Here is a 72089-nt window from a genome sequence, read left to right on the forward strand (position 1 = left end):
GCTACCCTGAGGAGCCCCCCCCTTGCCTGCCTGCACCGCTGAAGAGACCCCTTGGTCTCCCATTGACTCCCATTGGAAACCCGACGCTTGTTTGCACACTGCACCCGGCCGCCCCCGCGCTGCTGAGGGTGTACTTTTTGTGTGGACTTGTGTCCCCCCCAGTGCCCTACAAAACCCCCCTGGTCTGCCCTCCGAAGACGCGGGTACTTACCTGCTGGCAGACCGGAACCGGGGCACCCCCTTCTCTCCATTGAAGCCTATGTGTTTTGGGCACCACTTTGAACTCTGCACCTGACCGGCCCTGAGCTGCTGGTGTGGTGACTTTGGGGTTGCTCTGAACCCCCAACGGTGGGCTACCTTGGACCCCAATCTTGACCTCGTAGGTGGTTTACTTACCTGCAAAAACTAACATTAGTTTACCTCCCCCAGGAACTGTGAAAATTGCAGTGTCCACTTTTAAAACAGCTAAATGTGTTTTATGTAAAAAGTATATATGCTATTGTGATTATTCAAAGTTCCTAAAGTACTTACCTGCAATACCTTTCAAATGAGATATTACATGTAGAATTTGAACCTGTGGTTCTTAAAATAAACTAAGAAAATATATTTTTCTATAACAAAAACCTATTGGCCTGGAATTGTTTCTGAGTGTGTGTTCCTCATTTATTGCCTGTGTGTATGTACAACAAATGCTTAACACTACTCCTTTGATAAGCCTACTGCTCGACCACACTACCACAAAATAGAGCATTAGTATTATCTCTTTTTGCCACTATCTTACCTCTAAGGGGAACCCTTGGACTCTGTGCATGCTATTCCTTGCTTTGAAATAGCACATACAGAGCCAACTTCCTACATTGGTGGATCAGCAGTGGGGTACAAGACTTTGCATTTGCTGGACTACTCAGCCAATACCTGATCACACGACAAATTCCAAAAATTGTCATTAGAAATTGATTTTTGCAATTTGAACTATTTTTCTAAATTCTTAAAAGTCCTGCTAGGGCCTTGTGTTAGTCCCTGTTTAGCATTTCCTTTTAGAGTTTAAAAGTTTTGTGAAAGTTTGAATTAGATTCTAGAACTAGTTTTAGATTCTTAAAAAGTATTCCAACTTTTAGAAGCATAATGTCTAGTACAGATGTGAATGTGGTGGAACTCGACACCACACCTTACCTCCATCTTAAGATGAGGGAGCTAAGGTCACTCTGTAAAATAAAGAAAATAACAATGGGCCCCAGACCTTCCAAACTACAGCTCCAGGAGCTGTTGGCAGAGTTTAAAAAGGCCAACCCCTCTGAGGATGGCAACACAGAGGATGAAGATAGTGACTTGGAGGAAAATTCCCCCCTACCAGTCCTAACTAGGGAGAACAGGGCCTCTCAAGCCCTGTCTCCAAACATAATAGTCAGAGATGCTGGTTCCCTCACAGGAGGGACCAACCTCTCTGAAATCACTGAGGATAACTCCAGTGAAGAGGACATCCAGCTAGCCAGGATGGCCAAAAGATTGGCTTTAGAAAGACAGATCCTAGCCATAGAAAGGGAAAGACAAGAGATGGGCCTAGGACCCATCAATGGTGGCAGCAACATAAATAGGGTCAGAGATTCTCCTGACATGTTGAAAATCCCTAAAGGGATTGTGACTAAATATGAAGATGGTGATGACATCACCAAATGGTTCACAGCTTTTGAGAGGGTTTGTGTAACCAGAAAAGTGAACAAATCTCACTGGGGTGCTCTCCTTTGGGAAATGTTCACTGGAAAGTGTAGGGATAGACTCCTCACACTCTCTGGAAAAGATGCAGAATCTTATGACCTCATGAAGGGTACCCTGATTGAGGGCTTTGGATTCTCCACTGAGGAGTATAGGATTAGATTCAGGGGGGCTCAAAAATCCTCGAGGCAGACCTGGGTTGATTTTGTAGACTACTCAGTGAAAACACTGGATGGTTGGGTAACTGGAAATGAAGTGCATGTCTATGTTGGGCTTTATAATTTGTTTATGAAAGAACACATTTTAAGTAACTGCTTCAATGAAAAGTTGCATCAGTATCTGGTAGACCTAGGACCAATTTCTCCCCAAGAATTGGGAAAGAAGGCGGACCATTGGGTCAAGACTAGGGTAACCAAAACTTCCACTGGGGGTGACCAAAAGAAAGGGGTTACAAAGCCTCCCCAGGAGAAAGTGGGTGACACTAGAAACAAAGAAAAAGAGTCCTCTGTATGCCCCCAAAAACCAGACCAGGTGGGTGGGCCCCGAGACACAACCCAAAACAAAGTTGGGTACCAGGGTAAGAACTGGGATGCCACTAAGGCATGGTGCCATAACTGTAGACAGACAGGGCACCACACCAAGGACACTTCTTGTCCCAAAAACAACCCCCCTAGCAAATTCCCAGGGGTGACCAGTGTAGCCATTGGGGATGACTCCTCAGATGAGGAGGTCTTCATAGCCTTCAACTGGAAAAAGGGCCCAACAAGTGAGTTGGAGATTCCAGAGGGAAGTAGACACTTCCACCACCTACTGGTGAATGGAATCCCAGCCACTGCCCTGAGAGACACTTGTGCCAGTCACACCATTGTGCATGACAGGCTGGTGTTCTCAAACCAGTACATCCCAGGTGAGACTGCCAGAGTAAGAGTTAGCCCAGACAGGGTCACTGATAGGCCTGTGGCTTTTGTGCCCATAGAAGTGGGTGGGACTTTTAGCTGGAGAAGGGTGGTAGTCAGTACAGACCTCCCCCTTGATTGTCTCCTTGGAAATGACTACCCAGAGGTTAGTCAGAGCACAAGAGAGGAACTGGTCCAGGGCCAGTCCTCTCCCAAGGACTCTGGAGGTGCTACCCCTGCAGTAACTGCAAGTAGGCCCCAGAAGAAAAAGAAAAGAAAACAGTGTAGGAAGGGTGGACAACCTTTAGCCAAGGTTCCAGCAAGCCAAGGAGATTCTGCTCCAGTAGGGGAGAACTCCAAAAGTGGCACTGGTAAAGTCCAACCTGTCCCACAAGAAGTCCTGGCTAGTCAGGCAACTGTTAAGCCTGAGTGGGTGGCTCCTCAGCTAACAGAAGAAAGAGTGGAAGAAGGGTGTTTACTACAAGATGTGGTAACCCCCCACTCTAATACAGCAGACAGGCACCCTGAACCCAAAGAAGCCTGTAACTTAGCCCCTTCCCTTGTAGGTGAAGAGCTAAAGGTGTGGTTCTGGGCACTGACAGCTGTCAGTGGCCTCTGCTGGGTGTTAGCCTTTATGGCTGCACTATCCTTGGCATGGTGGTCAGACCCCATGCCAAATAGCAAGTTAGGCCCCCTGACCCTGTTGGTCATGGTGGGGTTACTCCAGCTCTGGATAACCTCTTTGGGTAAGCTAGAGGTGACCCTGGCTAAGATAAGATTAGCAGAGGTGGATACCTCTAACCCCAAAATAGAGAGAATGGGTGAAGACATTAAAAGCACAGACAAGCGGCAGTTCAGATTAGGTCCTATCACTGTGGAAGTGGGTCAGTTCCCCAGAGGGAATGACCTGAACAGGAGGATGTAAGGCAGAGTAGGCCCTGCAACAAACCAGCCTATTTCCTCTACTCGTCCTCGCCTGACAGACTAGGAAGACTCTCCCAGCTTTGGCTGAGTCTCCTGGCCTGTGGGCTGGGGGGGGGGCTTGTGTAAAGAAATGGCTCCCTGTTGCAGTTACCCCCCACTTTTTGCCTGATTCTGATGCTGACTTGACTGAGAAGTGTGCTGGGACCCTGCTAACCAGGCCCCAGCACCAGTGTTCTTTCACCTAAAATGTACCATTGTCTCCACAATTGGCACAACCCTGGCACCCAGGTAAGTCCCTTGTAACTGGTACCCCTGGTACCAAGGGCCCTGATGCCAGGGAAGGTCTCTAAGGGCTGTAGCATGACTTATGCCACCCTAGGGACCCCTCACTCAGCACAGACACACTGCTTGCCAGCTTGTGTGTGCTGGTGGGGAGAAAATGACTAAGTCAACATGGCACTCCCCTCAGGGTGCCATGCCAACCTCCCACTGCCTGTGGCATAGGTAAGTCACCCCTCTAGTAGGCCTTACAGCCCTAAGGCAGGGTGCACTATACCACAGGTGAGGGCATATGTGCATGAGCACTATGCCCCTACAGTGTCTAAGCAAAACCTTAGACATTGCAAGTGCAGGGTAGCCATAAGAGTATATGGTCTGGGAGTCTGTCCAAAAACGAACTCCACAGCTCCATAATGGCTACACTGAATACTGGGAAGTTTAGTATCAAACTTCTCAGAATAATAAACCCACACTGATGCCAGTGTTGGATTTATTAAAAAATGCACACAGAGGGCCTCTCAGAGATGTCCCCTGTATTTTACCCAATTGTTCGGTACAGGACTGACTGGTCTCTGCCAGCCTGCTGCTGAGAGACGAGTTTCTGACCCCATGTGGTGAGAGCCTTTGTGCTCTCTGGGGACAGAAACAAAAGCCTGCTCTGGGTGGAGGTGCTTCACACCTCCCCCCTGCAGGAAATGTAACACCTAGCAGTGAGCCTCAAAGGCTCAGGCTTCGTGTTACAATGCCCCAGGGCACTCAAGCTAGTGGAGATGCCCGCCCCCTGGACACAGCCCCCACTTTTGGCGGCAAGTCCAGGAGGAGATAATGAGAAAAACAAGGAGGAGTCACTGGCCAGTCAGGACAGCCCCTAAGGTGTCCTGAGCTGAGGTGACTCTGACTTTTAGAAATCATCCATCTTGCAGATGGAGGATTCCCCCAATAGGGATAGGAATGTGACCCCCTCCCCTTGGGAGGAGGCACAAAGAGGGTGTACCCACCCTCAGGGCTAGTAGCCATTGGCTACTAACCCCCCAGACCTAAACACGCCCTTAAATTTAGTATTTAAGGGCTTCCCTGAACCTAAGAATTCAGATTCCTGCAACTACAAGAAGAAGAGGACTGCTGAGCTGAAAGACCCCTGCAGAAGAAGAAAAGAAGACACCAACTGCTTTGGCCCCAGTCCTACTGGCCTGTCTCCTGCCTTCTAAAGAAACCTGCTCCAGCGACGCTTTCCCCAGGACCAGCGACCTCTGAATCCTCAGAGGACTGCCCTGCTTCAAGAGGAACAAGAAACTCCCGAGGACAGCGGCCCTGTTCCAAAAAGACTGCAACTTTGTTTCAGAGGAGCAGATTTAAAGACCCCTGCAATCCCCGCAAGAAGCGTGAGACTTGCAACACTGCACCCGGCGACCCCGACTCGACTGGTGGAGAACCAACACCTCAGGGAGGACCCTCCGGCGACTCCAAGACCGTGAGTAACCAAAGTTGTCCCCCCTGAGCCCCCACAGCGACGCCTGCAGAGGGAATCCTGAGGCTCCCCCTGACCGCGACTGCCTGACTCTAAAATCCCGACGGCTGGAAAAGACCCTGCACCCGCAGCCCCCAACACCTGAAGGATCGGAACTCCAGTGCAGGAGTGACCCCCAGGAGGTCCTCTCCCTTGCCCAGGTGGTGGCTACCCCGAGGAGCCCCCCCCCTTGCCTGCCTGCACCGCTGAAGAGACCCCTTGGTCTCCCTTTGACTCCCATTGGAAACCTGACGCTTGTTTGCACACTGCACCCGGCCGCCCCCACGCTGCTGAGGGTGTACTTTTTGTGTGGACTTGTGTCCCCCCCAGTGCCCTACAAAACCCCCCTGGTCTGCCCTCCGAAGACGCAGGTACTTACCTGCTGGCAGACCGGAACCGGGGCACCCCCTTCTCTCCATTGAAGCCTATGTGTTTTGGGCACCACTTTGAACTCTGCACCTGACCGGCCCTGAGCTGCTGGTGTGGTGACTTTGGGGTTGCTCTGAACCCCCAACGGTGGGCTACCTTGGACCCCAATCTTGACCTCGTAGGTGGTTTACTTACCTGCAAAAACTAACATTAGTTTACCTCCCCCAGGAACTGTGAAAATTGCACTGTGTCCACTTTTAAAACAGCTAAATGTGTTTTATGTAAAAAGTATATATGCTATTGTGATTATTCAAAGTTCCTAAAGTACTTACCTGCAATACCTTTCAAATGAGATATTACATGTAGAATTTGAACCTGTGGTTCTTAAAATAAACTAAGAAAATATATTTTTCTATAACAAAAACCTATTGGCCTGGAATTGTTTCTGAGTGTGTGTTCCTCATTTATTGCCTGTGTGTATGTACAACAAATGCTTAACACTACTCCTTTGATAAGCCTACTGCTCGACCACACTACCACAAAATAGAGCATTAGTATTATCGCTTTTTGCCACTATCTTACCTCTAAGGGGAACCCTTGGACTCTGTGCATGCTATTCCTTGCTTTGAAATAGCACATACAGAGCCAACTTCCTACACCACTGAAAAGCATGGGTAAGCAAAACAATGCTCTCCCAGCCCTAGCGACACCAGGCACCATCCCAATTGGAAGTGCAGTCCCCGAGTGGGAAGTGCGAAAACAGGAAAGGGGGATAGCTATCCTGTCTCCATCACCTTTAGACCAGGCCACGGTCCCCAACAGTAGCTTAGCAACTTAATCGGGCCTTGAGAAGACCTAACATGAAGGCCAAAACCAACATTTGCAACACTTAAGCACTCATGTACTCTCCAATATATTGGATCAAACAATCATTTGCTGTCAGCACACCAGTTCTGCAAACGTGGGGCTATAGAGGCATTCCATACAAGTGTAAAAGCCAAATTGGCCTTATGTTGTTAATCTCTCTGTCTCCAGCACTGATAAAGGGCAACGCAACATAAAAACTGATCACTACATCATTCGCTCCACTGACCACTCTAATTGTTTGCCCTACGTACAACTCCTGAGGCCCCTGCAATATTTTTAATAGGTCAAATATATGCAAAATGTACTTGTCCCTTCCAGGCCTCGACAAAATAAACAGCAAGGACTTGGACTATGTAACTTTTTTGCTGCCTGGACCAGGGGAGAAAAGGGAATCTCCTGAAATATGCTTCCTTGATGCAAAAATCAAGGGCCTTATACTTAGCCACAATGCCCTCCTGGAAGTTTGCACCACCTGGCACCAGAGAAATATCCTCAATCCTTGTCCCAGCAGCCGTCAGCACAAACCTGGGAAGCACACGGACACTTGAGAACCAGGCAATCAGTGTTAACAAGTGCAAAAGGACCATCAGGCAAATTGCAACAAGACAAAATCTAAAAGTTACCTTATCAACGACGCATGGAACTAGATGAAAGGGTCTGACAATCTCAAGTAATGCGGACCTTGATTGGCTCACGGATGCTATTCTCAAATGTCCCTTGCACTCATGCACAGACAAGAAACTCAGATACACCCCCTAAGAGCAAGGTCATGGAACATCACTGGCGCAGGCAAAATCACACTAGACCCCGAACTAGAAACCCACCTACACACATTTGACATAGTATGTCTCCAAGAGGCCTAGAGCCTTGGAGAAATACCTCTTATGGGTTATTCACACATTTACAAACCTGCTGTAAAAACTGTGGGTTGCACATTGATGTGACACTTAACAAAGCTTTGGGTGTAGCTGAGCTGGGAATAAGCTCTCCCTTTATGCAAGCATTACAGATTAATAACTGGAAGTCTACGACTCGGAAAATAACAGTCCTAGTAGTGAACGTTCACTTGAAACCAGTGCTTAATTTGTCCTTGTTGTTTCCGGTGCAGAGCACTGGCACTTATATTTGAGGGCCGGCGCTTATTCTTCTGCCTCAAGCATTTGCTGTGAGCAAAAGACACACATGGGAAAGACGGAGGAAGAGAAAAACGAAAAAGCGTCACAATGGGAGAAAGTAGAAAGCTGCAAGAGTGAGCTGAAGGGGCAGGGAGTGGCTTTAAATAATTGAAGGGGCCCGAGATGGCTTCTGGATTACACTGCCTCAGTATTCTGCGCTCACACATTTAAATGCAGCAGCCGCGTGTTTAAGAGTAGAGCTCTGGGCACCGGCACGTTTTTATTTACAAATTAAGCATTGCTTGAAACCAAAGGGTGTCCATAGCCAAAAGGCTTGGAACATGCACTGCTCGAACTAAACAGCTGTTATTTGTGTGCAAAATGGATAGTGACCGGAGACTTTAATTTAAATGTGGAAAACCCACCGTAAGAGTAGCACAGAAGCACGCGCTGTGAGTGCAAGCAGCAACATACCCGAGCAGGCCTCAAAATATGCAAAGCTAGAGAGCTCTGAACATCAGCTGCTGCCCACATATGAAGCCACGAGACTCAGAGCATTAAATGCGACGTTTGTCACAGTCTGTCCAATGCGGCTCGAAAATGCGAGTCAGCAGAGTCAATGCTGGATTACGCATTTGCCTCCTCTCACACATTCCACAGGGCCAAAATGTTTACAATAGGAGACCATCAGCCCCTAATGGCAGAGATCACAAACAACAACCAACATGTTGCCCAGAGGTACAATATAGGCCTTCAAGACACAAGAAGGACTTGGAATCGGGTAAAATGGACGGAAGTGGTCCAGAAAAATATGAGCGGTGGAAAAAGACGGACCGCAAAGCAACTGAGAACAAAGCTATTATCATGGGCGCAAAAAGGAACGCTTTCAAAAGCACAAACACTCGTGGCTATGCATTAACACAAACATACTGCCTACTCCACGGAGTTATTCATTTGTATCTATCAAAGGTTTCTAAAAATCCATCTGTAACACCAACAAAGGATGCGCCGCCGCCGTGGGCCCCAGAATGTAGCTCTCCGTTATGCAGGCTGTGTCAGGGGGAGAAGAAACCTTTTGCATGTACTGTGCATATGTACCACTTTCCAGTTTGCATGCAGGAAGATTTTACGCAACCTCCTTAATCCTCTGGGAATAAGATCATGCCACCAGGCCCTTCTTTTCTGCTTGCAAGGCTCGAGCGCCTTGGTAAAGTTTACCATCTTTGCGGAGAAGCTATTTAAGGCTGGTGTACAACTTACCTGAAGATCATGTTGCCAATTGCTTCCCCTCCTTCTATTTGCATTTCTCACGCACTGTCACTTTTAACTTGCATGTTTTGCACCATTAAGGACAATGGTGAAATTAACTATTAGCTCTCGAGCGCTTGTATTTGAATGATGGCACCGCTTCGATCTTGATATTACATTGTATTTCTAGAAACGCTCTAAGAGTGTTCTCTAGCTGATGCACTTGTCTTTTATCTGTTATTATATTTATAACTTGCTCTTTTTATCATTTAAAGGTTTTAATTAACTACATTATGATTAGCAAAATTCAAAAATACAATACTATGTCCATTACATATACAGTTCTAAACCTAAAAGTCTTATAAACATTTGTCTAAGTTTAAAAAAAGAAATGATGGGAAGTGCCACGAGGCAACTTCAGAGATCTCATTTTGAATTGTCCAGCTGCCCATGCCAAGTGTAAGCAGTTGATCAAGTCTTTATTTTTTATTGCATTCTGTTACTGCATTTTTGATGGTTTTCTCATAAACACAATCCCGCATGTGGCTGAATGCAAACAAAATCAGGACTGACTGCAAGTGTCAGACACACCACATTAGCTCACGGCAAACACAGGAATGCATACATGTGCATATATTACATGTGGCGGCGTCAGCGACGCTACCTGTCCGGAGCGGTAGACCAGGAGACATAGGGCTGATGAAGGCCTGAAGAAAGACTCCTGTGCAGGCAGACGAGTGGTCTGCAAGAGCCTGTGCGACCCTTCCGGAAGTGGCCGATTGTTGTTTTTGCATTTTTATCCTGGCACGGGCATGTGTTTTTCAGGTGGCGCGGTCTGTGGTGGGGCAGAAACACGCGCAGAATGAAAAGGCCGTGGCAAGGCCCAATGGGAGTAAGTACTGGCTGTTTCTCGACTGAATGGATGACTTAGACATAGGAATCCTTTGTGGACCCTAAATCAGGGAAGGTGTATGAAAGGAGGATGTTGGTAGTGGGTTTGTTAAAATTTAATGTGGGTGGAGCTCACCGTGGCCCTCAACTAGTCCACATAATATTTTCAAAGCGATATCCGCAGGGTAACAACAAGGGGCCCTCAGCGGACCACAAAGGAATAACAAAGCCTGAAAGAAGTGGGTTAATGAAGGCATCAACCATTGCGATAACCACCTGGTCATCGGGGAGTGGGGGTAACATTGAGGAATGAGGGGATCCAAGTCTGGGTCTAGGGTCTAAGGCCACAAAGGGAGGAAATCATTCAGGGAAGGGGAATACTGGGCCATCAGGGATTTAAGGGTGAAGGGGACCCAAGGCCATAAGATTGGGAAGTACTGTGGAAAAGGGAAAGGCATTAGCGGCCGTCAGGCGGCGTATCAGGAATGGGGAATCCACAAGACCAACAGTTTGGGAACTCTGAGGAGACTAAATTGCCTCATTTCATCAAGCACGAGTCAAGCAGTGGCTGTGCTGCAGGAGACTTTAACATTTTTCTGTAGAGGTGCAATGTAATTGTTGATAAATGAAGCACAAGCTAATGGTGCAATGAGTGTTAATTTATGGTTGCTGCTCAACACACCTTTCCCTGCGCCCTCTGGAGAGTCTTCATACATATTTAATGTATTTTTCTTTTCATGAAATAGCCTATTTTCATGCATATTTAACAGTGTGTTGAATACATATTTAAAAGGAATGAATTTGCATTAAATAGTTTTGGGATTCTTTGGTGGCTAGTACCAACATTCTGGACAAGATCTGTGAAAGAGGACCAATGGCTTACGGGTCGGGTGGATGACCGGGAGAAGGGGGCGTGGCAGGCCTGGAGGCTTTGGCCTCGCTGTTGACTGCCACAAAAGCGGACAGGCAAGCAAATGGTGGGAGAGTGGCCAGAGGCTAACCATCTGGGCAGGGTGATAGGTTGTTGGGGGCAGAGAGAGGACACAGAAGCAGGCACTGGAACATGTATTACATATAGTGACAAGACTTCTTAGAGTCTGAGAGGAGGGAGGCGATGGAGTTTTTGTATGATTCGGAACAACCCAGCAGGAGGGTATGGGGATACAAAACAGGCAAGATAGCGTGAAAAAGATAGGAGAGATACAAGGTAAGAGGTAGGATGGAGCCTCATTTAGGATTTGGTGGAGTGGGAACCCTGCTGCAAATCGGTGGGCATCCTGCACCGAACCCATGGTTCCCCTAAATGTGTCCTGTGGAGCCTCTGCACAATTTTTGGCAGAGACGCACCTATTGCAGGGCCGCCACCGCAAGAATGTGGCATAATGGCCAGATCTGTCGAGTCCTGCTATTATGCCCTTGGGGGAACCAGGTTTGAGCCTAAGCGTCAGCTCAACATCCTGTGACTCTATGCTAATCACTTAGGGACATATGTACTAAAACATTTTCCCTCAGACACAAAATGGCCACAACCCTTTCATACACCTGGCCATTAATCTCCCAGTGCCTATAAAGATGAATGTGTTCTTGTGTAATGTAACTGGTGTTCATGCACTCCAAGACCTTCGGACCAAGGTCACACTATATAAAACAGCAAAAAGAAGTGCGCTGGGAGAGCCGCCATCTTTGGGAGTAGTTCAGATGCGGTTCTCTAACAGCATCTGCCATGTGATGCATGGTAAATCCTGTTCCGGAACATAAACAGTGGCCTCCAAACACACTGAGGTGGCCAGTGCTTAATCTGTAGATTAAGTGTTAGAGCCCAGCTCAAAGATTTAGTCTGAAGTCAGCACTACGAATATTGGGGGTGCCGAATATCAAGGCTGCCTACTCTTTAATTCACTTCTTATCTTTTTATTCACATCAGGCACTCCCTGTTCCTTTATTTCTCTCTTGCGTGTTCTTTTTTCAACCCCTGCTTTTCCCCTTTATCATGTTTTTCCGTCTTTCTCTTCCTCTTTCTTTTCTCCTTTTGTGTTTTCCTCTCTTGCCCTGAGTGAAAGTCTGATGATCAAAAATAAGTGCCGGTGCCCAAAAATGAGTGCCGGTGTTCTCCACCTGCAACCACAGGCTCAAATTAAGCACTTGAGGTGGCTGATGAAATCCCAAGTGTTTTAGGAAGTGGTTGTGCCCCCCACCGTCCATCCCTACTATAAAAGTTAGCACAAGAATATTCCAAAGTTTCTACTATCTACAGAGGTGCTGCTCCTGGCTCAGCCATTTGCCACAAGGTTGTACAGGGGTAATTACCCCACCCTTTTACCTCAGAGTTATGTGTATGTGGGTGGGAAATATGTCTTCACTGAGTGCGTTTCTTAAATATATAATACAAACCGCCTTACTATCCGTAAAGCCCTGGCCAGAATGCTTAATATGGTTAATTAAATGGCCCTGCTAAAGTGCCCTTCCCTTAGGTAAGGGAGGCTAAAGCACCAACCTAACACAAAATTATGGCATCCCTGCAACATTTGCTGTGAGTGGTCCCTAAACTTTCACTGAGACTGTCCATCTTGTATATACACAATGGCCTTGGGCTCAGAGTTTGAGGCCACCAGCCCTCAGGTCAAATTCAAGATGTACTGTGAGACTTGCCCTGATGCGGGCAGGGCTGCCAGGATTCAACATTTCAGTCGATAATGCATTCAAATGAGTAAGAGTAATAAATGCAAGGTCCTCCCCAAGTTCACAAAAAGGAAACAGGAGAACTACCTTTAGCTACTTCAAAGACAGTCAACGAAAGCACCCATTAAGAAGAAAGTCTGTTGAAATTAATGTTAACATAAGTGTAAGGACAGAAAACTGGGTATTACTAGGAGTCTTTGTAACACAAGCAATGCTCCCTATTCTCCATCCGCAGCTCAAGGCTGTATCCCACAGGGCTTCTAAGGCGTTAAATCCACTATGTGGAGTCTTGCGACGAAGAGTGTTGTGAAAATTGACAAACCCTGATCTGGTTAAAGCGCTTGTGAAGGCCAGTGAGATTTAGGGGGTCATTCTGACCCTGGCGGCCGGTGGCCGCCAGGGCCACCGACCACGGGAGCACCGCCAACAGGCTGGCGGTGCTCCCACGAGCATTCTGACCGCGGCGGTTCAGCCGCGGTCAGAAGCGGAAAGTCGGCGGTCTCCCGCCGACTTCCCGCTGCTCGGGGGAATCCTCCATGGCTGCGGAGCGCGCTCCGCAGCCATGGGGATTCTGACACCCCCTACCGCCATCCTGTTCCTGGCGGGTCTCCCGCGAGGAACAGGATGGCGGTAGGGGGTGCCGCGGGGCCCCTGGGGGCCCCTGCAGTGCCCATGCCAATGGCATGGGCAATGCAGGGGCCCCCGTAAGAGGGCCCCACTGTGTATTTCAGTGTCTGCAATGCAGACACTGAAATACGCGACGGGTGCAAACTGCTCAATTCTGAGCCGGCGTCCTCGTTGCAGGGGCATTTCCTCTGGGCCGGCGGGCGCTCTTTTGGAGAGCGCCCACCGGCCCAGAGGAAATGTCTGAATGGCCGCCGCGGTCTTATGACCGCGGTGCGGTCATTTGGCGGCTCCCTCCAGGCAGGCGGCGCCCGCCACCCGCCGGGCTCAGAATGAGCCCCATTGTCTCTACAGGGTATGTGCTGGAGCTCCGTCCCGGTCCTTAGATTGGTCTCTCAATGATCTTTGGCGTTAAGGTTTTACTGCAGTAAATATCATGTGCCCAACCTCACCTTCATATGGCTTTGCCTGAAAGGCCCCCAACCTCCATTTACTACCAGACTCTACAGCAACCAGATCGTTAGGTACCTTGGTGCTTTGAATTGCGACAGCAAACAGGCAGGACCTCAAAAGCCGCACTGTCCCTGTGGGTTAAGATCTGGACCAGGCAACGTTTCATCTGGGTCTGAAAATCAGTCGGTTGTCTCTGAGAAGGCGGAGTAAATGTTTTCCACTTTGTCATAGAAAGAAACGAGCTAAATCATTACATCTTGAGGGGTTAAGTGGGACTGAGGGAGCTTTAGTGCCTGGCCCAGGCAGGTCTCAAGAATAGAGAAAATCTCCTAAGCTGAGTGGATGCATTCTTCAATATGTGCAATAAATGATGCACGGAAAATTCTTATAGCTTCATGATAGTTACGCCACGCACGTGCCAGAACTTTGCACTTTTTCTTATATGCCAAGATACTGCATCAAACCACAGAAATGAATGCTCTCAGGGTTTCTTGAGGGTATTAACTAAAAGAATAAGATCATCTAAATTATCCGATATCCACTTTTTTACGCCAGTGGCAGCACCCATCACGGATACAGAAACACAAGATTTAAAAGCCCCAAGATGGTGACTAAAGCCCGAGGCGTTATGTTTTGATGATTGTCTTGCCTTGTGATTCACAGATGACAGAGCCAAAGAAGAGCCATGTTTCTCAATTTTTTGAGATTTCGAGAAGAAGAGGACTGTCAACTAATGAAGAAGATAAATTAGTAAAGAACGGATTAAGGATATGATATGACCTGCTACATGAGTTGGAGTACTCACCAACCAATGCATTTTGATACCTTCAGGGTCATGCAAAACATTAGCTTTAGATGTACAGAGATCAATAGCCAATGATTGTTAAGATCCTCAATGGCCATTAAGTCAGCACAGCTAAGAACATAAGGAGAAATGACACCTACAAGTTGCTGGGAGAACTGCATTTTGTGACCAGGAGAGCAGTAGATGAAAGCTCCAGTAAAAGTAAAATTATGGAGAATTTCGGTGAGAAAAGCAAGCCTTCACAGTCTGGAATCAGCATATCAATAACTTTACAGACAATAAACGATTTAAAAATGATCGCAATACCTCTACGAAGCTCATTGGAGCAGTCCATCTAGAGAAGATCAGTCATTAAGCCAGATGTCAGAGAGGAACAATACATCAGGGTGATGGTCCTCAGGTCATCTGTGTTTGGGAAGGGAAAAACAATTTAGACAACATAAATAAACAATTATTACCATAAAGGGTCCACAACGTACATTCAGAGAGATGTTCTATAGATGGGCGAATCTCACCCACAAGGTGGGAGCCCAGAGTAAACAAACCTTGCAGTTTTAAAGGTTGCATGTTCTCCCTCCAGGTCTAGAATTCTAGGTTCTGCGTCTAAAATTATTAGACATGAACCTGCAGTTTCGTTGACTCTCAAATGGTAGCTGTGGTGGGCCAATCGAGGACTAACTCATGGGAGTCAATGTGATGGATGGCAAAGGATAAGGTGTAACACAGTCATATGACAATCAACAGTCTATGGGCCTGATCATGACCTTGGCAGATAGGATACTCCGCGACAAACATGACGGATATCCCATCCGCCATATTACAAGTTCCGTTATATTGTATGGAACTTGTAAAACGGCAGGTAAGATATCGGTCACGTTTGTGATGGAGCATTCCATCAGCCAAGGTCGTAATCATGCCCTAAGGCCTTTAAAGGGAGCATGGCCTGCTCCATAGTTGTGAATCAACCAACTGAATTGCCCCTACCATAGGATGGGAAGGAACTTCAGCCAGTGGTTTCTTCTCTTGTTTAGTATTTTCCTGCAGAAATTGTACAGCTCTCCTTTGCCGCCAAACTCTAAATTGGACCCATCAGTCTATTCAAAGATTAAGAAAACAATTATCTCTAGCGCCAATTAGAGATCTGCTGCACATATGATTCAAATGCTTACTACAACCCGTACAATGTATACCCAGACATCCACCTACTACAATTAATGGGGCAGCACTCGCCTACTGGTAGAATAGCTTTGGAAAGCCACTGAGGGCCTCATTATGACCCTGGCGGCCGGCGGTAAGCTGGCGGTAACACCGCCAACAGGCTTGCAGTGTTCCGCCAGCTGTTATGACCATGGCGCAATAGCCATGGCCATACCGCCGGCCCCTCCACTTTACCGCCAGGCTTCCGCCTGGTGGTCATCACCTCCAGGGCAGCGGTGCAAGCACAGTAAACATCGCCATGGAAAGGCTGGCGGTAATGGAGACTTGGGGTGCACTGGCTTGGGCAGTGCAGGGGCCCCCAGGCATAGCCCCGTTGCGCATTTTTGGGAAGTGAAATGTGCGACGGGTGCTACTGCACCCGCTGCACATCAGCATTGCCGCCGGCCCTATTACGAGCTGGCAGCAATGTTGATGTGACTTTTCCGCTGGCCCAGCGGAAAAGTCGTAATAGGAAGCCAGAAACACCACCAGCACTGGCGGTATTCTGGCGCCCGCAGCCTCGGCGGTCTTTGGAAAAGATCGCCAAGGTTGTAATGAGGGACTGAGTCTTGTGTCAACAATTTTTGTGAAGAACTGAGATTTCCACTTCCATATATCAATGCCCAATGCTACGTTCAGAGTTACAAATAATTGATATAAAGTTAATTTAAAATGTTGCACAAGATGAGAGAGTGCTTCTAAATGTTAAACTCTATGATCAAAGTTTCTATGAATGTAGCACCGGCTGAAACAGTTCTTTCAATGGTTTCACTAAAGCAAATGTAGCCTGCATCATTCTGCTGGTTTGTGCATGCATTCTGACACTGCTGCACCTTTTTAAAAACAAACATTTTGACAATGTTACCCACTGTCCCGATGCTGTACAGCACCGCCAGCAGCAACTAGCAAAGCCAAATGCAAGATCTCTTGGCTTTGCCAATGTTTGTTAGTCCATAGTGTTTACCCTTTGGTTCCCTTTTTCATTCACCTTTTGTTATCTTTTCTTTTTTATTCCCTTTCTTTTACCCCATACACCCCTTTTTTCACTTTGCTTTTTCTTTTTCGCATTCCCCTCCTTGCCTCACCACCATCACACGAATATATAAAGAGGAACTTGGGGTGTTGTACTGCCTTGCTTCGTCATGTCAGCTCATGAGTAACCATCAGTTGCGCTAGTCTACTGAAAGAGTTCTTCCTTTGTGTATACGGATGTGAAATGTTCATGAAATCCTTAGTCATGCTTACGACAGATAGACATCTGGAGGTCTGCACAGCACACTGAAAGGATTACAGACACTCGTTGTGACCAGAGAGCGAATGTGTTTCATACTTCAGTGTCCTGTAACACAAAGCCATTGGTTTGGGGCTTGCTACACATTTCTTCAACTTCTCCATGGGGAATCAATCCTGATTCATGGAGGCAAGCTGTACCAGGAACAAGTCGGGCAATGTCTCCAATATTCTCAAATGAAGCTTATGTGTAAGATGGCAGTCCTTAAAACATATCTGTAATGATGCAACATGTTTTGGCTATTCGTAAGTAAAGTCATCCATATCAAACGTGCTGTTCACAGACGGACCAGGGTCAGCCACATTAGTCTATTGCCAACCAAGGAGATGGCTCGTCTGGGCACAAGAAACAACAGAAAATGTTGCTAATTGATTTATTTGTTCTTATATTCAAATCTCTAGGCAGTGTTTTTGCTGCCTTGAGACTCCTACCTCTTTTATAGAGAGGCAAATGGCATTACATCTCTTTCTATTGGCTTTCTTTCATCAGTTACATCTTGCCTACAATTCTGTCCTCCGCCCTATGTCATCTTATGATAATGGACTACGTTCAGACTCATGCATACAGGAAAACACTAGAACATGGCTAAAATGCTGCTGTCCTATGAGAAGCTTCCAGTCATTGAGATATCTGGCATTCTCAAACATCTACAGGGTGTTCAGCGATAATGCAATATCATTATTAACGTCAGGGGGTGGTATTTTGTGGATTCAGGCCAGGAAAGGCAACTGAAATACACAAACATTATGTGAGAATGAAATGCAGTTCTGCCCTACAACTATGACCTATACGCAAAGCCAATAGGACCAACTTTAATGTGTTGATGGTCAAATACAGGCATGCACAAATGTGCACAGACTATTTTTGTTGTGTTTCTGTGCAACCTGTCTCTATGCCTCTTATATCTGTGCACTGTTATTATTCCCCAAGCTTTCAGTGGTGCTTCATCTTCCCAAATTGTGTGCATGCCAGTGTTTAAAGCCTGACTTTTTTGGATTTGACAATGTTTGTTGCCTTAGGACAGTGCTTATCCATTCTCTTTCCTACTGCTTCAACTCTTCGTTTTCCCTGTGATTTTGTTTTTCTAATCCTTTCCTTCAGCTGTTATGCGACTTTTGTTTTTTTACTGTTGAGATCTTGACTATTTTGATTTTCTTTCAGAAGAAAAACTTTAGAAGCTGAGAACTTAGATTTTACCTATTCCACTATGTTTGTATTAACAATTGCGATTTTGTGGAAGCCCACTAAAGCCTTATTATTATTGCACATGTAACCATATTGTAAACTCCTTATCATTTTGCTACCCTGTGTTGAACATTGCACATTCTAGCTCAACCGTTCTAACTAGTGTAGCCTTGTTCTGGAGTTGGCACAACAAAGTGAGCACTGTAGAAATTAGTAAAATCAGCCTTTTCCACAAGAAAACTGTTACCATCTTGCAGGGTCTTCTTGCATTCTTCCCATAAGAAGAACTTGGTACCTGCTTATTAGCGCCTGTCTGCAGTTTGTGTCATCACGTGTCCTGCTTCCATTCGCTTGTACTGAGAAAAAATGTTTAAGTGTAGAACCGAAGTAGATGGATTTTAGCCTTATGTGCTCCAACTGACCAGGACCGAGGCTCTGGTTCATTGTTTATTGATTTAACATTTCTGTCTTTGCTGGTATTAATGCTTGCTGGCTATTTGTTTTATATTAAACATTTGTTGGACTTCTACGCACTATCCTGAGTGTCTGAATTCTTTTGCAAAGCTTTAAACTGAGATGTGATCATTTGAAAGTACTGTGGTAACACCCACAGGAACATAAAAGCAGTATTGGAATTTACCAGTATTTCTAGCGCAAGGGGCCTAGTACTGCACCGCTTTGTGTTAATGGTTTGCTAAGCTAGGCAAAAGGCATGTATCTCAACATTGCTCGTTCCTGGTGGAGATTATCCAATAATCACCCTCTATAATAGAACTACAATATCCCAAGCAGGTATCCCTCAAGAAGGGATCGCCTTTGTTAATTATAGGCCACTTACCATACACCTTGGTGTAGAAGGCCACTTACCATACACCTTGGTGTAGAAGGCCACTTACCATACACCTTGGTGCCGAGATGGCTACCACAGTGTGAAAAGTTAAAATATGGAAAATGTGAAGAAGAACTGGAAGCACATGAAGAGACAACAGAGTTATGATCTGGCTGGATTGAGTTATACCCATCTTTCCACACCAATGCTATTAAAGTGGCCAAGAAGCTACTTAGGGATTTCATACCATGATCTGGAATTCTGTAAAGGCTTTCTAGTTCTTAATTCCTTTACCAATGTCGTAAGCTTGGCATGGGGCACAGGAGGGTAAAATATGTTGTGCAGATGAGGAACAGGGAGGCTCAAACCAGGGGCTTGCTTGGCACACACTACACTGTTTCTTCCAGCATATGCATGACCATGCTGCAGTCTTGCAAGGTTGGGAAGCAGACATTTTGAGCCCATTATCTATCCCTGTTCCATACCGCCACACTCCAGCAGGGTCAATTTTACAATTCTGATAGATGCACAACTGTTTTTCATTTTCAGATGCCCGAACTGGCAACAAAGGCAAATCTTTAATTGTAGGCACAAAACATTCTTCAGTTTCCATACAAAAAATTCTTCAGTTTACATAATATAAACAGCAATTTCATGTTTTGGTGTGCCATTCTTTTTTTAATTTTTTTTAATTAATTTTGCACCTCAGGAGAGCAGAAATTTTACAGTACAATGGTGCAACTTCAGACCATCATTAAACATAAGAAATATCACAAAACACAGATTCTAAAAGCTGCCGATATTAATGCTGCTGAACACATCCCATTTGTTCACGATGCAATGCGGATGTTGTCTCCTCCCCATAACCCCAACCTCCCATTAACTGCCCATGGTCCACTGGTGCATCTCCTTACACTCCGCCCAATCCTTCCAAATCTTGAAATGCTTCTGTGGACATCCCCTGGGCAAATATATTGGACATTCCAGTCCCATATGGTGGTCCATGGTCTTGGCCTATGTCTCCACCGGGGGAGCCTCTGTCGCCTTCCACGCCTTATCAATGTCTCTCTTAGTGACCACCAGTCCAGCCCAAAGGAACACCTTCTGGCAGTGCGTTCCCCCAAGATTATCCAAGATGTGAAGATGTATAACAGTGTTTCCCAAAGTGTGCGCCGTGGCTCCCTGGTGCGCCATCAGAACTCACCAGGGGCGCTGAACACTCCTAGGGAACACTGAAATGCTTTCATTTTCATGCTACCGTAGGGATCCATTCTAAAAATACAGGGGTATTTGCAATATTAGGGTTTTGCAATGTTATGTTGTAAGTTGTAAAACCCATCAAGTTTGATTTGTTTCCACTGCGAGTCTCTCTTTCATACTACGGTACAGCTAACAAAGCTGCATGGTAGTATGATAGAGAAAGACTTGCAGTGGAAACAAACCAAACTTGATGGATTTTACAATAGACATCATAACATTGCAAAAACCTAACAAGTTTGATTTATCTGCACTGCAATTCTTTCTGTTTCAGCCCAACAGTAGTATGAAAAAGAAAGAATCACAGTGGAAATAAATCAAACTTGTTAGGGTTTTGCAGTGTTACATAGTAAATTGTAAAGCCCATCAAGTTTGATTTGTTTCCACTTAGTGTTTAATTATTTATAAATAAAAACTTACCTGAAGCTCTCCTCTGAAACATGTGGCTGCTGCAGTTAAAAATGCATGCACAGAACATTGAGGCAGCAGTAATCCTAAAGCCATCTTGGGCCTCTTCAATCTATTTACCGCCTCTCCCTGTTCCTTCAGTTCACTCTTGCATCTTTCTCCCAATATGGAGCTTTTCCGTCCTTCTCTTCCTTCATCTTTCCCATATGTGCCTTTGCTCACAGTAAATGCCTGAGGCAGAAAACTAAGGCCCATATTTATGAAATGTTTGTGCTGCATTTGTGTCATTTCTTTATACAAAAGCAGCCCAAACTCACAAAATATAATTATATTTTGTAAGTTTGGGCTGCTTTTGCGTCACAAAATAATGCAAATGTGGCACAAACTTTTCATAAATATGGGCCTAAGTGCCAGTCCTTAAAAATAAGTGCTGTGCCCCCCACTGGAAACCCAGTGCATAATTTGTAGATAAAAATGTGATGGTGCTCAAAGCTCTCTTTTGAAACAAGCGGATGCTGCATTTAAATGTGCGAGCCTTCTCGGGCCTCTTTAATCCATTTACAGCCACTCCCTACTCCTTCAGCTCACTCATGCAGCTTTCTACTTTCTCCCTTTGTGATGCTTTTTAGTTTTTCTCTTCCTCCATGTTTCCCATATGTATCTTTTGCTCTTACTAAATGTCTGATGCAGAAAAACAGAAACCACCTGCTCAAATAAAGCCCTGCGGAAAGCACTGGTTCAAATTAAGCACTGTTAGCACTGCGATTCTTTCTCTTGGAGTGGTTTGGACCAGCACATGACGTCTTGCCTAATAAATAAAGAGCATGTCCATTTATGCAGGGTCAGGCCCAATCAGGACAATGATAGAGTGTTACTTCTGTCCGTGTTCTGCAGCTACTCAAGAAAAGAGGAAAATCATGAAATTAAAAAAAAATCAACATTTAAGAGGAAAGCGGGAGATTAAAAAAAAAGAATCATGAGAATGTATTTCTCCCCTTGAGGCCTAAATCAGATCTATTGTCATAAATGGGACTTCCAAGTGTGGCGCTGGAGGATCTGAGATCAAAAATGCTAATGTGCTTTTTTTTTTTTATTTTAACTTGCCAGGAACAAGGAGAAAGCGCTATGGCAAGCAGAAAGAGCGTGACAAAAATGTTGTGCACTGGCCTGCAGCAGCAGATTACTGGCAGTGCATACTCCAAATCACTAAAGACAAGTTCCCATCGCAGAAGCCCTTTATCGGCTTCATCCCAATTATTTTTTAGGACGAAAAATGGAAGTGCTCCCGAATCCTGGCTTACATCCCCCCACCCGTCAAAAAAAGTGATATAACAGGGAGCCGCAGCCAATGGCCAAAAGGTCAAGGGAGCCACGGGTCGAAAAGGTTTGGGAACCACTGATGTATGAGTTTGGGGTCCCGGGGAGTGACCACACCCAGCACCCTCACGAGTCACCCCAACACTCCCCCAAAAGCCTGTTAGTCCCAGGCAGTGCCAAATCATATGTGGTAAGTCGCCCCATGGGATCAGCACCATGTGATGCAGTCTGGCTCTAGTGATGTAAATCCTGTAAAGTATCTTTATTTGTATTAAATGGAATCGTGATGCTGTCGCCGCCTCCCTAGGGGCCACCACCGCCTCCCTCCAGTCTTCATCCTCCAAGGGACCCAGCCCCCCCTTCCCATGCCCTCCTAACCCCCTCCATCAGGTCAAGAAGATGATGTAATAGCATTTTGTGTATGTCTGATATTTTGTGCTCATTGAGATTCATAAGGATGATCTTTGCCTCCATCGAGAACTCAGGAATGTCCTCCTTCGTTTGTAGAAGGAGGAGAAGAGCATGACAGAGCTGTAAGTACCAGAAAAATTGAGTATGATGCAAGTCGTACTCTTCTCGTAGGACCTGGAAGGACTTAAGTGTCCCATCATGAAGCACATCCTCCAACATAGGGATGCCTATGGTGTCCCAGGGGGAGAAGCCCCTGTTACCTGCGAGAGTCAGATGCCCCACCAAATTAGGGGGCACCCAAAGTGAGGCGATCAGCCCATCCTATACTCTTTATGGCTGTATTACAAACATTGAAAAGAACCCATGTGTCCAGTGGAAGAGCAACAGGGATCCTCTCTCTGTACAACAAGTGTGGAAGGTCCCAGTCACCCAGTACCCAACCGTCTGCTGTTTACGTCGGGTCTTGGAAGTCACCGAACCACCACTCATTCACGACCACTAGGTGGGCGAACCAGTAATAGAAGAGTATGTCAGGAGTAGTGATCCCCCTGTCAACCACCAGTCCCGGGGAAGTTTACAACACTTCCCCAAAGCAATGTGGGGCATTTCACCTACCCATAGCAATGATGTGATTAGAGTGTTGACTTTGCTGAAAAGAAGTTTTCGCAATCGGGCATAGTTGATTTTGTAATAGGAGGTGCGGCAGGGAGATCATCTTGAAGTTTGCTGAGCACCCCAGCAAAGGGAGAGCAGACCAGAACTTAACATCCTGTCAAAGACCAGCCAGCAGAGGCGCTGGATTCCAGATGAAGGAGCGAGTTGCGTTGTCAGTAATATATAGCCAAGAGGGAGTATTGGAATCCCTCCTGCTTATGGCATGTCCGTCGGGCAGGGAGCAATAGGATAAATCGCGGACTAGGATCCAAAGATGTTCAATATCTAGAGCGCCATAGGGTCCGAAGTCGCTGGGTCATCCAGAAACAAGAAGACGCCATCAGCATAGAGTGCAATTCTATCTCCCACCTCCAGAGACCACTCAGACCTCTGATAAAGCACATCAACCCTCACCCAAGCTGCAGATAGTTTGATCACCAGTACAAATAGCAAGGGTGACAGGGGACAGCCCTGACCGGTACATTGTGTCACCGGAAACCACTCTGATATCACGCCCACAACCAGCGCCCTGGCCACCAAACTGGTGTAGAAAAGGTGCACATAACTTATACATTTTGGGACAAATACAAACCAGGGTAGGAGGCAAAACAAACACCCAGTCCACCGAGTTCAATGCTTTCTGAAAGTCGATGGGTTCTATGACCTTGATAGACTCTGCTCAAGGCAATCGTGTCATGAACTCTTCAGAGTTTATGCCGGGTATGTCAGTGGGACAGTGGGACATAAACCCAGACTGATCAGGGTGCACCAGATGAGTAACGACTCCCATCAGATGGGTGGTAAGCATTTTGGCCCGTATTTGTGCCTCCACATTAAAGAGCGATATTGGCCTGAAAGCCTCACAATGCGTACCCTCCGTGTGCGGCTTCGGCAACATCACAATCTCAGCTGTTCGAAGATCGAGGGGTAGTTCACCCCCTATCCGTGGCCTTGTGAAAAATCTCCAGCAGGAGTCGGCCTGCCTGTGACCACACCAGGCATCCGAGAGCCATTGGGGTCCAGTGCCTTACCCGCATGTAGTTTGGGCAAGAGCTGAACTCAGCTCCTCGCAAGTGACCTTGGTCTCCAGCACCTCACTCTCCTTAGGGGTCAACGGCAGCATCGGCAGGTCAGATACGAATTAAAGTAGGTCTTTGCAGGGGCTTGTAGGGTCCTCGCTATATAGTGAGCGGTAGTATGTGCCAAATGCCCCAGCAATTAGTTTGCTCCCAGTTACCTGGGATCTATCATCTGCCAGCAAGTAGGCCAGAAGGGTTTCCACCTCTCTCAGAGTACACAGCCAGTGCAGCGTCTTGCTGGCCTTATCACCCTACTGATGGCTGTCCAACCACATCTCTCTTGCCTCTTGCGTAAGCTCCTGTCAGATCAAGGTTTGAGTACGCAACGAGTCTTGCAAGAGAGATTTCTGTTGTGTAAGCAAGTGTTGACTCTCTAAGGTCAGAATACGGTCTTCGAGGTCTGCGACCCTCTGCCGGGCCCTCTCCCACTGACTTCTAAAGTAACTAATAGCCATGGCCTTCTGAGCCTCCCAGAGGGTAATGCAAGAAGTCACTGACCCCTTATTGTGCTGGCAGGCCTGTTGGCATATCTCCCTAAATTCCTTCTGCCGGAGACAACAGCGGTCTAGACGCCATCTCGATCCCACTCTTCCTATGCCCATTGTCAGCTCCATCACCACCGGTGAGTGGTCTGAGAGACCCCGGGCCATCAGTCTTACATTGTGAACTTGATGGCTCACCCACACAGGCATAAAGAAGTAATCCAATCGAGAAAAGGAGCGATGGCCTCCTGAATAGAAGGTGTATCCCCTCTTATCTGAGTGGTGTGCTCTACACATATCAGTCATGCACCAGTTTTGAGCAAAGGCCGCCAACGGTGTACGCCCTCGGTCAACCACTGCATTAGTTGAGAATCGATCCAGGCCAACATCACACACCCCATTAAAGTCTCTCCCCCATCACCCATGTCACCTCTGCCAGGTCTCTAATGAGGTCTCCAAGCCTCACTAGGAAGTCCAAGGTAAGTGAGGGCAGGGCGCAAACGCTTATCAGCGAGAGGGGATTTCCACAGAGAGTGCCAGACACTGCTAAATATCTACCCCAGCCATCATGCCATACCCTAGGGACCAGGAAGGGAACACAGCTCTGAATCGGAATTGCCGTGTCCCTAGAGCCCCTATGAAAGCAGGAATGGTATACCTGATTGTATCCCTTGCAGGCCAGGAATGGGCATTTGTTGCCCAAGAGATGGCTCTCTTCAAGCAGTACTATGTCTGTATTGGTCTGTAGGGCCGTCTTGACCACTGCCCCTCTTCTGAATCCATCTAACGTTCCAACACGCTGATGGTCCGGTTCGCTACTTGGGGGTGTGGTTGAGTCGTGATGTGGAGACGCTCTAGTCGACCAATTATGGTAGAGCTATTTCGTGGCTGGAAGACAAAGTTGAGGTGTGGCGCTCATTGCCGCTGTCCCTTATTGGTCGTATTGCCATTGCTAAGATGGTAGTGCTGCCTAAATTCTTGTACCTGTTTGTGAAAATCCCTATTGTCCTTACTGTGAGCTTTCTGCAATGCTTACACTCAGCTTTGATACAGTTGGTCTGGGCGGGCGGACAGCCTAGAATTTCCTGGGAGAAACTGATGTTGCCTTTTGAGCTGGGAGGTCTGGCCACCCCTGACCTAGAACTCCATTATCATTGCGCTCAGGCTCATTTGCGTACTATTGGTTACACCCGGTTCGCTACTTACCGCATTTGGCACCTGAAAGTGATAAGGTGTGGCCGGACGGCCTGACTCGTATTCGTGGGAACCCTTCTCGACCCAGGCCGCGTGATGTAGACACTGTGGCTTGCACTGCTAGAGCCTGGTTAACTCTGCAGTGCTGGGATGGCGCGTGTGAACCTTTTGCGCCCACGTTGCCTGTTTTGGCTGTAGCGGATGAGAGGATGTATCGTGATGCTAGGCTATGTGATTTCTTGCAGGATTCTAATTTGATTGACCTGAGTGATTGGTTTGTGGAGGGGCGATTGATCTCCCCGGAGGCCGCACTTGGGGATGAGCATGATTGCTCACTGCACAGGTTGTATGTTTTGTGGATCTACGCAATGCTACGTGCGCGCTTCTCTGGTCTACCTGTGACTCCGTCAGTGTGTCAGGTCCTGGAGGTGGTGGGAGGGGGGCGGTCCCCTCGCGGGCTCATTACCAGGCTCTATAACTGTTTGATGGGCCAGCGGGGTGGTGTTGCTGAGACAGCTAAAGCTAAATGGGAGGCTGATATTGGCGAGTCCATCTCTGAGGAAGCGTGGAGGAAATGCTGTGCGCATATGAGAGCGTGGTCACCTAACTATAGGCTGAGGCTTATTCATTTCGAATTTCTGCACCAATTGTATTACACCCCTCGGGGACTGCACGGCATGGGGCTGCGCGAGGATTCCTGTTGCGAGAGATGTTGGTCCCCCGATGCTGACTTTTTGCATCTTGTGTGGTATTGTGGGGACGTTCGCAGTTATTGGGTGGAAGTAATGCACATGATTGAGGGGATGACTGGCTTGGTTCTGCCCTTGTCCCCAAAGCTGGCGCTCCTTGGACTGGTTGATGTCATTCCATCTGCAAATAGACGACTTGTGGGCCTGTTGCTTTTGCTGGCTAAGCGCAGGGTGGCGATGTGCTGGGGTTGTGGAAGGTCTCCCCATGGGTTGGAGTGGCTACGCGATGCTGCTTTCTGTCAGGAGCAACTAATGATTTTCTGGGAATTGGTCCCTGAGGGCTCCTGGCCTCGGGACATCTGGGCGCCACTGCGCTCCTTTTTGGAGTCTTTCCAGTGTGACTGATGCTGTGATTTTTTATAGCCGCTCGCTGGACTGCTTCGTCTTTCAGTTATTCTCATCTGTGCCATGATTGCTCTGCGTTAATGGAAGTCTGCGCTCTCCCCCGCTCTCTGTCTTTGCCTATCGTTCTTCTTGTTCTGTTGGCTGTGTATGCCTTTTAGCCCACTGACTGTGAACAGTTTCTATGCTGGTCTTCCGCCTGTTGCGGTTTCATGCTACTTGATATTAATGCTAATGCTGTAATATGAGGAGCATTATTGGTGATGAATACTGCATTTTGTCTCTGGGGAGTTGCGGCATTGATACTGGGGCTGTATGTTGCATGAGACTTGCATTGCATTATTTTGTCCTTCTATATGTTGGGCTTTTTTGTTGTATATGTTACTATCTCTAAAAAATCCAATAAATTAAAAAAGAAAAACATTCCAACACAGGAGTGTAATCGTCCTCAAGGATTGTCCCTTTGTTGATAGGGGTGAACCTTGGCCAGAATCCAGTGACAAGGCCCTCTTTTCACGGCGGCATGGGTGCTTTCTCAGGGTTGTGCTCCATTCTCTAGAGGGTCTCGGAACACCCCTTGATACACCATTCTTAGTCATTTCATCCAGACACTTTACCAAGCATTTGTGGGCAGCACATTTAACAATAGCAACTTTTTATAGCAACAAAAGAGTGTCGAGCAACTTTTTCACTTGTGCGTTATATTTTTTATAGGAGTTCCAGCAGAGATAAAGCAATCCCTTTACATCCACCTTACCTTTAATGCATGGACCACACCAAAAGCATTCTTAGAATCAGTAAAGACAGTGACAATTTTATGTGAAGCAAAAATGCATGATTGTGTGACAGCAACAAGCATGGCTAATTGAGCAGAATGGATCTGAGGCAAATGTTGGCTATCGCCTCGTACAGTGCACATATGGCATATTCAGCTACAGGATTTCTAACATCATTTCTAAGGCACAATCTATCCACATAAAAAAACATTAGGCATGGGGGCATTAGATAGGCGAGTCCATGGCTTAGTCAAATGTTCAATGGCGAACAATCTTGAGGATCATCATCTTGCGGAGCGGGCATAAGAGAAGCTGGGTACAGTGCCGGGCACTGGCTTGAAGTAATGTGAGACGCAATGCTATTTCATATCAGGACGGTCAAGTGTTTTGCTGTACTTCAGAATGAGAGGAGACAAAATGAAAGGAATGCCAAGGATGCAGCACTCTTATGCCCTCATTATGACTTTGGCGGTCTTCTTTGAAGACCGCCAAAGCCATGGGTGCCAGGAGATGGATGGATACTGTCGGGTGTTGTCTGTGTGTATGAGTGTGTGGTGTCTGAGTGTGTGCATGAATGTGTGTGTGCGTGGTTGTATGGGTGTCTGTAAGTCAGTGTGTATGCATGTCTGTAAGTCAGTGTGTATGCGTGTCTGTATGTCAGTGTGTATGCGTGTGAGTATGCATGTTTGGATGGGTGCAAGTATGCATGCATGAATTCGTGTATGAATGGAGTTGTGAATGCGTGTATGTTTGGAGTTGTGAATGCGTGTATGGATGTTGTGAATGCATGCACATAAGTGTAGGTGAATGGGTGTATGCATGGTATGGTGCTTTGGGTGTCTGTGTGCATGTATGTGGGGAGAGGGGTGGGGGGATGCTATGTCAGAGGAGAGGTCTAGTGCTTGCTGGCGGGAGCCACCTACCGGTGACAGGGAAGGAATTTGCTGTCACCGGTAGCCCTTTCGCCATGGTTTTCGGTTAAAACAGGGACACCATAATGTTAACATTTAGGGCAAATGCAGCAACACAAGTGCACTTCTGAAAGCAACCACAGCAGTAGAATAATAATGATCATAGAAACAAACACAGAAAATACACTGCTTCAACCATTGATAATATATCTATATATAGTGATTCATGCACAACGCAAAGCTAAAAATAAGAGTTAAAAATGCATCACCATGGGGATTGACATAGACATCATCTCTTGGCCGTCTTCAAGCCTTGAACCCAAATGACAATAGATCGCCTAATGACATTAGATGTGCTTTGCAGAATTGGAACAAGAGATATTGACTTCTTCCTGAATGGGAATGGAAAAGAAAATTGGGCACAAATCCACAACTGTAACTAATTTGCAAAGGCAGGAATATAAGATAGGACGGTAGGAGGATAGAGTATTATAGGGATAGGAAAGCAAAAGGAATGCTTCCTATGTGCTTTTCGTTCAGTTGGAGAATTGGGCTATTGCATACACTTATTGCAAGGACCAGAATTCCTTGTTTAATTAGTGCTGCAAAGACAGGTCGAATACTAGCTTTGGCATTCAAATGTACAGGATATTGTTGGCTGCGAGTTAAATTCTTCATAGGATTAACCTTAATTTCAACATGGCAGCAAAGAGTACACAACCAACATCATCTGCATGTTCAGACCATAAAGAAGGTGAGATCTGTTTCAATAATTTGGCTCTCTTACTCTTAGGTGCTTTTGTGGATTTGTCTCGGTGTTCGTCCCAATCAGTGTCACTAAAAATTAGGGTGTATGGTTCCTCACTGGCACGTTGTTTCGATTCTCTAGCTAATTAGCATGCAGTACGTCCTAGACTGTCTCAGAAATAGCAAGACATCAACCATGATTCACTCAGCCTGGCAAGGACTGAGATGCCGCAGCCCAGGCTGCCCCATTTCCAGGCGCTCCGAGTGGAGTTCCCTGTGTCATCTGCTGGTATTAAGAAAGTAAAACCACCTAATAGCATGAGGAAACGTAAAACATAGATCCTCCTCCTTTCCTTCTTCAGATTTATATTTGTCAGTGGTGATCTGTGGCAATAAGTAAGGCAGTAGGAGAACAAGCCCTAACCTTTGGCCTCAAGAGGCCACCTTAGTATTGCAGCCTCCCATGGGTCTGCTTCATCTCACACTTTTGTAACTTGTGCTTTCCCTTGTTTGCTTTCTCATACCAATTCAGAAACATGGCCACTGTTCATTATCTATCTTATTTTTAGGATCTTCTCCTTAAACGTTCTAAATCAAAGATACCTTACTCCTCAATAGACTTCTTTCCATCTTCCCTGTGAGTCCCACCCACTGTTTCACATCCCTTCATGCATTTGTTCCGTAGTGTAGACGGTGGTCCCTTTTTGTGAGAGGCCCTTTAGATTTTCTAGTCTCCATACTTTTACCTTCTCACACTCTCTCTTAGGAGCTGATAAAGGAGTATGGAGCCATGTGCTGCATCTCACCCTACAAGGCAGCTAGTGTAGGAGTGAAAGGAGAAAAGGGAAGGACCTTAGAGTTATCCGTCTACCTGTCCTCACTGAGGGAGGATGGAACGTATCTTGCATTGTCACTCACAGACTCCCTTGTTTTTTGGACTTTTTCTGGTCTCATCTTTGAAACTTTCCCCACAACGTTCTGCTGATAAGGAAGATGTACGCCTGCCAGCCAGCAGCGCCTGGTGTTCAGGAGCATGAGGGGCGTAGACCTGCTTTCAATGGGGAGGAGGTGAAGGAAATGTAAACAGTTTAACACATAGGCTCGTGATGAATCAACCTAGATTGTTTTTTGTTGGCGCATGTGTTGAGCGAGAAAAGTCCTCGCCCTGCAGGCACGAGCTGGGGCAGTGACGTCACAGTGATTGGCATTGGAAGGTTAAGCGGTGCTGAGTTGGTTTGCTTTTGCTGTGGGTGGAGCACGTCATAGTGACGAGGAAGGAGTGTGTGGAAATCATCTCAGTGTGGACTCCACCTCCTTCACTCTCAACTGCTGGTTTGGTTACTGATGCTAAGAGTCAGGCTTGAGGAGGAATTCAGCATCTCTTCACTCAGACGTTCAGTTTCACAAACTCGACAAGTGCTGTAGTGCACAGTGTCCTTTTGATAAAGTAAAGCTTTTGTTGACGAACAGCCTTGCGTGCTGTAACTTTATTTATATTGTAAACAACACACCATCTCTGCTGACGAAGCTAGCGCCTTCAATCTGCACTGTTTGTTCAGTAAAAGTAAGCCACCGGCGACTGAAAAATAAAGCGCAACTGTTTTTATGTTGTTATATGGCTGTGGAAACAAGAAACCGGAAGTTCAGCTCTTCATCTTTTTTCACTTCTTCAAGGGAAACCTCAGCACTGATTGAAATGACACAATAAAGCGAAGACGTGCATGTTTTTCATTTAAAGTATGTGACTGGACCAACAACCAAACAGAATATAACTGTTTGTCTGATTGATGCTGCAGTTGTGGCTGGGTAACTTTGAATGAGCAAGCCATACAAAATGCAATAAGTGTTGTCACTGTTTCTCTCAAAGAGTACTTAAGTGTCTTGTAAGAGAGGAGTGGCATTTCCATAGTAACATTTATGCTTCTCATGCTATGTCTAAGTGCTGCAGACAGGCTTTGGTTTTATATGTGGCCTGTGTGATGGTGTTTGGAAAGGGGGTTGTTCAAGCACCTTAAGGTGTTGGCCTTTTCAGAGCAGGGACTTCCACTTGGAAACACCATTACAACAATGGTCTGAAAGTCAGAATTCTATGTTGCTTACAATAGCTATGGTTCATAAATTGATAAACATAGATTTAGAAATATCACTTTTATCTGCCAAATTCGCTAGTCACAGATATAACTATTCACAGATATTTAGACACACATAATGGGGTTGAATAAGCCAATAATTATCTAAAAATAAAAATAATGTAGGTATGTATTTTTAAGCCAATAAGATTATGCTTTACATTTTGAAGGAATTGCCACAATAAAGTCTTTAATAATTTATTCCCAAAACAACTCTTTTGAACACAGCTCTTTTGCATTGATAGAAAGGCCAGTGGTATTTAATGTATCATCTAATGTTTTTGAGGTATACATGTAACTAGATTGATTCTTCATTCACCGTTCTTTTTACATCTGGAAAGTTTACGCCCTCCCATTTTCAAATTTCACCAGCTGCCACTGCTGCCAGCTCACTTTTTTTTGTTGTTGTTAAACTTACTTTTGCTTGAAGTATGTATGAAGAAAACCTATAAAAAAGGATGGGGAGGGATTAACATTATATGCTGACTGCTAATAGCGGATAAATGTTGACACTTTGTACAGCGATACCACACTGTGATTGGTTTGCTGCATAAACTTGGGCAGACGTCACATGGGTGAATGAATAGTCTGTCTTACCTTTGACAAGCCTCAGCTGGTTACTGCCAGGCCTCAGCTGCACTGAAGAGAGACTCTGACCAGACTCCACATGGCGACCCCAAGCGCTAAAGGTAAGGGAGAGGTTTCTCCACTGGAACTGAGGTTGAGCCCAATGCAGCATATGGCCCGCTTATCTCAGGTAATACTGTAAATTTGTGAAACTTGTTTATTTCCTTGCTTTTAGCGTGTGCTAACAAAAAGTTACATGTTCTCTGGGTAAGACACAATGGGTCAAGCAAGGTTGGGCAAGCATACTAAGGGGAGCACCAGGACTCACAAGAGTGTGAATGTCATCCTCAATACAGGATGCAGTGCTCTCTAAAAGTAGTGCGGGGTAGGGGAAGAAAGCAGGAGCGCCTGGATTCTAGTTCACATGCCATACGGATGAATATGCGTTTCACAGAGGCTCACTGATCCAGCCATTCAGAGTGTCCGTAAGCTTCACCGAGACTGGAAAATTTCTGAAGGCAAAGGGGTCAGTTGACATGATGCAAGATACATTCCGTCCTCCAAACAAAGGAAGTAAGGAAGATAACTCTAAGAGCCCTCGTTACCTCTTTTTCTTTTCTACCCTAACTCCCACCCTGAGCTCACCACAAGGCTGGCAGACACTAAGGGCCTGATTACAACCCTGGCGGAGGGGATTACTCTGTCACAAATGTGACGGGTATCCCGTCCCCGGTAGTACAAGTTCCATGGGATATGATGGAACTTTTAATACGGCGGGCCGGATATGCGTCACATTTGTGGCAGAGCAGTCCCCTCCGCTAAGGTCGTAATCAGGCCCTTAGTGTCCTTCAGAGGAAGCGTGTGAAGGAGGAAGCATGAGCCTAGAAAATTTAAACCTGAAGATCCCTGCAGAAGGGACTCTGAGTCATGCTATATACAATCAGTAAGAAAAAACCATGCTGATACTTGAAGCGGTGGGTTCCAGCAAAGACAGAAAGAAGTCTCTCTAAAGGAAGGTAGATTTGATCTAGAATGGTTAAACAACCTAGAGAGACAGCTGAAGGATCCTAGAACTATGTTAGATAATGAACAATAGTTGGTTTTCCTGAACTTCTGCAAAGAAGGAAAAGCAAGACTCACAAGTAATTGAGATGAAGCAGACCTGAGAGACTCCAATACCAGATTAGTCACATGAGACTGGGTTAGTTGTGCCTCTGCTGCCCCACTTCCATGTTTATTTCTACAAATTACTGATGACAAATCTGAACCTGAAGAGAGAAAGGAGGATGTATTATATGTTTTAGGTCTTGCCATTCTGATTGGTGATGCTGAGAGAGATGCACAGTTGGTGTGCCCAGAAACAGGACAGTGCGCGGCACTGGGGGAACAAGGAGTCAATACCTAAACAGACACAGTAAGACCAGTTTCTGGCCAGGTGACTGGCGGTGAAGCATTAGAGGCCAACATGCACATCAAGAGGCTGATTCAACACCACATTCCCAATCGAGACCCCATGGCTGTTTGGTCCCTGCTAGACCCCAGGAAAACCAGACGTGCAGCCTAACTATTATCCATGATAGTCTGATGCGTCCTCCGCCCTTTTGCATCTCCTGCTGCGGCTCTGCCCTCCACTTCTGGCCCAGCTACAAAGATCCAACTAACAGGAGCATCACAACAAATTGCCCATGAGGGACTACACACCATCCCCTAGTGATATTGACAAGGCAAAGCCCGAGACCAATCCCCACATGTGCTGCTCCCTCTAAAAGAATACCCATGTCTTCGGGGGAGAATGACCAGCCATCTTCCAAGGTGCCCTGCAGATTGGTTAACATTCTGAAAGTTTCCTATTACCCGCAAAACCCTTTTAAGAATCAAAGAAGAGTTAAAGACGGAGTTTGAGTGTTACACACCTAAAGGGGTAGATGTGAATCAGTTTCTGTGATTGGTGGTTCTGAGTGATTTGAGCGATCCAATTGGTGGACAAGGGCAATTGGCCCACAACATGCCCCTGCTGGTGATGTTGCTTTAGCTGCTACTAAAGATGGATTGTTGAACATGTCAATGTTTTTGTTCTGGAATTCTTTCCAAATGTACAGGAGCAATTACATACTATCTGTATTTGGTGGGAAAATAAAGGCTTAGCTGAGTTGTTCACTGTCGCCAATCACTGCTTGACTGTAAAAGAAAGGGGAAAAAAATGAACGAAAAATGAACGAATCTATAGCAATGGCTTAACAGATGCTACCATTTCGATAAACAGTTAAAGAAAGGAGAAAGTGAATGATCAATCAAGGGGGTGGTCAGGGAGGTCATTGCCTCGGAAAGCATAGAGGGCATGCAGCTCCTCAAGGTGGTTCATTGGGAACTGGAAAGATTACCCAATTTTTAACATCACAATGTTTCAACATAACCCGAGGACACCGAATTTACAAAAATATAAACAAACACAACACCGCACATATTAGGGCAGCCTGAGAGGCACCAACTGCCTAGTGAACTCCCTGATCCTGGTTGCTCAGAATGGGCATTATGTGAAAAGTGTGGTTGGTGGTAAACCAGTCTCATGTCGTATTGATAACGGTAAAAGGTGGTCAGCTGTGAACATCTCTGAATTCCCTTCCTCGCCCCTCTCAGACGTGTCCATTGGTGCAGTATGCATTTCCAATACAAAGGATTTCCATCACAGTACGGACTCATTGTCTATCGTTTTAGGCCAGCTTTTGAAAGCCTGCAGAAACTTACTTAGCAAAATAAGCAAAGTGCAATATTGCCCGGCACAGCAGAATCATACACACTCAGCTAGAATCTAATGTCAAAGGCTCCCTAGATTGCATGCATTTTTATAGGTGTTCCACATACATTGTTTGAAACCAAAACTGTGGGAAAATCAGATTGGGTGACTGCTTTCTCATGTAAACTGTGCGAAAGGACCTTGAAAGAGAGACAAAATACGTAAACTTCTAGATGCTTAGCTAGACATTCATAAGTTCTCGCTTCGGAGTGCCAGCATGAAAATTAGGCTGCATATACCAGAAGCAAGAGTGTAGTACATGATGTGCAAAACATGGCTACAAAACGAAAAACAAAATGGCAGTGAATAAATCAATATGGTCAGGAATTAAGGTTATCAAAGGCAAGTCTCTTAGGGGCATATCTGTGTTCCAGTGTTGATACTATTACAGTAGCCAAGAATATATGTAATGATTTCCCACCAGTGTTCTGGATCCTGTTAAGGCTTTGAGTGACTGTGAAACTCACCTTGTTTTTTATTTAGTGCACAAAGTGTGTACATAAAACAGCATTTTCACTGTCCATATCACCCTAGGCCATCTGGGGAGGGGAAGTAATACAATGATCTGCTCAGGAGCAAACTGATCAAGATCTGCACTGAGACTCACCTTAGGTGGCAGGAACTGCCACTGGTACTCTGGTTAATCCGAACCATATCTTCTTGGAAGACTAAGTTAAGCACAACCAAGTAGTGATGGGTCACCCTGTTCTACTTGCCTCAACCCTCTGCCTTTTCTGCTGCTCCTGAACTGCTCGTAAATGATGATATGCTTTTGCTATTCTGCAGATAATTGATTTGCTGTCTCTGCAGTTTCCATACGCAGCTTAATGCAGCCCTGTCAGGATGCTTGACTGAAGGTTGTCACGACCTCCAGCCAGAGTGGATCCATATCTGGGTCCACCAATGAACCAATGAAAGACTGCCTTGCATCCCAATGAAACGTTTCCTAGCAAATTCTGCTTACTACGGACACAGCTGTGAAGTGCCATGGAGTTCCTGTCTGAATACACTCCACACGTTGTAAACGGATGACTTGGCCTCCTCCGCCTTTTTGCATCTCCTTCTGCGGCTCTACCCTCCACTGAACCAGGGGCTCCAGCTTCTGTGTCTACACAGCCTCGGGATGCAGCCCCTTCTTTTCACCGTTACCAGCACTGTAAGTCAACAAACCACCCTTAATTTTTATGGACATGTATACCTATTATAAAAAAAATAGGTAGGTGGGTAATATGTTGAAATATGTATTACCTCATTGTGCTTGCTCCTTCCATCTGACAAATTCACTGCCTCGGGCTCTTGCTTAACCATAACTGATGGAGAGATTGGCTTTTTTTAAATATACCAATAGTGAATGTTAATTTACTATTGTGGTATGGATGGACACCAGTGCCTGTATATTGCTGCTTGAAAGGTACCCTACACTGCCTTTAGTGGGTGGCTGGTTTTGTGCGCAGGTACCTGGCACTTCACATACTGGGAGAAATGGTTTAAGGTATTTTTTTTTGCTCATATCAAAAGATCAAACTTGTTCAATCAAAAACTCAAATTTAAGTCTGTTCAAGATTAATATTTCCACACGAAATACATTAGTATTTTATGCATCTACTTGGTATTGGGTTTTCACATGTTGCAGTTACCAAATATTTGCAGTTAATATTGCTAACAATCACAGGAGCATTTGTTTTTTTTTTAAAGAGATTTTTATTGGTTTTATTTATGATACATTTCAATTAACATTTCTTAACAACTCCACGGCAGTTACATCATACTTTCTCAAGGGCTCCCAATATTGGCAGTTCTGGTGTAGTTAGGCCCCCATCATATCTTCAGGCTCGGAAATGGCCCCAATCTCAGTGCTCCTTCCCCCCCCTCATGTTCTGTTTGTCAATTATTATTGGCTAAAAATGATGAGGTAGAGTGGTGTGGTGCTTCCTTGTGTTAGTTATGGCTGTCGTGTCCCTTATCTAAACCCCCCTATTCCTCCCTGTCTTCCCCTCCCCATGCCCGACTAAGTGCAGCCTGTAGCTCCCCTCGATCCTCACCATCGTCCCATCCATCCCCTGCGGTGGGCTGATCTGGTGTATCTCTTGTGTGTTCAGTAATCCTCTCAGATCTATTGGTGGGCCACATCCTATCAATCAATGGGTGTGTGAGCTCATCCCTCCTCTCCTCCCAGCTCGGAGTCCGGCTCTTCTCATAGTTTGTCGAGTAGCTGATCCCACGCCTCCTTCAATTCTGGGGACCCCCCTTTCCTTCTGAGATCTATGTGCATAGCCATGCTCTCGCTCTCTGACCACCTATGGAGCTCTCTCCTCCAGCTAGGAAGGCTGGGTCCAGCCCCGCTCTTCCAGTTCTTTGTCAATTTCCGTTTGGCCAAAATGAATGCTAGATCTTGGAACCTACTTGTTGCTCCATTTTTTGGGGTGTGGGGAAACCAGTACAATAGGCAGTGCTTGGCATCGGTGGGGATCTCACGGTCAATGACCACTGCTACTTCATTCACCACTGAGCTCCAGTATGTCTCCAATTTAGGGCAGGACCAAAGCATGTGGAGGAATTCAGCTGCCTCTGCCCCGCAGCGAGGGCACCTCGCATCTAAGATCTGAAAGTGATCACGGAGTCTTCTCGGGGTGAGGTAGGCTCTGTGTATGATGTAAAATTGAATAAGTTGAAAGCGTGAGTTCCTAGATATCTTCGGGACCCTCCCCAGGACCCGCTCCCAGTCGTCCTCTAAGTTCTGGGTATCAAGGTCAGACTCCCATTTTCGCTTTAATTCCGTTAGAGGCCCCCGTGTTCCAGCTGTAATCACTTTATATAGGGTAGAGATCGCTCTATGTGTGCCATCCGCTGTTATAATGGAGGTGCTCAGGCGGTGAAGAGCCGGCTCCGTCGCTCCCGTCCGCCAGTATGCCTGAACCCCTTGGGTGTTTGCCCTATGCAATAGGAACTGGCCCCGCGAGAATCCGTGCTCCTGACGGAAGTCTTCAAAGGGCAGCAGGATGCCCTCTCTATAAAGGTCCCCCATCTCCAGGGCCCCGCCTCTTCCCATGCCGTCAGTCCTCTCCAATCCCCTGCTTTAGGCACCAGCGAAGCCAGGTCATCGGAATCGCCGGCGCATATGGCACTGTCGATCCGGAGTGCCTAAGACAGTGTCTCCAGCAGTGAGCCAACACCTCAGCCTCGGGGGAGAGCCCCAGTCCCAAGGTGGTACGACCCAGGAAAACCCTCACAAGCGAGGATTCAGGAGGCGCCGCCCCACCTTCTCCTCCCTCTTCAGCCCCTCTCGCTGCCATCCATCTGGCCAACCATTGCAGCTGGGCCCCGAGATAATAGGATTCGAGATCGGATACTGCCAGGCTGCCCTCCTCTCAGGGTCTCTTAAGCTTAGCAAGCGCCACTCTGCGTCTTCCTTTTCCCCAAATAAATGCCGTAAGCATGGAATCCAGCTCCCTGAACATAGCCACCGGGATCCAGACCGTCAGGGCCGCAAAATAATAGAGCAGGCGGGGAAGCACCACCATTTTAATAACTGCTACCCTACCAGCTACCGAGAACGGGAGCGTCCTCCAGAAAGCCAAGTTGGATCTCAGGGCTCCCATGGCTTTACCAATGTTGCCATCCAGCAGGTCAGATCTGGAGTGGTATATTTTAACCCCCAGGTATGCCATACAAAGGGGCTCCCATGGCACACTTCCCAGCCCCTCCGGTGGATCGGCACTTGCAGTCAGGGGGAACAAGTACGATTTCTGCCAGTTGACCTTCAATCCTGTCAACCGGCCGAATAATGTTAATAGGGATTGGGCTCCCATCAATTCTCTACCAGTGTTCTGCAGGAAGAGTAGTAGATCGTCTGCATATAGTGCAATAGTGTGTCTTCTTGTACCCTGTTGTAGTCCGTGATACCGGGTTGTAGTCCTAGCTTGAGCCGCCAGTGGCTCCATCGCTAGCACAAACAGCAGCGGGGAGAGGGGGAATCCCTGCCTGGTGCCCCTCTCCACTGGATGCTGCTCCGATATAGTAGCCCCAGTTCTGACTCTCGCCTTAGGATTTGTGTATAATAGCCTCGTCCAACGGACAAAGCCCTCACCCAACCCCATACGTTGAAGGACCGTGTAGAGGTAATCCCACTCAAGACTGTCAAATGCCTTCTCGATGTCCACGGTCAGCACCGCAGACTCCTGCGTCAGCAGGGTGACGGTGTCCATGATATGTATGACTCTCCTGATGTTTTGAGCTGTGTTCCTGGATGGGATAAACCCCGCCTGATCGGGATGCACTATACGGGTCATGTATGGGAGCAACCTGGCCGCTAGAACTCTACTCAGTATCTTGTAATCGGTGTTCAGCATTGATAGGGGTCTGTAAGCTCTGCTGTTAGTGGGTGTCTTGCCAGGCTATAGTACCGGGACGATCAAAGCCTCCCCGGTGGACCGTGGTAGGCACTCCGCTGCCCGTGCTGCGTTAAATAACCGCTCTAATCTGGGGGTCAATTCTCGCTCATATGTGGCATAGAACTCAGACGGTAGGCCGTCTGTCCCAGGCGTTTTCCCCCGGGCTAGACCTCTTATGGCCGCACTAATTTCCAGGGCAGTTATTTCACCCCCCAGTTCTTCTCTCTCTTATTCGCTTATAGCGGAGCTTGGGAGTGCATCCAGAAAGGTTCCCAGCTCTTTCCCCTCTCCTCTTATAGTGCTGGCATACAAAGTGGTGTAGTACTAAAAAAAGTGGCGGTTAATATCATCTTGCCGGTAGAGCCTACCGTCTCCCTGCTCTCTAATTTCCGTAATAAGGGATCCCCGGCGGGCCAGATTAATTATCCACACCAGAAGGGCTCCTGCTTTGTCTCTCTCTGCGTGGGTCCTGGCCATATATCGTTTGTAATCGAAACAACAAAGTTTCTCTGTATTTTCGGCCACTAGCTCATCACAGGAGCATTTGTTGACCAGTGCTACTTATATTATTGACCATCAAAAGACGAAAAGCAAAGTTGGCCATCATTAGATTTTTCTGTATGACTCTCAGTAAGACAACTCTGCTGGCTTAGTCTCTCTAAAGTAACACACAATTTATTGTATTAATCACATTGATTACAATACAAATAATCACTCCACAACCATCAGAATGAACTTAAAAAACTGCATTAACACATGATAATTATAATCACTCACATTTTATAAGTTAGATCTAAAAAATTATATAGTTTAATATTACAGACACTATTTTTGACACTAAAACAGCATTTAACTGCCTCTGAAGTTGACCATGGATTGGCATCATTAAAAAGAGTCTGCAGATTACCCCTCCTTAAGGCCAGAAGTTTTGGTCAAATTCATAATAAGTGTCTAAGGGTTTACTCTTTGTAGCCACAAAGCCAACATGTATTCTTGTAGAAAATGACGCCAAGATCCCCCAAATTCATTAATAGGTATATATAAAATTCAGAATCTTAGATATTCCCTTTTTATCACACCTCTCAAGTTAGAATTTATAGTCCTGTTGCGACAGTAGACAGGATTCATATACCAAATCATATGCTTATATTTTTTCGCAAGATTAGATCTTTCTCATATTGAACATGGGATAGGGTCTGCTCAATTTAGCTAAACTCTCACATGACAGCTCACTCTAGAGATGCTCCCAGCGGTCGCTGCATAATCCTGCCACATTCTTCTGCGCACCACCCTCCAGAGCTCCAGGATTATTCCCAGAGCATCTAGGGACTGGCAGCGTCCTGGAGTTAACTTCTAATTGCTGCTCCACTGCCCATAGGTAGATGAGAATTGCCGCTGCGGAGGCCACAGCCGACTCCTCTAAATAAATGGCAGCACTGTGCGGGAAACACCCGGAAGAACGAGTCCGGAACCACGAGGTTGTGAAAAACTAAAGCGAAACAACGCTTTCGTTTTCCACGACTCCCTGATTTCGGTACCTTAACCATGCATGTCTGAACAACGTACATGCGTGGTTAAGGTACAGAAGGGAGTTGGAGTGGATGCGGTGAAAGAGGAGGTAAGTTGGGCTGGGACTGGGGCTGTTTTGGGGGTGGGGGTGATTAGGGTTTAGGGGGGGGCAGGGTTTAGGTTTTAGGGGTGGGGGTGGGGACTCAGGTATTTTTAGATTTTGGGGTGGGGTGGAGGGCTGGGGGTAATTAGAGTTTAGGGGGGGTCAGGGATTAGGTTAAAGGGGTGGGGTGGCGTAGGGGCTGGGGTGGAATCATGCTGGGTCGTGCATGCTTATTGGTAATGTCTTTACCAGGAATGCTTTTACAATGGTAAAATCATTGTAAACGCATTTGTGGTAAAGGCATTAGTGTTTGGAACAAGGTCTTTGTTCCGACCTCGTTGTTGAGCCACGGGTGGTTTAGGCACCCCTGGTTCCGACATATAACCACGCTGCGCTAGAGGTACGAGCAGGGCGCTGGAGTGCATCATCGTCTTGCTGCTCTTGATTGTGTGTGGCATGGGTCACCCGGTGATGCATTGGATGAGGGCACTGGACCTAGAGGATTTACTGCAGCTTGTTTTGGGTTCAGTTCACGGACCGAGGGATGATGTGGAGCTGAAGGTGTGGGGCTGCCGGTGGAGCCCCAGAAGCTGAGGACAAGGGCTGCGGCAAGCATGAGAAGATGGAGCCTGGCACCTGAGACTGATGGCGGGTAGAGCTCTGCATGGACAAGCAACTCGAGCTGCCACATGAGCAACTGAGGTGAGTAACACCGCACACCAGTAGCGCCTGCCAGAGAGGCCTTTACAGTGAAACTGATCCCAGGATGCTTGTTTCCAGTCCAGGGAGGACCTGGCTTGGCAGTTCAGGCTGAGGGTCATGACTAATTTGAATATGGGTGGGTCCAAACTAGGGTAGCATGGTGGGCAAAAAAAACAATGGATTAAACACAGATCTTTGTGACTCAGGGTGAATGTTTGCATTATTCAGCATTCCGTCCATCTCTTCATTTTGCTTTTGTCACCCTAAATGGGAAGGGGATGCCCAAACATGAGTGCAGTGCTCACTGCAACACTAGATTCAAGCTAGCCTGGCTGATGAAGGGTGATACCCCAAAACCGGTCCCATGATGCTTGTTTCCGTTCCAAGGAGGACCTGGCTTGGTAGTTCAAGCTGGACTGTTCCCATGGGGAACAGGGTCAAGGCTGATTTGCATATGGCTGGGTCCAAATTGGGGTAGTGAGGTGGGCAAAAAAAACAATGGATTAAACCTAGATTTGTGTGACTGGGGTGAATGTTTGCATTGTTCAGCATCCCGTCCATCATATATTCTTTTTTTACCCTAAGTGGGAAGGATATGCCCAGACATGGGCCCTGTGCTCACTGCACCACTAGATTCAAGCCAGCCTGGCTGATGAAGGGTGATACCCCGAAACCAGTCCCAAGATGATTGTTTCTAGTCCAGGGAGGAGCTGGCTTGGTAGTTCGGGCTGGACTGTTCCCATGGGGAACAGGGTCAAACTGATTTGCATATGGCTGGGTCCAAACTGGGGTGGTGTGGTGGGCAAAAAAACAATGGATTAAATCCAGATCTTTGTGACTGGGGGTGAAGGTTTGTATTGTTCAGCAATCCATCCATCATCTCTTCTTTTTTATTTTAAAGTGACAAAGACATGGACATTGTCATGCTTTAGTGTGGTCCCGGACTTACTACTCAGGCCCGGCAGTAGCCTGGAGATAGCTCCGGCTGAGAAGGGGAACTGGACTCCCAGCTTAGCCTGTCCTCCCCAAATCCTTTCTCCCCTGGCATGTCCGCCTGGCCAACAGTGAAAGGATCGCACAGCTAACTTCATAGCCAAGCGGAGACGAGTGTCTAGTGGCTTTGGGCGCCTCCCACCCACTGACGGTTGTGGGATCCATACTGGGTCACGGGGGCCCCTACACTGAAGTGGCAGGCAGAGCCCTGTGGGGTCTACATCAGCAGGTACATTGATCAGTACAGACACTGGGGCTGGACGTCGCCTACTACCATCTTGGGATGGGCGCTTTACCCCACTGGGCTGTTGCACGAGGACCCCATCCTGAGGATCAACCAGCCTGGTGGATATCCCCGTTGTGGGGTGGTATACCCAGACACGTCTGACTGGCCATGCAGCGCTAGCGGGTCCAATTCCGCCCTCTGGTGAACACTGACTCTCCGCTGCAGAGGCTGACTGCTTGTGCCGCCCGTGGTTCTTCCTGGGAGTTTGGCGTGTCGCATCTGGCATCTGCAGGCAGCTTGCATCTGGCAAACACCATAGCAGCCATAATGAAAGACAGGCCACCAGCCGGCATGAAACAGAGCACCATGGAGAAATACTGGCAGCACAATGGTGCTGTGCAGACCCCTGGTTCCAGTGACCACCCATCATTGATTCCCAATAATGTGATGTTCCTAGTGGCCATACACAATCCTGCAACATGTTGAATGTCAAAATGTGGGCTGTCGGCTCAGATGTTGCCTTGCTTCGACAGTACTTTAGAAATGCAGTGGAATGGATAACAGAGGCTGGGACAAGGGTATCAGGGGTAGAAGACACAGAAAGCATTTTCCAAGGGAAGGTGACTAAACTCAAAGCAGTGATGAGAGAGCTGGCCTCATGGGGTGAAGATGCAGAGGGGAGTGTCTGCAGAAACAATGTAAGATTTGTGGGCTTCCCCGAGGGCTGTGGGGATCAATCCATAGATGCCTTCCTGACACAGTGACTACACTCTGTGGTCCCTGCGGATACCCTGTCCTCTTGTTTAGTGGTTGAGTGAGCTCATAGGGTCTGATCAAGAAACTTCCCCCAAGGGCAGGCCCAAGACCAATAATTGCCCGGATTCAGAAATATATGGACAGGGATGTAATAATCAGGTTCGCACAATCACAGCCCAAGATCATTTACCAAATCTCTCCCATCATGATCGTTCCTGTTTACACAAAGATGGTATAGCACCAGCGTCAGTCTTCTGCTGTCGCTAAACAACATCTTTGTAAACTTAAGTTGCAATAAATGCTCTTGTTCCAGTCAGGCCTGCAAGTGTTTTTGAGTCAAAGACATACTTGTTTGAGACCCCCTAGAGGTCTCTTGATGGTCCAACGGAAGGGTGACCTTGAATCCCCATAATCTGCCACATTTTGATTCAGACTCATCGCAGGGCACAGGGAGAGACCGCTCCAAGAAATCACTGAAGAAGCGGTGCAACAGGTACCGCCACTCATGGCACAGAGGCAGACAAGACATCGAGGCATGACACGGGGTCGGAAGATATCTGTGAGATCTATTTCATCATTCCCCCGGGCAGTGCAAGGGAACAATGGGAACCTATAGAATCATACTCTGTGGTTTGTATGGTGCAGCGTGGATGAGTATATGACCGACTGCCAACACTTGAGACAGTGCCTGCTCCGTCTCTAGTGACTTCTCTTCATGGGGTATAGGGATCCATTGGATGTAATTTTTGGAGTCCCCGGTTGGGTCCCCAAGTTATCGCTGTCTGCGATATATATTTCTTGTTTGGTGAAGTATGTGGGAGGGGGCAAGAGGTACTGGCAATCCAATAGAGAAGATGATCCCCTTCCAATTAACTCAGACTTAGGTGGACCGCTTAGACAGGTACACAGCTGTTATGGGCGCACTCTATGGTGAAGTATTACACTAAACTGTATATATCCTCCTCCCCCTCTTGGAGAGATCTTCGTAGACAGCATGGTGCATCTGACAGACCGTGCACATGGAGGCATGCCAGAACCTGGTAGATCCAAGCTTTCTGCTATGGCAGCCATTCTAGGGCTGGTGGATGTGTGGAGATCCCACTATTAATCGAGACCTGGTTATAACTACCTTTTTTTGGTACATGGCGCCCTCTCTCACCTAGACTATTTTCTTGTTCCCTCCACACACATAGATAGAGTACTGGACATGATGGTTCTGGCTTGGGCTTGGCCTGAGAGACAGCCCTTCTGATGGCGTATGTCACAGTGGAACCTACAGCAGCCCATATATCAATCACATCTCACTTGCTGCCTTGATGAATGCGTTGCACTTAATACAGGTTTGGTCCCATCAGTGATAACGCTTTAGGAAGCCTTCAAGCCCGCTCTTCATGGGATAGGCAACAGTTATTGTGCATAGGAACAGGGGTACGAGATGCGAGACCTAGCCAAACTTGAATAGCAAATCCTTGATCTAGAAACCTGTAGTTATCAGGCTGGTGGGAAGACCATACGGGGGCAGCTGGGCCTGTAATGGCAAAGTGGGCGATCCAGAGCTGAATTTACCAATGGGCCGACAAGTTGAGCATACAGCTGTGAATTGGCCGGCAGTCCTTCCGTTACTGAGAGACGGGTGGATCCCCGGGAGATAGCACACCCGAATTCAAGAGGTTCTTTTGGACGACCTGTGCCAGACTGGAGATGTTACCCCATGATCACATAGTTGACTTTGACTTGACAAGGAACGCATACAACTTGATGAGACTTTCTTGGAAGGCCGAGTTTTCTTCTGCGTTGTTGGAGCTCCAGTTAGGTAAAGCCCCAATGGGGTTCCAGGGAAATTTCTCAAAGTCTTTATGCCCAAGATTGGGAAGTACTTCCAACAAGCGCTCCACACTACCATGGATGCGACAACTCTCCCGCCAGATTGGTGCCACACAGAAATAGTAGTTTTTCCCGAACCAGGCTGTCCCACTGAAGACCTCTCATCTTATCGGCTGATATCCCTTCTGAATGTAGAAGCTAAGCTCCATGCTAAGGTCCATGCCAATAGGGTGATTCTGTATATCACAGAATTGATACATACAGACCAGGCTGGCTTTATGCCAGGTACGGCCACACGGCATAACATCCTGAAGGAACGCCCTTGCTGGCCGTCTGGTGAGACCCGCAGCAATACTCATGGCTGATATGGACAAGACGTTCAACTCTGTATGTTGGGAATACTTGTTTGTCCTTCTTTGAAGATTGAAATTTGGCCCTAGATTATTTTCGTATGTCCAACTGTTATATGACAACGTTAGTGCGAATTGCAAGATGCATTTCTGAGGCTTTTCCAATTGAGTGGGGGACACGCCAGGGGTGCCCTCTCTTCCCGCTGCTGCTTGCGCTGGTGGTCGATCTGTTAGCGGTGTGGCTCAGAAATGTACACCCAAATACGGGGCTTTGAGTGGAGCCCAGAGTGCTCAAATAGAATTTCATTGTGCGCAGATGACATTTTGTTTTTCACTACAGATCCTGAGACCTCAGGAGCAGGTATTCTTCAAATCATGCAACTCTTTAGTGAAAAGTCTGGTCTCTTTATGAATACCTCAAAATCTGTAGTACTCCCCCTGAATGGGTACACAGGACCTATCACATGGGCGCCAGACACACAGTCGGTTAGGGAGGCTTTAAATATTTGGGGGTGTACTTGTCGCCAGATGTGGGGTGGTCATGGTCCAGGAATATAGATCCGGCAGTCCCTAGGGTGAAGTACAAAGTGAAAACATGGTTGCTCCTTCCCTTATCCCTGACAGGTCATTCGGCCATATTCAAGATGGTCTCGCTACCTAGACTTTTGTACCAAATACAAAACTACCCATACATCATTCCCCGAGGTTGGTTCAGACAAATCAACTCCATACTTTCCTGGTTTCTCTGGAATGATGGTACCCCTCGCCTCACACTTGCCAGATGCTTTCAATCCACCTATGGCGGAGGCATTGCATCCGCTGACGTACTCCTACTATGCTGCGTCACAATCATTGATAATTAATGAGTGGTGGTAGGACCATCACACAGACCCCACCCACACGACTGACAAATAGGCCATGGGAACTACATACTTGTTCGGCTATCTGTATGGGAAAGCAAATGTTGGCCCTGTTCCCCCGGCGACACAAGTGGTCATAAATATTTGGCAGAGCTCACTGTGCAGCATGGGATGGTGGGGCAAATTTACTGAGTGGATGCTACTGTGGCATGGAACTGCCTTGCAACAAGTTGCTAGCCTGGAAGGATTCAGGAAATGGGATGTGATAGGCATCTCAACCCCTGGAGATGTAATGAGTGTATGGTTTTGAAATCCTTCCAGGAATACCAATTACACTGCAGTGAGTTCCATCACTATTTACAACTCTGACATGCCATTACTCCATACACTAACCACCTGCCAATACTCCCGGAGTTCAACCCATTGGAGGGCCACACTCCTATTAGGAGACTTAGGAGCTCATAAAATCTCCACGATATATTGCTCATTAGTTCTACATAGCAAAAGCATACACACTCAGCACTCAGACGCTCCTGGGATGCGGATATTGACACATTAGATGACAATGATTGGTCTGACACACTGCGAGTGCCGTGGGAGGTGGCCATTTCTGCGTGTCTCTGTCTTATCCAACTTAAATATCTCCATATGGTCTACTATACAAGACATCATCTATGGCAAATGGGGATAGTAGACTTCCTATTGTGTCTATGGTGTCAGACAGAAGACAGCAACTTCATACATATGGTGTGGGGTAGCACTGGGAAGGACCGCTTCTGGCAGGGAGTTACCCACTGCCTTGGCAAGATCCTCTCCTGGACCATTCTAATCGACCCAAGACTGATTCTCTTACACATTACAGATGGACTGTGCGGCAACAGATACAAATGAGGGGCGGTAGGTGGGTAGTTAGACGTGCTTGTTATATGTTATTGTTTTTGCTTTCCGTGTTGCATTATGCTGTTTGTATTCCCTCAGCCACAGAAGCCGGATCACCTTGATAAAACTCACTAAAATCTTTTTTAAATCTGCTACCTTGAGTGATTTTATTATCAATATGCAGTTCTATATCATTGTTTAAGTTTTTCTTGAGTTCCAGGTTAATTAAAGATTTCAAGGTGGCAGATCTTTATTTGCACATTTCACATAGATAATTCACAGTAGCTCCAGCGTGGAGTAATGAAAATGATTTTAAATTTAACTCCAGCCTTATGACACAATGAGAAGTAGCGGACCTAAGATGTAAAAGTTGATGGATGCTTTCCATATAGATTTTATTGAGTTTGGTGACCGTCTTCTCATTTAAGAAAGGCGAAGCAAAAAGTAAAATTCGTAATGAGTTTAATTTTTAAGGCTTTTAGAGATTTATCTAAACTCTATTTCCAAAGAATTTTTTAAATCTTATTATTGAGCTTCCTGATTGAAAGATGATTCAACTAGGATAACCTGGTATCAATCGAGGCTCTGAGATAATCATATTGGTGGAAAGTTTTAATAATAGCTCAACGAGTTCCCAAGATATTTTCCTTTTTTTCCCTTACAAACACCTTCATTTTAGTTTTAGAATAATTAGCTATTAATCCATTAACAAGACTGAATTTGTTTAGGTGACCTAAACGATGTTCTAATCCATTCGGCATTTGTGAAAGACTCACCAGAATGCATTCAACCTTGTCAAGGGCTGTGGAATAGTCAATGAAACAAACATAGAGGGCTGTGTTATTCTTTAAAACTTTTTTTGCAAGAAGGACCAACACAGCATTATTATCTATTATTGAGCAACTTGGATAAAAAAATGTTTGAATTTGTGGTATTAAGCCCAGGTCTGTAGCCCACTTTGCTAGAGCATTTAAGAAATATTTAGCAAAATGTTTCCTCCTGAAGGCCAGAAGGGCAACTAGCTGATACTTTTTGGGGATTTTGCTTTGAGCCCTTCTTATGTACATGATACACAACAGCTCCTTTCCATGCTGGGGAAATCACTTGAGTAGCGATTATTTTTTTAAAATAGATGACACAGAAGAGAGCTCCAGAAAGAGACGTCAAGATTAATTAAATCATGGGGGTGTGGTCAAGCAAGATGTCCGGCAGGACGTGCTTCCAGTGAGCTCTCGCCATCCCGTCCCGATCTTACAAGAATCCTGGGGTGCCTGGGATGTTAGGTGCCCCACCCCATCGGCTAGGGGAAGTGCCATGACCCCTGTGGCATCCCCATGCCCCGCTTTGGGGGTTCGGAGAGCCTTGTTGCCCGCAGCGCAGGGATGTCTGACCTGAGCCGCGTGGAACGTAACCAGGCAGAGTGAAGGGTGGGCCTTGCTCGGCCATCTCCTGCGGACTCTCTGCCCTGTTCGGATCCTGAGTTGGCCCCTGGACTGTCCCAGAGGTGGTTTTGCGGCCTGTTGGCCCCCCTGACGTGTGTGACCCTCCAGCCAGGGGTCAGGCGGCGGTGGAGCTCCAGGGCGCCCGCTGCGTTCGGCGAAGTGGACCCGGCTCGCGTGCCCCTGTCTCAGGGGTTGGCCCGGGATCAGGGCCTAGGGACAGCATCGGAGGACGGTGAGGAGTGGTGATCCAGGTAAACGGCAGTAACCTATATATCCTGGGCTGCAGCCTAGTGGCTAGGGAGCGGCCCAGCGGATTGCAGCGCTATCTGGAGGGGGGAAGACTGAGACTCGCCCCTTGGAGAATTGGCATGTGTGAGTTTTGGACTAGTGGCGCATTTTATGCAGTCTGGGTGTGGCGCCATTGTATTGAGGAGTTTGGGGCCTACGACGAGGCACATATCTAGCACACCTAAATTGTATGAGGTTCGGCTGGCAGCCAGGATACATGTACATCATAGCGGCCCACAGTTGAGGTTATATGAGGCCAGGTGATTGCCTTGGAATATTTAAAGGGTGTCTTAGCTCAATGCCACTTCAACCCTGCCCCTCTGAATCAGGTACGGAGGTGATATATCCTATTATTTCTAGTTGATGGTGAGATGGGGTGGCATTAGCAAGCTGCCACGTCGCAGGGGAACACTATGGAGCAATACACTATGCCTGCCCTGTTGCCACAGCACCAGACTCATGCGGAATGGCCTTGAGAGGTCCTGGGCATGCCAGCTACAGTAGAGGAACCATTGCATGCTGAACTTCTGGCTGCTATACAGGGCTCTAGGGTGGCTCTTGAGGGGAAGATAGAGACGTGGCTGTGGAGGTGAATCTTCTCCGAGCGGACCTCCAAAAAGTCTCTGATAAGGTCAAAGTGGCAGAGGGGTCTATTGTGGATTTGCAGACGGAGGTGGGTGCTTTACAAAAACAAATGGCGCAGGTCACTTACACAGTTGGGATGCTGGAGGTGAGATTGGAGCAGGTCCTGACGAAACAACATGTGCCTTCTTGGGTTTCCAGAATGTGCAGAGGGTTCCGCGATGGAAGGCTTTGTGGAGCGCTGGATTAGAGAGTTATCCAAGGTGTTTGTGGTGGAGCGTGCACACAGGGCTCTGGTTGCACCTCCAAGGCCCGGCGCCCCTGTGAGGGCTATCATTGCACATCTTTTGAACTATAAAGGTAGGGACTGAATCCTGCGGGCTGCCCGTGAAACTGATAAGGCTGTTTCTGAGAATTGCAAAATCTCCATTTATCCTGACTATACGAAAAAGGTCCAGACATCTAGAAGGGGTTTCTGGACGTGAAGGCCAAGCTTTGTGCCATGAACATCAGATATATGTTATTGTATCCAGTACACTTGAAGATACTCTCCGGGGGCAAGTCTCACTTCTTTGAACGTCCCGAAGAGGTCTGCATAGGGCTGGAGATGGTTGGGAATGGTTGGAGATGAGGTGATGTTGCAATACTGGTAACCATGGTATGTAAGTGGTTTGGTTACATGAGGATGTTTGTGGGTAAAGGAGGCCGGGGGTACCTACTGCTGAAATGCTTGGTGTTGATTCATATTTCTGTCTGTATATGTCCTTTGTCCTCCAAATACGAGATAAACAGATATCATGATATCTCGCAATGATATGCACTGCAATGTTTATTTTTCTGTTTGTTGGTTATGCATATTAAACTCAATAAAAACAGAGTTAGAAAAAAAAAAGATTAATTAGAACATTCAGAATGCCATTTGGGGTCACGGGCTACTCTTCGTTTATGCCTTTGGCCCACTGGAACTCCAGAGTGGTCTTGATTCTTGTAGGTTCTGCCTTGACCAAGGTAAGGGCAGCCCTTTCTGGTAGTCACGGTGCTGCTGACAAAGGACCGCCAAAAGCAAGTCCGTGCCCTCCAGAAGGAGTCCCAGAGGAAAAAACCCCAAAGGGAAAAACCTCTATAGGAGGAACTACCTGGAACAAAAAGAAGCAAAAGGGTGAGTCTTTCAACAAGAAAAAACAATACTGGAAGAAGCCTGAAAAAGCGAGGGAAAAACTGGAGAAAAAATAACAGGAGAGAAAATCACCACCAAAGTAAGTGTCACAGCGCAAGGGGAACAAGAATCACACACCTTATATACCCTAAAACAGGAAATGATCAACACGAAGAAGAAAGACACCATATCGGATTGGGAAAGAATCATAGGAACATATAGAGAAAAGGCGCCATTTTGAAAAAGGGTCCTAAGGCATGCAGGGAAAAGGAAAGGCATGCTGGGAGAAAGACGAACATGGCCGCTAAGTGTGAAAACAAGAACAAGAGGAAAAAGGAGAAAGAAGAAAGAAAAAAGAAGAAAACAAGATAGGACCAGGCTGCACCAGGTAAGTGAGGGGTTGGAGGGAAGGTGCCCATGTCTAATATCGAGGGTGCGCCACGCCTAAGACTCGCCGAGGCCCCATGCCTACTTTGGGGCCTTGTGCAAGGAAATAAAGAACAGAAGGGGTGTGGCTGCTAGGAACCACCGCCGCGCCTTGAACCGAATGCTCGGCTCACACCACAGTGAGACATTTGGAGCTTAAGCTTTTGACAGGCGGGTATTGTTAGTTAGACTTGTAATCTCTGACTGAGGTATTTTTAAAGTTGATGTATAAGTTGCTCTACAAACCTGAGGAATAGAAATGTTGGATGTATACACCTCATTAAAGTGTGACTCCCATTTGTTGTGTGAGATAAACAAATCAATTGAGCATTGATAAGCCCCTGTTCCTAGGCTGGTCATAGCCCAAAATGCTTTCTCATTCAGGGTTTTGATTACATGCAACAACTTAGCGCAAGCTATCTCTTGACTATTTCATTTTATTTCCATTATTCTATTCTTGAGGCATATCTTCAATTTTCTAATTTTTAGATCATGTGCCTCAGAAAACGTAGCTTGAAAATGACTCTTAAACTCTTGTGATTTAAACTTTTGGCACTGTCAATTTTCCATGTAAAAGTTGGTCTCAGTTAATAAATTGCCAAGTTAGAATCCAATCACAGTTGATGGCACCACAAAATGGATCAGTGTGTGAAACAGGCAAGAGTGAAGGGAGGTCAGTTTCCAGGTTCAGTACTTTGGTCTTAAGCTCCATATAAGTTTCTTTATATTTACCACAGTCATATGGTTATTATTTAAGGTTTTTCGTGATTTAAACTGATTAAATTTGAGATTAAGTGTCATCTTCTGGGGGTCATGATCGCTTTCAGTTCTCTTGATTATTTCAAAGTTTTTGCATATGTGAAAATAAGTACAGTGTAGGAAGGTGTAGCAAATAACAGTCTACGCAGTCGGACCACGAAATGTGGGTTTCACTGTCTGATCTTTTGCCACCTGCCACTGAGCGATCAATAACTTGAGTCAAGTAAAAGGTTATAGGTTTGGCTACTTGGAAGAGACCATCGCTTATGTTTCTGCATTGGATTTGATTGAGGACAAGTTACATTATAGATTGAATCTAGGTCGTCTGTACTTGTATTCTGCAATGCCGGTAACAAGGTGTTTTGATTGAAATCCCCAGTTATGGTGATCAGTAGATGGCTATATTTCCCTAAAATAGAATATAGCTCCGTAAGTATTGCAGCATATTTATGGTAGCCTTTCAACATATGCAGTGGAAAGTAAACGTTCAGGATCAAAAGTTTCCAATTATTATAAAGATTTATTAAGACTGTCAATATATAATTGGAACTTAGATTGAATCTGACACTCTTCAATTTGAGTTTATTGCTAATCATAGTCAGCAGGCCTCCACTTGGCCTCCCCATGACAGCCTTTCTTGCCCAAATTTTCTAAGTGGAAAAATTGGGTATTGAGAGGTTAGAAGACATCCATGTTTCTTGTAAACACACTATGGGCCTGGTTTAGATCTCAGCTGAGGGGATACTCAGTTGCAACGGTGACGGATATCCTGTTCGCAGAAATCTAAATACCAGAGAAAACAATGGTATTTAGATTTTGGCACACTGGATATCTGTCACTGTTGCGATTGAGTAACCTCTCTGATCTAAATCAGGCCTATGTGATGGTTGTTGAAAAAAAGTATTAGATTTTTCGCCAAAAATATTTAAATGTCTAAATAGGCCTGTTATGTTTCATGACAATATAAATAATTCCCCAGGGTTGTCATACATTTCCTTAATAACATTAGATATGCTGATTGGTAACTGGTTATTATCTCTATTGATCTGTTTTTTCCTGGCATATTTCAATTTCTAATATTGCCATTTGGGTACTTGCTGCAGAGGTGTACGTGCTTTGGACATCATACAGGTTGGAAGTTTGTCATCTGAAGATACTCATAGGATTAATGTGTCTACTGCAGAGCACTTTGTGCGATTTGCAGAGCACCAGTAGGAATTCTTGTGTGGCAACCCACCGGGTTATACACACTGCAAAGATCTGCATCTACGCCACAGGATACAAGTTTATATCATGACAGGGCAAACTTGATATATTTATGCTTTCGAGATCAATAAATTGAGTTCAATTGAGATAGGTAATATTTATCTCCTATTATTAGGAATCAAGAAACAATTCATTTTGTGTTGTTATAAAAAGTCACCATAACCATGTATCTACATAACTATCTAATTACATATAATGTGGCTTGAGTAGATGTTATTTTCATTACCAGGCAGTAGCACATCTTGGGAATATTTCTAATGTCATTTTAAAAAAATGTATTTATACACTGTTTTCTGTGGCAATCAGATGTCTTTCAAAAAACAGTTTCTGTACATTGGCCCTCACTGCAGTGCCATTCTGCCATCGTGCCACATGGGCGGCCTGAAGCCCGCCGGCCCTAATTTGAGTTTCCTGCAGGGTCGGCGACTGTTTCCGCCCACTGGCCGAGCAGGGAACAGGGCTTTGACATTGCAGCCGGCTCCTAATGGAGCAGGCGGCAATGTGGCGGTGCAGCAGCACTGGTTGTGCATTCCACTGCCTATAATCCAGGCAGTGGAATGCGTGATGGGCATGTGCATGGGGGCCCCTGCACTGCCCATGGTAAGAGAAACTATGGAGCAGAGCAAAGAATTTTAAATACTCACAAATAAATGAAGAGGCTCATTGAACTTTGACAATTAAATAAAAATACGGTCAGGATAAGCACAATGAGTGGTACTGTGCATGTATTCTTTTTGTTTAATTTCACTGCAAACAAAGGAAATCAACAGATGACGAATAAGCGTTTGTTAACTATTGCAATTGCATTTGACGCAAGCATTTGAAGCCCACTTGTGGGCCACAAGCAGTACCACTATAGCTGGTGCTTACCGGTCAGTAGAACTGAAGTTCTTCAGTGTTCCAAGTGGTTGAGCAGAATACAATATCTTTTGAGGGAATACTCTGCCAGTACCATGTGGTGTAGGTATATCACACTATGTCCCTGCATGGCACCATTTGCAATCCAGGCAAAGCGCATTGTGGAAATCAGTACAAAAATGTACACATCAGTACTGTGTGGTGCATTGGCATTTTGAACAAAGGAAAATTCACCAGTGTAAAGTACAAAATTGAAAGTAATTGATGTTAAAGTGAGAATTCATTTTTTAAATGGATCTTACTGGCCGCTTACTTCTGTTTATATTGAAACTAAGGAACACATAAAGGATAACACTGAAGCAACTGATTAATATTCCTTTACGTGTATACTATTCCTTTATGTGTGTGTGTGTGTGTGTGTGTGTGTGTGTGTATATATATATATATATATATATATATATATATATATATATCTCACAATAAATAAACAAAGGTTCATCCAATTACTACTAAATTAGTTGAATTACTGATTCACCAGTAATGTATGCACATGCTATCACAATCAAACCTTAAAAAGAGTTTTTACTGACACCTGGTGAACCCACTATTTAATGGAAAGAATGGAAGACATGCTTTATGAATTATTTAGAAGCAATTGATGAAGAAAATAAATTGGGCACTGAAATAAAAAAATAGTTACACTCATTGGGTCCTGTAGGTTTACAGATATATTATCATTTATGAAAAAGGAGGTACTGAAGATAGTATTATTTTCCAATCGAAGATTTAGATAACCATTCTCACTTAAAGTTTGTATAGGAATAACTTATGAATTCCTTCACCCCAAAACAAGGGAAGTCAGAATTGATAGATGACTATGTCAGCACACTGAAGTCGTTTTTTTTGTTTAAATATATTTTTAATAACATTTTATTAACACTTTGCTGTCATACATGTGCATTTCACTATATGATCAAAACTTGCGTCCGCCCGGTCTATCCTCATTCGTGTTCACATTACACTGTCAATCTATGCGTGTTATTATTTACATCGAATCACTCCCGCGTCCCGTATTTCAGCCTTATACAATCTTCGTACTCAGTTTGTTAAGATCTCGTATATATACATTCATTCTGCGTGCGCGCCATAGTGCCATTTTAACTCTTATGCACATTTGACAGTCTTCAACTAACACTAAACAACAACTTTACTTGATGGTGCCTATGGGCACAGGTGGGTGTAATTACGGGGGTAAACCATGGTATTGCTCCACCGGGTCACGGTCTGGGCCCCTTTTATTGTCTCTTCTGGCTCTTTGGTATGTAAGTGGGCATCCGGATCAGTGCCCGGCCAGCCCCAGCTATCTCCGTCCCACCCTCCCAGTGTCGTAGTTTGGACTCTTGCTCTGAGCAAGACTGCTGGTCTCAGGATGACAGTACTTTCGTTTGTAGGTGACTAAGTTCCTTCCTACAACTAGTTGTAACTGTTGTCCAAACCTTACCGGCGTACTAGCAGTACCTCACCAGAAACACAATAGTAAAAGGTGATTTGTAGCAGTCGCTTACCCATGGACTCAAAGTAAGATCTCTCAGGGTTGTCGTGGTTAAACGGAAATTACCCTTTTCTCACAGATTTATTATGTCTCATACAAACAAAGGCAATAACACAGATGCAGTGAAGTTATAATAGTTTTTATTCAACATAACTGCAATTTGCGATAAGTTGCATGAACTGCAATGATTAGGATAATGAATATACCAAGCAACAGTATTGTGAAGAGGAGAGTCATTGTTATAAAGACCCCCACCATTATGCAATATGAAAGAAATATATTTATATGTAAAAGAAATGGAATAAGCCCTAATACCCTAAGTAGAGTAAGTCTAACCTCCTACCTATAAAACCTAATCTGCCAAAGCCGTGTCCATGAGAGGAGCCCCCAACCCTTGTTACCTTAGAATGAGGTCTCTATCTCAGACTCCACAGGGACACGAAGACTGGGTCAGCGTCAAGATGACTTTAGCATCGGTATCAGCGATGGTGGCGATGCCCTCTGGTCGGAATCCCTCTGATTATCTGTCTAAAAGTGTGTTGTATTTATACAGATTTACAAGGTCCCCTGACATAAGTGTTATTCATTACAATAGATAACAGGCATGCTTGGGACGGCAATTAATATCAACAATCCCTCGAAAGTATAGAGAGGGAAAATCCCTAAGTGTGAATGCCTACTGTATGTCTGTCTTTTGTGCTTGATCTTGACGCCTTGGCGCAGTGACACTGATAACAGAACCCATAACAAGTGGCCTAACTATAAACAAGCCCGCCATTTTAAAGGAAATAAATAATTAAATGATCTAAGACAGAGCAAGCTAAGTAGGTTAAAAGTCACTGGGTGACTGGGGCACGAGTTTACAAGCCTACGGCTAAGCTAACTCCTGTTATCCCGCTAAAACAAACTAGGATTCACCACACCCTCCCCATTGCCGTAACAAGTATGATGAAGGGAAAGAAATCCAAAATGCCAAAAAAACTGCTACTGAACTAAAAAAGCCAATTAACAAATAGATATTTTAATATCAACCATGACAAGTAAATCAAACGTTTAATATAATTGCAAATTTTGGAACCGGGAACTGGTAAGCAAATTTGATCAAATTATGTGCTATACGCAGGATCTTGAAGAATGTCATCAAAGTCACCATTCAACGATCTTAAAAAAGAGTCAACATCGTCTGATGTGAAATTGAGAGCTGGACGGACAAACGGATCCACAGAGCAAAAGTGAGCCATATTCATCGCTGTATCGACACTTGCTGCAGCGTCCTCATCCATGTTAGATTGTATAACAGATGGCTCATAGGTGGCCTCGCGGAGCAACCGTAGTCTCAAGGGGCATGACCGTGTATGAACCCTCATCGGGGACATCCGCAGTTCTTGGTCTACAGGAGATGTAGGTGCTACAGCAAGACAGACCATAGGCAGATGTTCAAAGAGACACCATATGCAGCGGAACACCGGTTGTACACACCACAGTAGAGGCCGGAATGACAATGACCAGTCAAATTCTAGTTCCACCAGCAAAGGTGTACCGAAGATCCGAACCATGCGTTCACGGCACAGCGGTGTTGACGGGAGTGGCTCCATTGCTCTGTGTCGCTGGAAAAAAACAACCACCGCGAATCAAAAAAAAATAGCAGTAGTAGTCCGCCAATTAAAGCCAAAATAATTGGAAAGCCACCAAACACAATGGAAAAGAGAGAATGGATGGCTGATGGGATGACTCCGAAGACAGTCTGGAAGATGGACACAAAACCAGACTCGACAGCCTTAAAGAAATGAACAATCCCAGTAGTGCTCGAAGCATTGAATATTCTGGATACCAACTCTCCAAAGTGTTTGGGGAAATCGGTATTTAAAAGGGATTGTATCTCGGCTGATGATCTCGCAATCTGGAGAGCATACGTCTCTTTTGCGGATGTCAAGGCGACCTGTTTTTGAAACAATAGCGCCTTCAGTCTGCTCAACTTGTCATAGTTCACATTAATAGTATCAATGTGGGGCCACATTTCTGATACTTGTATCTCTCGTGTGGGGGGAAACAAAACATGGCCACAACACGTAACGACCTTTGTGACTGAGATTGCGTAGGCAATTCCAGGTCGTAAGCCGCAACAGCTGTCATCGCTCAGTAGAACATAACTTCCATTGGAAAGTACATGAAACACTGAACGAATCAAGGGGACGGGAGTACCCTTCAGAAAACAGGCCAAATTTGCGACCCCCGCATTGCAAAGACCGTGAAGAGACACCTGTTTGCATATCATGGAATGACGAACAGTAGTCTCACATTCACTTCCGCTAAGAAAGACCTCCTGTTCACCATTCAGACATCGATACTCAAAGGGCAACTCCCACTCTTCCTTAATAAAGCTATCTCCTAGCTGTTCATATCGTCCCACTGCAAGATGTTTTAGGCAGCTTGTGAAACGAAAGGTCGAAAACTGTAAATTAATTATGCCGTGTAAGAGCCAAATAGTTGAAGGACTTTCTGCAACCGTGAAGGGCAACTTATCTAATTTCTCTACTTGAAGCAAGGTGAAATGAGCCTCCCTTTTAGCCATTGTCTCTTGTTCCCTGGAAAAATTAAAAGCAGCGAACAGTTCACTTCCATTAATATATTTCCATGGAATGTGGCCACTTCTCAGTGTCTGTAATGCCCAACCCAGCTGCATGATGGAACGCAGCTGTGTTTGCCCATGATATAACCGAGATAAATCAGTCTGAGTGATATCAATAGCAGATGACACTATATTCGACAGTGAATAAATCCGATTCGATAACGTGTTCATGCCATTGTCGACAACAGCCAATGTTTTTTCCAAATTTTCCTTATCAAGTTGCCTTAAACGTGCAGCAGCCTCAATTTGAGAAAGCTTCCAAATTTCATTATACATAGCATATAAAAAACGTTTTGAACGTTGTTTCTTAGGACCTAATAGGAAATCTTGTAGATCTATGCTGTCAGAAAGAGTGTTCAAGTGTTGTTTCACCGCTGTTAAAGTATTTGTCTGCACCCATTGCTGGCACAGCTTACCCACACTGTATGTTGTTATTATACCACTATGTTGACCCGATAGAAAGCGAGAGTCTGGCCTATGAATGGAAAAAAACCCTGACGAGTTCAAAAAACGCTTCTGACATTCATCAGTATCGGTGGGCCATACCAACCATCCCCCGGGACGGGAAAGTGAAGAATTATAAGCACCAGCCTTAACCAATGCATCTAGCCTATCCTCTGAAATATTAAGAAAGTGTTGCCAATCTCGAAATTTTGTCGGAGTAGGGATATTGGGCGTGTTTAGATCTTTAATTTTTGCTAACCCCAGACATGATGTCTGCTCTACAGTATCATTTAAAAAAATCATTTGCACAGGAATTAAGCAAGCGCGAAACAAAGCCTCCCTGCCCTGTATTTGCCAATCTTGTGTTCCCCATACACTCTTCAAATCGACAGTGTTCTTCCAATATTCGTAACCCTCAATCGATAGTCGGGAAACAAAGGGATCTGAATAAATCAATTTTGTATCTGTTAGCAAAAGTTTCCTAAATTGCACTGGAGGTAATTTAAAATAATACGATTCAGCATTCTTTGTATCATGCCCAGAAAAGTATGTGAATTTGTCACTGTAAAACTTTGGACTCCCCGCCTGCGGTGTAGAACAGTGTTCCCATTGGGTGTAGTTAAAGAGAGTCCTATATCTAGTTGCACGGTGTAGGTAGTGATGTCCCCAATTGTTATAGCAGAACATTTCCCCATAATTCATTCAGTAATCATATACATCATCACATCCAAAAGCGGAGTAGTCCTTCATTTCAGTCAGCATCGAATCAACTGTTTGGACATCCCAATCATCAGAAACAACATTAGGTGTAATAACATCAGACATAGAAATCTTGTACACATATGGTATTTGAATTATCTCTGTGGGCCCGTATATATCGAACGGAACTTTGTCCCATACAATTCCATCAGGAATCCGAATAGCTGTAATATTGACAGGGGACAAATCACGTCGGACCTTATGTGATGAATGGTGTGGTGTCAAAATTACATCAACAGGCTCCACAGAGGAGCGGTCAGCGATATAGTGACCATTAATAAGTAAAAAGAAAACAGTCACAAAACCAATCCAAAAAAATAATGCAATAAATGTCAAACAGAACCAGAGATAGTTCCAATGATATATCAAATAGTTCTTTTGAAGCCATCAATAGAATTTGCTACCTCTCGAAAGTGTGTCAGTCACAGTTGAGGATGAATCTGAAGAAAAATCATCAATGTCTACAAAATAGCCAGAGGAAGTCTCCGCAAATACAGGACCCATCGAATTCCCATCCACTGTTGTTGGAAGTTCTTGATAGACAACGTTATTAGTGGTGGAAGTGTTCGTGTAAAATACAGCCAAATCCTGAATCGGGGGGTTCTCTGAAGTTGTTACTGGAACCAACAAAAGTTCATTTTCTGCCCTCCCCATGGTTGAGGAAGTGTCCGGAACAGCAGCTGACATAGTTGCATAATCAGTAGTAGCGATAGTCATCCTACTATGTAGAGGGATGTCCTGTTGGGTAGTGAGAGGGGATCGGGAACTACCCAAGGGACCTCCTGGTCTACTGTGAAGAATTGGCCACATGGTGTAATTTTATGTCATCAATGGAGATGAACCTGTTTGATTTAGAACCAGACAATGGTGGAAGGATGACAGTCCTGGTGCCTTTTATTCCCAAGACCGGTACAGGTGCTCTGTATGACGGACCAAACTCTTTTTTCACAGCGATCTTCTCACGAACCAGATCCCCAACGTTAGGAATCCAGCCAGTCAAAGTTTTCGCCAAGTCCCTTATTACCAAGGTGGCAGCACTTGCAGATGATTTATCATCACAGAATTGTTGAAGCTCCTGTAAAACAGCGAGACGTTCTTTTATGTCAAATGGTGTTTCTGCTGCCACCATACCAGGGGCATCAAGATCGGGGACATACATAGGTGTCCCAAAGAGAACCTCATATGGAGACTTACCCCCCAAGGACCGTCTTGGCAGATTATTCAGTGCTCTCTGGACCCCATATAGGTGATGTAACCAACTGCGGTCTGAACCTAAAACTCGAGCTGTTAAGGACTGCTTTAGATCACGATTCCGCCTCTCCACGACCGAATTTCCCTCGGGATGGTATGGTGAGGAGTAATGGAGTTCAACACCCATCGTCCTCATGGTGTCCCTGAAAGCCTTAGAGGCAAATGCAGGGCCCTGGTCCGAATGGAATGCTGCAACCGCATATGTACCGATAAAGATCAGCAAATCTTTTATAACAGTCCGGGCGTCAGCCGACCGCTGTGGCCATACCCACAGGAATCTAGAACAGGAATCAACAGCCACTAAAATGTATTTGTATGCACCATCAGGTTGTAAGGGACCACAATGATCCAGGTACACACAATGAAGTGGCTTGTCTGACACTAAGAGAGATGTCTGCGGAGGGCGTTTGATATTAGAACCCTTAATTTGCTGACAAATGTCACAGCAAAGGACATACTGTTTAGTCCGTCTGCATAGACCAGGCCACCAGTATCGTTGTTGTAAAATGGTGATAGTGGCCTGTATACCAGCATGTGCAGAAGCGACACCCTCATGTGCAGCTGTAATCAGCTCCAATCTTTGGTCTTCATTTGGGATCACTCGATCACCAACATCAGGAATTGTTGCAAAAGCAACATTCTGTGCACTGATATGATAGGTATAGTTTGTAGGGTATCCTTTCGGAAGGGTCTTGCCTGCAGCCGATGCTTTAACGGCAAGCAATATTTCATTATCCAACCTCGTCCGAGAACGAGTCACTGCAGCTTCAGAAGCCGTAGCTACTGTTGCTTTGGCCGCTTCATCAGCCAATGTATTACCGGCAACATGTATTCCTACACGCTGGTGCCCCAATGTATGAACTACATGGACACATGGCAGCTTATCCTTAAGATCAGCCACCCTTCCCCACAACATTTTGTGTTTAATGGTGTTCCCTTTAGAATCTCTAAACTCGTTCAGTTTCCAATGATTGAGGTATTCATTGTACGACTGGACGCAGTAATATGAATCACAGACAATTAATGTCAGTGTTCCTGGCTCTGGATGTTCGAGCGCTAGAAGTAGAGCCTTAAGCTAGGCCAACTGGGCTGTGCAGTCCCCTAAGGTCTGAGTGTAGGTATTATGAGGATGGAAAACGCCATCTTCCATTGTCCCGCACACAGCTGCGCAAGCTGCTGAGTATTGATGTTTAGTACCCACAGCCGGTTGTGCCGAACTGTCAGTATAAATGATCGTATCATAACTGTCAATTGGCAATATGTGTATGGGAGCGGGGTACTCCTGTTCATACTGGAGAAATTCTTGTGTCTGAAGTCTTGGATCAAACACATAATCAACATCAGTGGCGGTCAGAGACGTTGCCCATTGAATCCAGCGTGGATGTAATGCTTTAGCGTTTGGAACGCTTGCTTTAGTGACAGCCTCTAAGGCCGGCACTGGGGAGACAACAATTATGCGTTTCCCCTGGGCAAGCGGTCTCTCCTTTATGACAGCCATCTGAACTGCTGTCAGAATTTTTTCAGTAGGAGCAAAACATTTCTCTGCATTGGAGTATAAATGTGATTTGTATGCAATAGGCACTGTGTCACCCTCATTAAAGGTGACATATGTAAATCCAAGGGCACCAGCTATTACTCTGATGACCAAGTTTGTTTTGTTATCACGTGTGTATAAGTGTCTAGCTTCCAGCATGTCACGTTGAATATCCCTAAGGATGTGTGTGTGTTCAATTGTCCATCGCCTGCTAGAAAAATGTGGTTGTATTAGGTCATATAGTGGTTTGATGCGTTCAGCATAATCTGGAATGTAGGTTCTGCCAAAATTAAAGAAACCCAGTAATGACTGTAATTTCTTAAGCGTGTTTGGAGGCTGTAGCTGAGCACATTTTTCTAGAAAGTGCGGGCCAGGCTCTTTCCCTCATTTGATAGTTCATATCCCAGGAACAATACACTAAGATAAGCTATCTTGCTTTTCCTAAAATTAAATTTATATCCGAAGGCAGCAAATCCCACAATTATCCGATCGACCCTTGCAAGATGAATGTCAAGGGTATCATCTGTGAGATAGATATCGTCTACATACGACAATGCCTCGGGATTTAGCTCCTGCAATATTGATGTTACACCGGCCGAAAACAGCCCTGGGCTGTTTTTATAGCCTTGTGGTAAACGACAAAAGCGTTTCTGAGAGCCTAAGGAGAATGCACTTAAGTCCCTACTTTCATGTGCTAAATTCTGGCAGAAAAATCCATTCGAGATATCCAAAGTAGTTTTGTATTTTTTACGCACTATATTATTAATCAGCGCTGTGCTGTGCGAATTTTGTATAGCAAATGTACGTGTATGACTATTCAAGTGTCTGTAATCCACCACTATTCTATATGAATGATCAGGTTTCGCAACGGGAAATAGCGGATTATTCATTGCCGATGTACAGGGCTCTATTACTCCCTGGTATTCAAGTTGTGACAGTATCTCCGTCACCGGAGCTTTCGCTTCATGTTTAACAGGGTATTGCGGCTGCGGGTGAGGTGTAGATCGGACGGGAATAACATGACAAGGAGAGTCCTTGTCCCAACCTACATGGTTACGGTATAATGCAGGTGCCTGCGCTAAAGCCCATTCAGCAGCATAAACTTTTTTGTCATCCTCTGGAACAAGATCGGAGAAAGAAGGCAAAATGACATCTTCCCCATGCGGGAGCTTGCGGACATGTTCAGGTGGCCAATCTCTCTCGGCCAACAGGATATCACTTGTTAGTTCATCCCAGAATATTACACTAATAATTCATTCCACGTCTCCCTCTATCTGAATTGTTAAATCATAAACCCGATCGGGTGGGAGAACGTGGCCATCCGCCGTTTCAACTGCGATGTAATCGCTAGTTGCTGTCGCATCCAGATGATCTTTCAGACTCTGGCGACATATCGTGACCTCTGCCGCGCTGTCCAACAGAGTCACTGCCCACCTCTTGTTCCTCAACAGCGTTCTCAATATTACTGGCATTTTTAATAGTCAGTGCTGCCACTTTCTTCTTTTTAAATTGTGGCTTTTGTTGAGCAGTCTTTTCTTCTTTTTTAATGGTAGACTGCGGTGAGTCTTTCTTTTCTTTCACATATTCCGGACGTCGATCTCGCTACGTCTATCCGGTGCGTCCTGAAAGGAACGAGAAGGACGTGAATCAGTATATCTGTCTGGAGTTCTAATGTTATCCCTATTTCTGAGATTATACCTCCTTTCGGAGTACTCCGGATGTGGAGAATCAGCTCTTTTATTTCTCCTGTCTTTTAAATCTTTTTGTTTGTCCCAGCGTGTAAGGAAATGCCTCCTTGGCATGGTTGCCCCCTGACTTTTTGCCTTTGCTGATGCTATGTTTACAATTGAAAGTGTGCTGAGGCCTGCTAACCAGGCCCCAGCACCAGTGTTCTTTCCCTAACCTGTACTTTTGTATCCACAATTGGCAGACCCTGGCATCCAGATAAGTCCCTTGTAACTGGTACTTCTAGTACCAAGGGCCCTGATGCCAAGGAAGGTCTCTAAGGGCTGCAGCATGTCTTATGCCACCCTGGAGACCTCTCACTCAGCACAGACACACTGCTTGCCAGCTTGTGTGTGCTAGTGAGGACAAAACGAGTAAGTCGACATGGCACTCCCCTCAGGGTGCCATGCCAGCCTCTCACTGCCTATGCAGTATAGGTAAGACACCCCTCTAGCAGGCCTTACAGCCCTAAGGCAGGGTGCACTATACCATAGGTGAGGGTACCAGTGCATGAGCATGGTACCCCTACAGTGTCTAAACAAAACCTTAGACATTGTAAGTGCAGGGTAGCCATAAGAGTATATGGTCTGGGAGTTTGTCAAACACGAACTCCACAGCACCATAATGGCTACACTGAAAACTGGGAAGTTTGGTATCAAACTTCTCAGCACAATAAATGCACACTGATGCCAGTGTACATTTTATTGCCAAATACACCCCAGAGGGCACCTTAGAGGTGCCCCCTGAAACTTAACCGACTGTCTGTGTAGGCTGACTAGTTCCAGCAGCCTGCCACACTAGAGACATGTTGCTGGCCCCATGGGGAGAGTGCCTTTGTCACTCTGAGGCCAGTAACAAAGCCTGCACTGGGTGGAGATGCTAACACCTCCCCCAGGCAGGAGCTGTAACACCTGGCGGTGAGCCTCAAAGGCTCACCCCTTTGTCACAGCCCAGCAGGGCACTCCAGCTTAGTGGAGTTGCCCGCCCCCTCCGGCCACGGCCCCCACTTTTGGCGGCAAGGCTGGAGGGAACAAAGAAAGCAACAAGGAGGAGTCACTGACCAGTCAGGACAGCCCCTAAGGTGTCCTGAGCTGAGGTGACTCTGACTTTTAGAAATCCTCCATCTTGCAGATGGAGGATTCCCCCAATAGGGTTAGGATTGTGACCCCCTCCCCTTGGGAGGAGGCACAAAGAGGGTGTACCCACCCTCAGGGCTAGTAGCCATTGGCTACTAACCCCCCAGACCTAAACACGCCCTTAAATCTAGTATTTAAGGGCTACCCTGAACCCTAGAAAATTAGATTCCTGCAACTACAAGAAGAAGGACTGCCCAGCTGAAAACCCCTGCAGCGGAAGACCAGAAGACGACAACTGCCTTGGCTCCAGAAACTCACCGGCCTGTCTCCTGCCTTCCAAAGATCCTGCTCCAGCGACGCCTTCCAAAGGGACCAGCGACCTCGACATCCTCTGAGGACTGCCCCTGCTTCGAAAAGACAAGAAACTCCCGAGGACAGCGGACCTGCTCCAAGAAAAGCTGCAACTTTGTTTCCAGCAGCTTTAAAGAACCCTGCAAGCTCCCCGCAAGAAGCGTGAGACTTGCCACACTGCACCCGGCGACCCCGACTCGGCTGGTGGCGATCCAACACCTCAGGAGGGACCCCAGGACTACTCTGATACTGTGAGTACCAAAACCTGTCCCCCCTGAGCCCCCACAGCGCCGCCTGCAGAGGGAATCCCGAGGCTTCCCCTGACCGCGACTCTTTGAACCTAAAGTCCCGACGCCTGGGAGAGACCCTGCACCCGCAGCCCCCAGGACCTGAAGGACCGGACTTTCACCGGAGGAGTGACCCCCAGGAGTCCCTCTCCCTCGCCCAAGTGGAGGTTTCCCCGAGGAATCCCCCCCTTGCCTGCCTGCAGCGCTGAAGAGATCCCGAGATCTCTCATAGACTAACATTGAAAACCCGACGCTTGTTTCTACACTGCACCCGGCCGCCCCCGCGCTGCTGAGGGTGAAATCTCTGTGTGGACTTGTGTCCCCCCCGGTGCCCTACAAAACCCCCCTGGTCTGCCCTCCGAAGACGCGGGTACTTACCTGCAAGCAGACCGGAACCGGGGCACCCCCTTCTCTCCATTCTAGCCTACGTGTTTTGGGCACCACTTTGAACTCTGCACCTGACCGGCCCTGAGCTGCTGGTGTGGTGACTTTGGGGTTGCTCTGAACCCCCAACGGTGGGCTACCTTGGACCAAGAATTAAGCCCTGTAAGTGTCTTACTTACCTGGTTAACCTAACAAATACTTACATCCCCTAGGAACTGTGAAAATTGCACTAAGTGTCCACTTTTAAAACAGCTATTTGTCAATAACTTGAAAAGTATACATGCAATTTTGATGATTTGAAGTTCCTAAAGTACTTACCTGCAATACCTTTCGAATGAGATATTACATGTAGAATTTGAACCTGTGGTTCTTAAAATAAACTAAGAAAATATATTTTTCTATATAAAAACCTATTGGCTGGATTTGTCTCTGAGTGTGTGTACCTCATTTATTGTCTATGTGTATGTACAACAAATGCTTAACACTACTCCTTGGATAAGCCTACTGCTCGACCACACTACCACAAAATAGAGCATTAGTATTATCTATTTTTACCACTATTTTACCTCTAAGGGGAACCCTTGGACTCTGTGCATGCTATTCCTTACTTTGAAATAGCACATACAGAGCCAACTTCCTACATTGGTGGATCAGCGGTGGGGTACAAGACTTTGCATTTGCTGGACTACTCAGCCAATACCTGATCACACGACAAATTCCAAAATTGTCATTAGAAATTGATTTTTGCAATTTGAAAAGTTTTCTAAATTCTTAAAAGACCTGCTAGGGCCTTGTGTTAGATCCTGTTTAGCATTTCTTTTAGAGTTTAAAAGTTTGTAAAAGTTTGAATTAGATTCTAGAACCAGTTGTAGATTCTTAAAAAGTATTCCAACTTTTAGAAGCAAAATGTCTAGCACAGATGTGACTGTGGTGGAACTCGACACCACACCTTACCTCCATCTTAAGATGAGGGAGCTAAGGTCACTCTGTAAAATAAAGAAAATAACAATGGGCCCCAAACCTACCAAAATACAGCTCCAGGAGCTTTTGGCAGAGTTTGAAAAGGCCAACCCCTCTGAGGGTGGCAACTCAGAGGAAGAGGATAGTGACTTGGAGGACAATTCCCCCCTACCAGTCCTATCTAGGGAGAACAGGGTCCCTCAAACCCTGACTCCAAAAATAATAGTCAGAGATGCTGGTTCCCTCACAGGAGAGACCAACACCTCTGAAATCACTGAGGATAGCCCCAGTGAAGAGGACATCCAGTTAGCCAGGATGGCCAAAAGATTGGCTTTGGAAAGACAGATCCTAGCCATAGAGAGGGAAAGACAAGAGATGGGCCTAGGACCCATCAATGGTGGCAGCAACATAAATAGGGTCAGAGATTCTCCTGACATGTTGAAAATCCCCAAAGGGATTGTAACTAAATATGAAGATGGTGATGACATCACCAAATGGTTCACAGCTTTTGAGAGGGCTTGTGTAACCAGAAAAGTGAACAGATCTCACTGGGGTGCTCTCCTTTGGGAAATGTTCACAGGAAAGTGTAGGGATAGACTCCTCACACTCTCTGGACAAGATGCAGAATCTTATGACCTCATGAAGGGTACCCTGATTGAGGGCTTTGGATTCTCCACTGAGGAGTACAGGATTAGGTTCAGGGGGGCTCAAAAATCCTCGAGCCAGACCTGGGTTGACTTTGTTGACTACTCAGTGAAAACACTAGATGGTTGGATTCAAGGCAGTGGTGTAAGTAATTATGATGGGCTGTACAATTTATTTGTGAAAGAACACCTGTTAAGTAATTGTTTCAATGATAAACTGCATCAGCATCTGGTAGACCTAGGACCAATTTCTCCCCAAGAATTGGGAAAGAAGGCGGACCATTGGGTCAAGACAAGGGTGTCCAAGACTTCAACAGGGGGTGACCAAAAGAAAGGGGTCACAAAGACTCCCCAGGGGAAGGGTGATGAGACAACCAAAACTAAAAATAGTAAAGAGTCTTCTACAGGCCCCCAAAAACCTGCACAGGAGGGTGGGCCCAGAGCCTCTTCACAAAACAATGGGTACAAGGGTAAAAACTTTGATCCCAAAAAGGCCTGGTGTCATAGCTGTAAACAGCATGGACACCAAACTGGAGACAAGGCCTGTCCCAAGAAAGGTTCCACTCCAAACTCCCATCCAGGTAACACTGGTATGGCTAGTCTCCAAGTGGGATCAACAGTGTGCCCAGAGCAAATCAGGGTCCACACTGAAGCTACTCTAGTTTCTGAGGGTGGGGTGGATTTAGCCACACTAGCTGTCTGGCCGCCTAACATGCAAAAATACAGACAGCAACTCTTAATTAATGGGACTAGAATAGAGGGCCTGAGGGATACAGGTGCCAGTGTCACCATGGTGACAGAGAAACTGGTTTCCCCTGGCCAATACCTGACTGGAAAAACTTACACAGTCACCAACGCTGACAATCAGAGAAAAGTACATCCCATGGCAATGGTTACTTTAGAATGGGGAGGGGTCAATGGCCTGAAACAGGTGGTGGTCTCCTCAAATATCCCAGTGGACTGTCTGCTTGGAAATGACCTGGAGTCCTCAGCATGGGCTGAGGTTGAACTAAAAACCCATGCAGCAATGCTGGGTATCCCTGAACTGGTGTGTGTGAAAACAAGAGCACAGTGCAAGGCACAGGGTGAACAAGTAGAGCTGGAGTCTGGAAGAAGGGCCCAGCCTACCAAGAGAACAGGAAAGTCAGTTGGGAAACCAACTACAACACAGCAAAAGAAAGGGAACCTCTCTTCTCAGGAAGAAGTTCTGCCCTCTGAGGGAACTGAGCCTTTGGAGCTTGAACCTTATCAGGTTGAGCTCTTAGGCCCAGGGGGACCCTCAAGGGAGGAGCTGTGTAAGGGACAAGAAACCTGTCCCTCTCTTGAAGGCCTTAGGCAGCAAGCTGCTGAAGAGTCCAAAGGCAAGAAAAATGGAACGCATAGGGTCTATTGGGAAGATGGACTCCTGTACACTGAGGCCAGAGACCCCAAACCTGGTGCCACTAGGAGAGTGGTAGTGCCTCAGCTGTTCAGGAAGTTCATCCTAACATTGGCCCATGACATTCCCCTTGCTGGACATTTGGGACAAACCAAGACGTGGGAGAGGTTAGTCAACCACTTCTACTGGCCCAATATGTCCAACATGGTTAAGGAGTTTTGCCTCTCCTGCCCCACCTGTCAAGCCAGTGGTAAGACAGGTGGGCATCCAAAGGCCCCCCTCATTCCACTTCCAGTGGTGGGGGTTCCCTTTGAAAGAGTGGGTGTGGACATAGTTGGTCCACTAGAACCTCCCACAGCCTCAGGAAATATGTATATCCTGGTAGTAGTGGATCATGCTACCAGGTATCCTGAAGCTATTCCCCTTAGGTCGACTACTGCCCCTGCAGTAGCCAAGGCCCTCATTGGTATCTTTACCAGAGTGGGTTTCCCTAAGGAGGTGGTGTCTGACAGAGGTACCAACTTCATGTCAGCATACCTAAAACACATGTGGAATGAGTGTGGAGTGACTTATAAATTCACTACACCATACCATCCACAAACTAATGGCTTGGTTGAGAGATTCAACAAGACATTAAAAGGCATGATCATGGGGCTCCCAGAAAAACTCAAAAGGAGATGGGATGTCCTCTTGCCATGTCTGCTTTTCGCTTACAGAGAGGTGCCACAGAAGGGAGTAGGATTCTCACCCTTTGAACTTCTGTTTGGTCATCCTGTAAGGGGACCACTTGCCCTTGTTAAAGAAGGCTGGGAGAGACCTCTCCATGAGCCTAAACAGGACATAGTGGACTATGTACTTGGCCTTCGCTCTAGAATGGCAGAGTACATGGAAAAGGCAACCAAAAACCTTGAGGCCAGCCAACAGCTCCAGAAGTTTTGGTATGACCAAAAGGCTGCACTGGTTGAGTTCCAACCAGGGCAGAAAGTCTGGGTTCTGGAGCCTGTGGCTCCCAGGGCACTCCAGGACAAATGGAGTGGCCCTTACCCAGTGCTAGAAAGGAAGAGTCAGGTCACCTACCTGGTGGACCTGGGCACAAGCAGGAGCCCCAAGAGGGTGATCCATGTGAACCGCCTTAAGCTCTTCCATGACAGGGCTGATGTGAATCTGTTGATGGTAACAGATGAGGATCAGGAGGCAGAGAGTGAACCTCTCCCTGATCTTCTGTCATCAGACCCAAAAGATGGCACAGTAGATGGAGTGATCTACTCAGACACCCTCTCTGGCCAACAGCAAGCTGATTGTAGGAGAGTCCTACAACAGTTTCCTGAACTCTTCTCCTTAACCCCTGGTCAGACACACCGGTGTACCCATGATGTGGACACAGGAGACAGCATGCCTGTCAAAAACAAAATCTTTAGACAGTCTGACCATGTTAAGGAAAGCATCAAGGTGGAAGTCCACAAGATGCTGGAGTTGGGAGTAATTGAGCGCTCTGACAGCCCCTGGGCTAGCCCAGCGGTCTTAGTCCCCAAACCTCACACCAAAGATGGAAAGAAAGAGATGAGGTTTTGTGTGGACTACAGAGGGCTCAATTCTGTCACCAAGACAGATGCTCATCCAATTCCAAGAGCTGATGAGCTCATAGATAAATTAGGTGCTGCCAAATTCTTAAGTACCTTTGACTTGACAGCAGGGTACTGGCAAATAAAAATGGCACCTGGAGCAAAAGAGAAAACAGCATTCTCCACACCTGATGGGCATTATCAGTTTACTGTTATGCCCTTTGGTTTAAAGAATGCCCCTGCCACCTTCCAAAGGTTGGTGAATCAAGTCCTTGCTGGCTTGGAGTCCTTTAGCACAGCTTATCTTGATGATATTGCTGTCTTTAGCTCCACCTGGCAGGATCACCTGGTCCACCTGAAGAAGGTTTTGAAGACTCTGCAATCTGCAGGCCTCTCTATCAAGGCATCCAAATGCCAGATAGGGCAGGGAACTGTGGTTTACTTGGGCCACCTTGTAGGTGGAGGCCAAGTTCAGCCACTCCAACCCAAGATCCAGACTATTCTGGACTGGGTAGCTCCAAAAACCCAGACTCAAGTCAGGGCATTCCTTGGCTTGACTGGGTATTACAGGAGGTTTGTGAAGGGATATGGATCCATTGTGACAGCCCTCACTGAACTCACCTCCAAGAAAATGCCCAAGAAAGTAAACTGGACTGTGGAATGCCAACAGGCCTTTGACACCCTGAAACAGGCAATGTGCTCAGCACCAGTTCTAAAAGCTCCAGATTATTCTAAGCAGTTCATTGTGCAGACTGATGCCTCTGAACATGGGATAGGGGCAGTTTTGTCCCAAACAAATGATGATGGCCTTGACCAGCCTGTTGCTTTCATTAGCAGGAGGTTACTCCCCAGGGAGCAGCGTTGGAGTGCCATTGAGAGGGAGGCCTTTGCTGTGGTTTGGTCCCTGAAGAAGCTGAGACCATACCTCTTTGGGACTCACTTCCTGGTTCAAACTGACCACAGACCTCTCAAATGGCTGATGCAAATGAAAGGTGAAAATCCTAAACTGTTGAGGTGGTCCATCTCCCTACAGGGAATGGACTTTATAGTGGAACACAGACCTGGGACTGCCCATGCCAATGCAGATGGCCTTTCCAGGTTCTTCCACTTAGAAAATGAAGACTCTCTTGGGAAAGGTTAGTCTCATCCTCTTTCGTTTGGGGGGGGGTTGTGTAAGGAAATGCCTCCTTGGCATGGTTGCCCCCTGACTTTTTGCCTTTGCTGATGCTATGTTTACAATTGAAAGTGTGCTGAGGCCTGCTAACCAGGCCCCAGCACCAGTGTTCTTTCCCTAACCTGTACTTTTGTATCCACAATTGGCAGACCCTGGCATCCAGATAAGTCCCTTGTAACTGGTACTTCTAGTACCAAGGGCCCTGATGCCAAGGAAGGTCTCTAAGGGCTGCAGCATGTCTTATGCCACCCTGGAGACCTCTCACTCAGCACAGACACACTGCTTGCCAGCTTGTGTGTGCTAGTGAGGACAAAACGAGT

This window comes from Pleurodeles waltl, chromosome 7 (assembly GCF_031143425.1).
Source record: "Pleurodeles waltl isolate 20211129_DDA chromosome 7, aPleWal1.hap1.20221129, whole genome shotgun sequence".
Classification (NCBI taxonomy): Eukaryota; Metazoa; Chordata; class Amphibia; order Caudata; family Salamandridae; genus Pleurodeles; species Pleurodeles waltl.